The sequence below is a fragment of the Eubalaena glacialis genome, chromosome 10 (genome assembly GCF_028564815.1).
Source record: "Eubalaena glacialis isolate mEubGla1 chromosome 10, mEubGla1.1.hap2.+ XY, whole genome shotgun sequence".
In the NCBI taxonomy this organism is placed as follows: Eukaryota; Metazoa; Chordata; class Mammalia; order Artiodactyla; family Balaenidae; genus Eubalaena; species Eubalaena glacialis.
Genome location: NC_083725.1, coordinates 112,651,083 through 112,718,923, shown reverse-complemented (window position 1 = coordinate 112,718,923; position 67,841 = coordinate 112,651,083). Strand labels below are relative to the sequence as shown.

The 67,841-nt window shown below is 57.1% G+C and overlaps 4 protein-coding genes across 14 annotated transcripts; 2 read left to right on the top strand and 2 right to left on the bottom strand.

Moving 5' to 3' along the window:
- The first annotated feature begins 8,312 nt into the window (after positions 1-8,312).
- Positions 8,313-22,468, top strand: FADS1 (fatty acid desaturase 1). 3 transcript variants are annotated; one of them, XM_061201859.1, is made up of 12 exons: positions 8,313-8,699; positions 10,631-10,741; positions 11,310-11,507; positions 12,177-12,278; positions 12,382-12,510; positions 16,177-16,237; positions 17,694-17,770; positions 18,688-18,785; positions 18,957-19,053; positions 19,303-19,382; positions 19,490-19,615; positions 19,962-22,468. In XM_061201859.1, exons 1-12 carry the CDS (start codon positions 8,508-8,510, stop codon positions 20,011-20,013), a joined length of 1,323 nt encoding a protein of 440 aa, XP_061057842.1. In that variant the 5' UTR covers positions 8,313-8,507; the 3' UTR covers positions 20,014-22,468. The 3 variants fall into 3 exon arrangements, with proteins under 3 accessions (XP_061057842.1, XP_061057844.1, XP_061057843.1); XM_061201861.1 differs by lacking the exon at positions 8,313-8,699 and adding an exon at positions 8,757-8,850; XM_061201860.1 differs by lacking the exon at positions 8,313-8,699 and adding an exon at positions 8,916-9,041.
- Positions 22,469-24,425: 1,957 nt separating this feature from the next.
- Positions 24,426-27,097, bottom strand: FEN1 (flap structure-specific endonuclease 1). The gene is made up of 2 exons (XM_061203462.1): positions 27,003-27,097; positions 24,426-26,300 (listed from the first exon to the last, which is right to left on the bottom strand). The coding sequence occupies exon 2, from the start codon at positions 26,280-26,282 to the stop codon at positions 25,140-25,142; it is 1,143 nt and encodes a 380-aa protein (XP_061059445.1). The 5' UTR covers positions 26,283-26,300; positions 27,003-27,097; the 3' UTR covers positions 24,426-25,139.
- Positions 27,098-27,381: 284 nt separating this feature from the next.
- Positions 27,382-30,814, top strand: TMEM258 (transmembrane protein 258). Its single transcript, XM_061203461.1, has 4 exons — positions 27,382-27,460; positions 29,360-29,469; positions 29,960-30,096; positions 30,709-30,814. Exons 1-3 carry the CDS (start codon positions 27,458-27,460, stop codon positions 30,084-30,086), a joined length of 240 nt encoding a protein of 79 aa, XP_061059444.1. The 5' UTR covers positions 27,382-27,457; the 3' UTR covers positions 30,087-30,096; positions 30,709-30,814.
- A 1,049-nt stretch (positions 30,815-31,863) lies between these two features.
- On the bottom strand, positions 31,864-64,653 carry MYRF (myelin regulatory factor). Of its 9 annotated transcripts, none has more exons than XM_061201848.1 (27): positions 64,511-64,653; positions 52,211-52,298; positions 51,772-52,035; positions 49,273-49,334; positions 48,109-48,358; positions 46,810-47,060; positions 46,597-46,720; positions 44,675-44,870; positions 43,256-43,332; positions 42,962-43,072; positions 42,480-42,570; positions 41,921-42,121; positions 41,561-41,672; positions 40,960-41,069; positions 40,108-40,268; positions 39,963-40,035; positions 39,617-39,705; positions 39,257-39,325; positions 38,743-38,823; positions 38,502-38,590; positions 38,199-38,390; positions 37,692-37,943; positions 36,272-36,377; positions 35,947-36,021; positions 35,480-35,585; positions 34,055-34,129; positions 31,864-33,876 (listed from the first exon to the last, which is right to left on the bottom strand). In XM_061201848.1, exons 1-27 carry the CDS (start codon positions 64,554-64,556, stop codon positions 33,796-33,798), a joined length of 3,432 nt encoding a protein of 1,143 aa, XP_061057831.1. In that variant the 5' UTR covers positions 64,557-64,653; the 3' UTR covers positions 31,864-33,795. The 9 variants fall into 9 exon arrangements, 8 of the variants coding, with proteins under 8 accessions (XP_061057831.1, XP_061057833.1, XP_061057832.1 ...); XM_061201850.1 differs by having other exon boundaries at positions 35,480-35,552; XM_061201849.1 differs by having other exon boundaries at positions 38,502-38,587.
- Positions 64,654-67,841: the final 3,188 nt, after the last annotated feature.

Below are 67,841 nucleotides of genomic sequence, written 5' to 3'. Positions count from 1 at the left end.
AAGACCCAATGGAGTCAAAAATAAATAATAAAAAAAAATTTTTTTTAAATGTTAAATTAACCTCTGCTGTTTTCTGCTTGAATTTCACCTCATTACAGCACCAGAAAGTGCCATCAGGCAGAAAGCCAGCGATATAGTGGGGTTCACTTTGTATGCTTCTTTTTTACTTGGGGATCACACTGCCGATTGTGCAATGGCCAAAAACAGTCACTTCATGTATTTTTTTCAGTTTTATAATTGTTTATGGTGGGAGGGACACACAGTGTGGAACTTCAAATACCATATTTATGTAACTTGTTCCCTACTTAAACAGATATTTAGGTGGTTCTGAATGATAGTACAGCATAATGATCAAGTGTGCAGCTCTGGGTTAAATTCTCAGCTCTGTTACTTACTTGCTGTGGTTCCTTGGGGAAGTTGCCAGCTAATTACCCCACTTGCAAAATGGAATATAATAGGGGCTTCCCTGGTGGCGCAGTGGTTAGGAATCCGCCTGCCAGTGCAGGGGACACGGGTTCGTGCCCCGGTCCGGGAAGATCCCACATGCCGCGGAGCGGCTAGGCCCGTGAGCCACAACTACTGAGCCTGCGCGTCTGGAGCCTGTGCTCCGCAACGGGAGAGGCCGCGACGGTGAGAGGCCCGCGCACCGCGATGAAGAGTGGCCCCCACTCGCCGCAACTGGAGAAAGCCCTTGCACAGAAACAAAGACCCAACACAGCCAAAAATAAATTTGAAAAAAAAAAAAAAAAAGGAATATAATAATAAAAACCACTTCATAGAGTTGCTCTGTGAAGCATATGAGATACTGTCCTGGAACACAGTGAGTACTCAAAAATGTTAGCTTTTATTATTCCATATTCTTCCTATTACAAAAAATGCTACAATCAGGAATTCCCTGGCAGTCCAGTGGTTAAGACTGTGCGCTTCCACTGCAGGGGGCACAGGTTCGATCCCTGGTTGGGAAACTAAGATCCCACATGCCACACAGCACAGCCCCCCCCAAAAAAAAAAAAAAAAGCTACAATAAACACTCTGGAAGATATTTATTTGCATTCTTATGCAAGTCTATCTCTGGAATTCTTGGGTCTATGAATATATGCCTTTTATAATTTGATAGATATTGCCAAATGCTTTCTAAAAAAAACACTGCACTGATTTACCATACCACAACCTGTTTTTCCAAACTCTCATCAAGGTTAAGAGATATGGCCAAACCTCTAAATTTTGGCAATCTGATATAGGAAAAGTGCAGTCTCCCTCCTTTTAAATTATGGGACACATTCTGGGCATCCTCTTGTGTTTATTGGCTCTCTATACATTTTCTCCTATGACCTCCTGTTGGTATCACCTCATTTGGGTTTTTTTTTTTCTTATTGATTTTATCCATTCATCCAACTAATTGTACTGAGTACATATGCGGCATACAACAGTGAACAAGACAAGTCTCGTCCTTGTGAAGCTTATAGTTCAGTCAGGGAGACAGAAAATTAGCAAAGAAAGAATAAAATAATTACAATTCCCGTGAGAAGAAAACAAAGAGGATGTTAAAATCGTGAGTAAGCAGCAGTAGGGAGAATCTTCCGTAGAAAGAGCGGTTGTCATGGAAAGAGTATTTAAAGAAATGAACTTTAAGTTGGGAACAGATGGTTGAGAAGGAGCGAGTCATGGAAGGAGCAGTGGATCACGTTTGAAGCAGAAGGAAGAGCCATATGCAAAAGCTCTAATTCAAGAATGAATTTAGGGACTTCCCTGGTGGCGCAGTGGTTAAGAATCCGCCTGCCAATGCAGGGGACACGGGTTCAAGCCCTGGTCCGGGAAGATCCCACATGCCACGGAGCAACTAAGCCCGTGCGCCACAACTACTGAGCCTGTGCTCTACAGCCTGTGAGCTACAACTACTGAGCCCGCATGCCACAACTACTGAAGCCCGCATGCCTAGAGCCCGTGCTCTGCAACAAAGAGAAGCCAACACAATGAGAAGCCCGCACAACGCATTGAAGAGTAGCCCCCGCTTGCCGCAACTAGAGAAAGCCTGTGTGCAGCAACGAAAACCCAACGCAGCCAAAAATAAATAAATAAATAAATAAATATTAAAAAAAAAAAAAAAGAATGAATTTAGCATGTTTCAGGAACAGGAAGGCCACTGTGGCCATAGTGTCCTTGGTGAGGGGAAAAGAGCCACCAGATGAGATTGGAGATGTAGGCAGGGCCCACAGGAATATGAATTTTATTTCCAGTGCTATGGGAAACCAATGACAGGTTTTAAGCAGGAAACTGACATGATCTTAAATTCTCAAAGACCACTCTAGCTGTTCTGTGATTGGATAGGAGGGAGTCAAATGTGGATAAAGCCAGGAAGGCTAGTGAGGAGACTAATGCAGGAATCTGAGCAAGTGACAATAGCTTGGCTAGAGTGGAGACACTGGAGAATGAGGAAAGGGAGGACATTTATGATATTTTTGGAGGTATAACTGGCAGGGCTTGGTAATGAATCAACCACGGCAGCTCACTGAAGAGTGAAGCTTCAGAAATGACTCCCCGGTCTTTAGCTTGTGCCGCTGAGTGAACAGAACATTTATAACGATGGGGAAGACAACAGAAGGGGAGGTTTGAGAGGTGAAGTGGGAGATGGCAAGTTCAGGCTTGGACATGCTAATCTGTATACGATGGTAAGACATCCTAATGGAAGTGGCCACAAGGCATGAGCTACATGAGTTAGAAGCTCAAAAGAGTGATCTGGACTAACCACATAAATTTAATGGCAAATGCTCTTTGTGTTTTCACTGTGAAGCCTGAGGGTAATTAAATGTAATGATGTGAACATTTAGAGTTTTGCAATCTATAATGATTTAGCTGTTAATTAGACTTCCTGTGGTGATCATTTAGCAATACATAGAAATTTCAAATCATTATGTTGTATACCTGAAACTAACATATGTTATACGTCAATTATACCTCAATTATTTTTAAAAAAGAGCAACGGGTTAGAAATTTTTAAAAAATGACTTAGCAATGAAAATATCTTGCACTTATATCAGGCCTCTCTCTCAAAAATGCAATGCACATCATCAAATCAGAATGGCTGATGAAAATAAGGAAGCAGGGACTTCCCTCGTGCAGTAGTTAAGACTCCACGCTCCCAATGCAGCGGGCCCGGGTTTGATCCCTGGTCAGGAAACTAGATCCCACGTGTGTGCCACAAGTAAGAGTTCACATGCCACAACTAAGGAGTCCGCAAGCCACAACTAAGGAGCCCGCGAGCCGCAACTAAGGAGCCCACCTGCCGCAACTAAGACCTGGGTCAACCAAAGAAAGAAAGAAAGAAAGAATGAATGATGGAGCAGTAAGCAGGAAGGAGGCAGGGGAAGGACCAGCTCCTCCATCGTAGAAGAAAAGTGTGCTGCAGTCTGGAGCCCTCCCTCCACAGTTAGGTGCCCTTCTCTACCAGGGCAGAATTGAAACCCAGCAAGGGCTCAGGTGCCCGTGGCACAGAAAGCCCAACTCTGACAGTGGGAATTTGCAGCAAAGTAAGGATTTACTGCAGGGCACCAAGCAAGGGAATGGGAGACAAGCCTCAGATGTATTCGAACTTGGTCTTTGAGTGAGGGGTTTTTTTAAAAGGGGAAGAACAAAGAGGCTGGGATTAATCATCGTCTTGTGAAATTTCTATGGCATTTCTTAAACGTAGTTTCAGGAATCAGGATGTCTCTGGTTTACGATTCTCTGGCCAAGTGGTCCATGGCTCAGGGATCTGTTAGCTCATATTGCCCTGGAGAAACAATTGAGTTTATATGTTTAATGATGATATTTAGAATAGCAATTTCAGTACATTAATGATGTTATCAACAACAGTAATTTTAGTCATCTGACTCTGGTTGATGACTGTTCAGTTAGCACAGGACTGAGGTCAGAGGGGACAAGAAAGGGAATAAATTTTGGATAAAGAGATTAATCATAAACTTGGTAACAGAACTCGGTTTTAGGGGAACTCGGTTTCAGAATCACTTGGCCACACTTTTACAAAAACTCTAATCTCCTCAGTCCTTAAAAAGATAGGTCAGATGCCATGGTACCTGGGGAAGGGGTTTCTCTTTTCCAAGGTCCCATATTCAGCCTTTCTGGATTGGGACTTTAGTTTTGGTCCAGTAAATAAGTGATGTGTTTAGCACACTGCCTGGCACACTGGAAGTGCTCGATGACTCCCTGCTATTATTAACATTAGAAGAAAGGGCCCTGGGGCCTAAGAGCCAGAGGTTCTAGGTTCATTTCCTGGCTGCAAATAACAAAAAAAGGAATTCTAATTAGTGTAAGGAAAAAAAGAAATTTACTGGCTCACCTAGCCTGGAGGACTAGCCAGATAGGTCACAGAACTAAACAGCTTCAGCAACCAGGGCCTCTGGAAGCAGCAATTCAACACTTGCTATTTGTCTCTGCTCTTCCTTCCCTGTTGGCCTGCTTCTCTCTTACTGCAGAAAGGTCGTCTCCATGTGACAGAAAAAAATGGCTGCACCTGCTAAGCAACCCCAGCAGAAAGAATGTTTCCCCAGCCCCTGCTTCCTGCACTAATCCGCCAGGAATGGCTCTATTGGGCTTGAGGTCACATTCTGACCCTTGGGCCAATTACAGTTGTCAGAGGAATGAGACATTCTGCTTGGCTAGGCCTAGGTCACAAATGCAGCCATGGATCTGGGCTTTGGGGAAGAGTGTCTGTTCCTTCTTGTGGGAAGTCACAGATCAAAAGCAATCACAGGCCACATGAGTATTCCTGCCCCATCACTTACTGCCTGATGTTAGGTCTCACAGCCTCTCAGTTTCCTCATGATAAGATGGAGACTGTAATTTCTGACTTATCTTACTCAATTTTTTTTTTGTTGTTTAAATAATGAAGATCAAAGGACACAACTTGTATGAAAAAAAAGTACACATACTATCTTAGCTAACAATATTGGTCAGGCCAAGCTACTTTAACTAAGTACACTAGATAACAATTTAATTTGCAGCCAAAGTTGTTAACTATTATAAAAATTCAAGAATTTTCAACAATAAAAATGGCATAAACTGGGTTTCCCTGGTGGCACAGTGGTTGGGAATCTGCCTGCTAATGCAGGGGACACGGGTTCGAGCCCTGGTCTGGGAAGATCCCACATGCCGCGGAGCAACTAGGCCCGTGAGCTACAATTACTGAGCCTGCGCGTCTGGAGCCTGTGACCCGCAAGAAGAGAGGCCGCGACAGTGAGAGGCCCGCGCACCACGATGAAGAGCGGCCCCCGCTAGCTGCAACTGGAGAAAGCCCTCGCACAGAAACGAAGACCCAACACAGCCAAAAATAAATAAATTAATTAATTAAAAAAAAAAATGGCATAAACTTAATAAGGCTGTCAAATTCAGTTGCCTTAAATGACAGGCAACTATTGGGTAGTCTATCTAAGAAAGGAGTTGTCATCAAAAGCGTCATCTCTAGGTGAATGTCAACCAGAGATATGGGATCTTGAGTAACATTTTCATCAAAAAAGGCAGGAACTGCTAGTGCTGGAAGGAATCTGGCCTCTTTACTTTAGATGTGGAATCTGTGACCAGAGAGGCTAACATGGCATCCAACATTACACAGCAGCAGTTGCAGCAGCAGGACATCCCCAGGTCTCTCAAATACCAATCCTTATTCTTCCTCTTCTATCACATTGCCTCCCTTCGTGATTACATCCTGCTGGAACTTGATAGAGCCTTCTCTAACTCTTGAAATGCATTTAGAATAGAACTTGCTTGTAGGTTGATAGTACAATTATTTGGATAGAATGTGGGGGATTGAGAGACTCCCGGGAGAGACCCCAAGTGGTGGTGCTTCATTCCTGAATGTTTAGAGCTCACAGTATTGGCGGGGAGGCAATTGGCCAGGGAGCGGCAGATCAGCGTTCCTTTCTCGTTCTGGTGACAGCAGCTGCGGCGAAACTAAACAACCCACAGTAAATGCTCAGTAAACCGACTTTGCTGAGAAGCAATGTGTCAACACATAACAGGAGCCTAAAAATGTTCTTACTTAGTGCATTAATTACACACATAGAACTTATCCTAAGAAAATGCTCATAAATATAAACTAATATCTATGTTTAAAATTTTTTCAGCACTGCAATTTTTTTTTTTTTTTTTTTTTTTGGTTGCGCCGCTCAGCTTGACGGATCTTAGTTCCCCAAGCAGGGATTGAACCCGGGCCCTAGGCAGTGAAAGCACGGAGTTCTAACCACTGGACCATCAGGGAATTCCCCTTTTTGCTTTATTTTAAATAGAGATCCTTCGTACTGTAAAGTTGCATTAGAAGAGCAGCAAAAAGCTGACATCAATGGCTGGGGCAGTGCAGACCAATTTCCTGGGGAAATCCGAAGATCTGGGGCCTACCTGTTCAGGCCTGCCTTCTCCCATTTTATAGAGGCAGGTCTAAGGACCTGGAAGGACGAAGGTGCCCAGAGAAGCAAGGACAGCAACACTGCCACTGCCGCCTTTTCTTGGAACCAGGGAGGACTTATATCAAACACGTTCATTGAACCCACTGCTTAGGAACTCCGGCAGAGAGGAACTAAAAGGTATAAATGAGTCCTAGGGTAAATTCCAGCCCCAGATGTCCTATTTTTAAATGTGTGGCTCCCACGCTTTGGATCTCAGTCACCTTATCTGTTAAATAGTAGGTTTAATATACTGGTCTGTAAGGTGTTTATCCTCTATACAACAAAAAGAAGACAACTGCATTAAGGAAATCCCATGAGTTCATCCTTCACGAGTCCCTTGCCCCCCACCTCCTGTGTTACACACCGTGAAGTTGTTCAGCAAAGTCTTTATTTAAGTGGAAAATTGGCTGTGCAGAGGGTCAGCTGCATGGACCATCATTCCTGAGCAAGGTGCAGTTGCCTGGCATCTTAACTGGAGCTTCCCCTTGGGAACTTGGGAAGTCCCTTCCCCATTCTGAACCTCAATTTTCATATCTCAATAAATGAGGGATTTAGGTTGAATGGATGAAGGTCCTTTTCTACCAGAAATCTAGCTGTATTTCTCCTAGTCTCCTGACTCCTAGGGGCAAACACCCTAGTTCAAGTGCATGGAATAAAGCTTGGCTTCCTTTCCCCTGGCTGCAGAATCCCATTAGTATAATCAGAGGAGAGACAGCAGAGCTACAGGCTGGTTCGAAGCTCAGTCCTGCCACTCACTGTGTGATAAAATACTTAACCTCTCAGTGGCTCAATTTCTCCATCTGTAAGTGAGGTTCCTACCTCAAAGAGTTCTTATGAGAATTAAATGAGTTAATGTTTGCAAAGCACTAAAAACAGTGCCTGGCACGTAGTGCTTTATAAAGTGTTTTTTGAATAAATAAAATTTATTCATAACTGAATCTCTTCATAACTCTAACAGCTTCTTGACTCCCCCCCCCCCACCACCGGCCCCAGCCTCTGTGTTCACCCCTTCCTAAAGCTCAGAGCTCTGAACCCCTAATCTCTCTACTTAAAGGCCTCCTACGGCTCCCAGGTTCCTCCAGGATGGAGCATTGATGCCTCAGCTGGAAGACCCAGGCTCTTCACACAGGGCCTCCCAGAGGTCCAGAGATACTAGGCCACTTCCTTTTATTTAAGGATCCCAGTTAATTGAAAAAAAATAAAAATAAAAGCAAACAAACAAAAAAGGCACACAGAGTTACGAAAATTGTGGGGCATTTTTAATGTTATACTGAGCAAAGTAAAGCGTTAACCACTCCCACACCCCAGCACCGATAAACCGTAATTACGCTGTTTTAAGATAATTGCCAAGGGTTCTCAGGCTCCTAACTTCCAGCCGCACAACTGGTGGAGCGGCGTGGCGAGGAGGCGGGAGTTCATCAGGTGGATCTCTGGAGAGTCAGCGTCGGGAGACTGGCGAGGACGCCCCCAACCCAAAGACAAGGCCCCTGGGACAACCCCTCTCCACACCCCCTCACCAAACCCCTCAATCTCCAACCCCGCGGGCCCGGCAGGCCTCCCAGGCCGCGAGGCCGGCCCTCCATGCACCCACTCACCCGGCTCGGCCGAGCCCACCCTACCCTAGTAGCCCAGGGCGCCCGCGCACCCGGTGCCGCCGCCCCGCGAGCCGGGCCCCGCACCCAGGAGCCTCCACAGGAACCGTGGAGCTACAGGCGTGAGTCGGAGAGTGGGGTCCGGCGGCGACCCCCGCAAAGAGCCCGCGAGGGGGCGCGCGTCCCAGCGCTCAGCCGGCCTGCCACGACCCTCCTGCAGCGCCCGCCCGTGAGGGGCCGGCGGGAAGGCGGGGACTCGGTCCCCGCGCCACGCGGCTCGACCAATAGAAGCGCGCGCAGCGGGGCTCGGCGCCGACCACCTCGGTTGCTGAAAACCCGACGCGCGGGCGGCGGGCTCTAGGCGGGCGCCAGCGGACGGGCTCCCAGAGCACTCGAGGCCGGTGCGCGCCACCCCGCGGGTCCCGTGCGCGCGCCTGACCTCCCTTGCCCAGTCGGTGCGCGGCATCGCCCGGCCCCGATGGCCCCCGAGACCCCGGCCCAGGGGCCTACCCCGCGCTACTTCACCTGGGACGAGGTGGCGCAGCGCTCGGGACGCGACAAAGAGCGGTGGCTCGTGATTGACCGGAAGGTGTACAACATCAGCGAGTTCACCCGCCAGCACCCCGGGGGCTCCCGGGTCATCAGCCACTACGCGGGGCAGGACGCCACGGTGAGCGCTGCCAGACCAGGGAACGGGAGGAGGCGGGGCCGGGCGGTCGGAGCCAGGGGCTCAGCGCGCGAGACAAGAAATTTGGCACTCAGGGCCGAACACTCTTAATTCGGGGAGAAGCCGGGAGGCGCAGGAGCGTACCGGTTGCCAGGTGATTGGGTGTGCTGCGAAAACAGGATGCAAGGGCAGGAGAGAGGCTGCGAAAAGTGGAGTCTGGGGAGTAGGTAGGGAGGGAGGCCGGCAATGTGCACGCACAAACAAAGGGCCGCGCCATCGGTCCGTGCGCTCCGTCTGCTGCCAGGAGTCTGCGGTCTCCAGGCGTGGGCAGTCCCCGGAGCAGAGGTAGGAGGGAGGACAGCGGGGATGTGGAACCCCCGGACGGCGGCACTGCTGAGACCGAGGGAGGAGGGGTCAGTGGCAGGGAGAGGGATCAAGTCTTGACCTGTATGGGTGGCTGGGAGGGAAGCGCAGACGCGTCTGGACCGAGCATGTCGGACTAGACTGGCGAGCGTGAGCAGGGCAGAGAACGAGGGAACCACACTCGGGGATTTTCCTGAGGGGGGAAGCCACCTAGTGCCCGCTGCCTTAGGAACCCCTGCACAGGGTGAAGACCGGAGGGTGGGGAAGGGGCAGCACCGGCCAGAGAGGGCTAGCGCCTGCTCGTGCACAAAAGAGTGGGAGCAGCGTGCTGAAGGTCGGGGGGCGGGGGGGGGGCTGCATCAGCATACACTTAGCGAGGGCCCTGGAACAGTCCTGGAATCCTGTGGGAAGGTCACTCAGCCTCAGGCCAGCAGCGGTTTGCAGTCCTGGGCTGTAGGCCCGGTGCTGGGTCGCATCCTTCCTCCCTCAGGCCTCATTGCGGGCCAGCGCGCGTCCCAGCCCCGATTCTGTTGCTTCCCTCTCTAGACAACCTGCTCTCGGAACTAAAGCACCTAGCACTTCCCTTCTGGGTTTGAGAGCTGGGGGACCACTCCTTGGGACCCAAAGGTTGGAGCGTTCGCTTTGCCGTGTCCCCTCCCCCTATATCCTTCCCCCATCCTTCGCCTAGCGGCGTGACCCCTTCCACTGTCCCCAGCTTTCTCCCTGCCATCTCGGAGCGCGCCTCGGGCCACTAGGGTTCCCGTGATGTGGCGGTGCAGCCTAACGCGGTAAGGACCCGCCCCTCCCTCCGACGCGGCTGGCCTAGGAGTCCAGGCCTGAGCCTGTGCTCGTCTCCGGAGTAACCACTGGGGAGCTCAGGCAGTGGCCGAAGGCGAAGGTGTGGACTGGCGCATGCGTAGACAGAGCAGGCTCCTGCAGTGTGATTTAGGGCCGGGGCAGGCCGCAGCGGAGACCGCGATTGGTCCGGATGTGTGGTGCCACCGGCCGCCGGCTCCGCCCCGGCTCCCTCCGCCTCCAAGCTTGTGGCTTTGGGCCCGGGGCTGTCTGACTTTCAGGACATTAATCTCGTTAATCTAGTCACTGAGGACCCCACCTTGCGTAACCAAAATTAGTGCCCTAGGGCAGGGGGTGTTTAGAGTGGGAAGGGAAATATGGAACCCCAACCAGAACAGCAGCGGAGGGAAGGGGGAGAAATGCAAAAGTCCTCCAGTTGGACACAGGGAGTCTTCCTCAGCAATTTCATGAGACACCTAGAGGAAGGCCAGCCCAGGCAGGTCTTTCTGTGGTCGCCCTACCCGTGCTTCCTATTCCTTAGTGTGGTACCTACCCTTCTTCCTAGAACACAGTTGTTGGGTGATCCTGAGCTGTGGACACCAGGGACAGGTCTGAGCACTCTCAAAGGGCAGCTGCCTGGAGGGGGTGGGGTCTCTTTGAACTTGGGTACAGCCTCCTTGCTGGATCAGGAGGATGGTCTTCGGTGTGAGCCCTCCACAAGTGTTGGGGGGCCGGGCTGACTTGCTCACTGTTCTGCCTTCTCCCCAAACTTGCAGGATCCCTTTGTGGCGTTCCACATCAACAAGGGCCTTGTGAGGAAGTATATGAACTCTCTGCTGATTGGAGAACTGTCTCCGGAGCAGCCCAGCTTTGAGCCCACTAAGAATGTGAGACCCCGTTTGCTGTTTGGAGATCCTGCGGTTGTTGAGGGGCAGAGGGTAGAAGGAAGGCCTAGATATGATCACAGGTGACCACAATCGATAGTTCTTGGGAATCTTGAGATCCTTGCTTCTCCTGCATAGTCACTGGGTTGCAGGGCTTTGGAACCTGTGGTTCTCACAAGGCCACCACCACCATCCCCATCCTCAACATGAGACCTATCGACCGAGCACTTATTCTGTGCCAAGCGTAACATCATATAATCCACACACAGTTACAGATGAGAAAACTGAGTCTCAGAGAGGTTAAGCAACTCGGCCAAGGATCACGCCATTACTAAGTGGCAGAGCGGTGGCTTGAATGAATTCTGTTTAACTCCAAAGACCACATGCTCTTAGACTTGATCCCATAGCACCTCCTGTCATCCTTCCTCAGCATTGTGGTATCTTTACCTAGGACCGTGGGCTTCCCTCAGCTACCTTGGTGGGAGGGCCTTGAGCTTAAGAGGGTCCTTGGCTCCAGTGCTGGGTTGCATCTGGGGAGAATAACACCCTTTCCATCTCCACTCTTATACAGAAAGAGCTGACTGAGGAGTTCCGGGAGCTGCAGGCCACGGTGGAGCGGATGGGGCTCATGAAGGCGAACCCTGTCTTCTTCCTGCTGCACCTGCTGCACATCCTGTTGCTGGATGCCGCTGCCTGGCTCACTCTTTGGCTCTGTGGGACATCCTTCCTGCCCTTCCTCCTCTGTGCAGTGCTGCTCAGCACAGTTCAGGTGAGAGCCCTGGGCTTGTCAAGAACACAGCCAGCTCAGCTTCCACAGGGAAAGTTCTTTGTACCCCTCAGGAGGCCGAGGAGCCCTGTGACCAGGGCAGAGCTGAGGACATGCGGGAGAGTTGGTGCAGAAAGAGCACACGTTCCGTCGTGTGTGGCTTTCATCTGCTCGTCTTCACCACGTGTGCACCTTCATTTCTCCCACTGCCTCTCCAGCCGCTTCTCCCAGGGCTCCCTTCTTCCCGTGGCGTTTCTCCTCTGAAACTTCACGTTCAGGTTCTGTCACAGTCCAGCTGTGCCAGGAACCAAGATTCTGGTTTCTCAGCTGGGGCCGTAATACTTGGCTGTCAGAACCCATTAGTTAAGCCTTCTACTTGCCTGAGTTTGTCACTCTGTCCTGTTCTGTAGTTTGGATGCTCAGTCCAGCGGAAGTCACAGAACTCCAGAGCTGGGGACACTGAAGAACAGGGAAGGGGTAGTGATTTGCCCTAGCTCTCGTGTGAGTCAGCGGCGGAGCCAGAAGCAGGACCCAGGCTTCCTGACTCCTTTCCTGATGTGCTCAGTTAGGCCAGCACAGGCCTAGGTAGATGAAGGAAGAGGGAGAGGCCGAGTCAGTTGAGACAGATGCGGGGCTGGTGGGCTGCTCTCAGCGCTAGCCTTTCTCACCCAGGCCCAGGCTGGCTGGCTGCAGCATGACTTTGGACACCTGTCCGTCTTCAGCACCTCTACATGGAACCACCTGCTACATCATTTCGTGATTGGCCACCTGAAGGTCAATGGGACGGGGAGGGGCTCTCTGGAACTCCAGTCAACAGTGGGCTGCCTGGGGGAGGGGGGGCACCAGGCTTCCATACTCATGCCCCGCTTTTCTGTAGGGGGCCCCTGCCAGTTGGTGGAATCACCTGCACTTCCAGCACCATGCCAAGCCCAACTGCTTCCGCAAAGACCCGGACATCAACATGCACCCCTTCTTCTTTGCCTTGGGGAAGATCCTCTCTGTGGAGGTGAGCAGAGGTATTGGTGAAGGTCTCGGAGAATGGGAACCAGGCAGCACACAGGGCTTGCGGGGAAGTGCTCACAATGCTGTCAGTGTGGGCCAGACATTGGGGCCGGGCTGGCTGGCTGTTTGGAAGTTGTGGGACGCCACAGGCAGTAAGCAGGCTGCCCAGGACACTCACCTGTCCTCCCTCATGAGTTCAAGTCAGCAAATAGCTGTTGCAGAAAGGTACCCCACGCTGCTAAGGACCCAAAGGATGACCAGATTGCTGTGCAAACCCTGCTCGGCCTTGAAGGTGATGGATGGCCCTCCTTGCAGGTGCTTTTTTTTTTTTTTTCTTAATTAATTTTATTTATTTTTTTGGCTGTGTTGGGTCTTCGTTTCTGTGCGAGGGCTCTCTCTAGTTGCGGCAAGCGGGGGCCACTCTTCATCGCGGTGCGCGGGCCTCTCACTATCGCGGCCTCTCTTGTTGCGGAGCACAGGCTCCAGACGCGCAGGCTCAGTAGTTGTGGCTCACGGGCCTAGTTGCTCCGCAGCATGTGGGATCTTCCCAGACCAGGGCTCGAACCCGCGTCCCCTGCATTGGCAGGCAGATTCTCAACCGCTGCGCCACCAGGGAAGCCCCAGGTGCTTTTTAGACACTCCCACCCCAGGCAGTCAGCCCCCTGCACTTTGTAATCCTCTCTCTTACACAACGGCTACACTGGCTTACTCTTCCCTGATGCCCATTATCTAGAATATTCATTCACTGAGTAATTCTTCCCACCTGCCTGATCCTAGCCTGACTTTCAGGGTGGTCAGCACTGGGTTTGAGTTGTCATCTGAGGGTGTGAGCAACCATTATAATGTAGCTGCTAAAGCCTTGGGGTGGGTGGAGATCTGGTGAGCCTTTAGTGAGTGTAAAGAGATGGACGGCTGTGAGTGGCCAGTGGAATTCTTTAAAAAGTTAATGTAAAACCCTTTGACCCAAAACATTAAAAAAAATAAAATAAAATAAAACCCTTTGTCCCAAGGCTCTAGGCTATAGTCAGAGTTCTGCCAGGTCCCCCTCCCCCACTTCATGACACATTATAACATTTCAACATGCCAGGAATTAAACTGTTGTTAAATACACTTCAGTTCCAGGCATGAGTTCAAGATAGCCTGGCTCTCCTCTCCTCTCTGGCCATGAGGAGACCTCTGGGGGAAGGCTTTGGCAGCACTGGCTGTCGTAGCACCAGGAGCCCCTAGCTTGAGGCTTGTGTTTCCGCTGGCCACAAGGTCCTAATTTTCCCACTTCCTAAATAGGGACTTACTTGGTTTGCTCCATGCCCAACACTGTGCAAATGACAAGCCAGCCTTGGCCTCCCGTGGCTCCGGTGGCTCCTTAGAGGGTGTGGATTATTTACTGGGCAGAGCATGAGGCTCTGGTAGCACCTCTGGTGTCACTAGAAGATTTTAAAGAAAAGATGGGAGTCTTAAGTGGAAGAGAATCTTCTCACGCCACTGCTTCTGTTGCTTCTTGGTACTAAGGTTTTTAGGAAACTCCTATCTGCGGATGCTAAAAATAGAGAATGCCCTGGGAAAAAATAACTTTTTTTTTTTGCCTAGTTATGAGGCTGAGGTTAGGCTGTTAGGAAATGCGTGGGCTACAGGCTGCTTGGCGCTTGGTTCAGCCTCACTGGGTCCAGTTGGACTGAGCACTGATCCCTGGGCTGACCCAGTAGCATCCGCCCCAGTGCCTCCCAACTCTCCTGGACAACAAGGAAGTGCAGGGGACACTTCACCCGAAATACAACCTTTCTGGCCTCCAAGAGTTGAAACACAGTGGGGCAGTTATCAGGGTTGTAATGGCCATTACAATCCTAATTTGATTGCCATTCGAAGAGGCAGCCAGCGGACAGGGCTCCCTTCCCTAAGAGTCCCAAAATAAGGAGGCCAGAGTTCTGCCCACGCACCCCACCAAACAAGACAGATGCTCCTCTTACGGCTCCCCCCCCCCCCCCCCCCCCGTTAATGTTGCTCGGGATGGGATGAACTTCACCCCCACCTCCAGGTCATCAGCAAGGCTTGCTGCCTCCAGAACATATCCCAATCCATCGACTTCTCCTTCTCCCCTGCCTCCCATCCCTGGGTCTGGTCCATCTCAGGTCTGGATCATTGTTCCAGCCTCCTCACTGGTCTCCCTTCAACTCTACCTGCCCTCTACAGTTCATTCCCCCACCTCTAGCCAGAGTGAGCCTTTAAAGCGCGAAGCAGATAGTGCCACCTGCTGAAAGCCGTCCAGGGCTTCCCATCCCCACTGGAATTAAATCTAAACTCCTTACTGTGGCCTTCCCAGGGCTAAGGCTCAACATGATGTGGCCGTCCCTAGTTTTCTGGCTTTATCAACTATTCTCCCCTGTTATATTCATAGCCACACTGGCCTTCTTTCTGTCCCTTGAACATCCCAAACCTTTGTTCCCTCTGCTTTAAATGCTCTTCCCCCGAATGTCTGCATTGCTGGCTCCTTCTCACTATTCAGGTCTCAGTTCTGATGTCAGGGCCCCAGGAGGCCATATAGGACTACCCTAGCCAAAACGCTGCCTACCTCACTTTCTGTCATATTTTCCTGTTTTTAATCTGTAATTACCTTGAGCTCTGTCTACAAATTTATCACCAGCTTCCTCTCAGGTGATAAGCTCCACGAGGGTAGGAATTTTGTGTTCTTTATCTCTGTATCCTCACACCTAGAACAGTGCTGGGCACATTGATGCTCAATAAATAAATTGTTGCATGAATCACTTAATGGAGAAAGAAGGCTTCATTTAGCAGAAGTGCCTGGCACAGGATAAGGTATCAGTAAATGTCCTGTCAAAACAGTAGATGGACTCATGAAAGAAGGGTGAGCTGGCATTCTGCTCTGGCCTAGAGCTCCTCCTGTGCCCTGTGGTCGTCTGGTCGCCAGAACTAACCAGGACACAGCAACAGAAGGAGCCATGACTCGAGCACGAGCGCAGAGCTTCGCTGTCACGGTTTTGAGAGCTCCCGCTAGGGGACCCGGACTGACTGGCTAGCCTGGCGGCCCCAGCCTGTCTCTACGGCCACTCAGCTTACAAAATCACCACCAGCCGCTGGGGAAAACCTTGCCAGAACCTTCAGATTGCCAAGCTGATTTTGGTAATCTTTCCACAAATATTTGCCGAACTGTGCTTAGCTTTCAAGGGATTTTATAAAGCTCATGTTGACATTTGAAGAGACCGAAAGATTTGGAGAAGGTCAGGGGCTGGATGTAGAGGGGATCCTGGCCCTTATAAGGGTAAAAATTGTTGTCTGTGGAGACCTTGGTGTCAAAAAAGCACCAGATGGAGAAAGGAAGGGGAGGTGGAGGGGCCTGGAAACCTGACAGGGGCGTCTCGGGGTGAGCACAAGGAGTGCTGAGGACCTGCAGGCTCCGCTGTGCCCATGCCTCGTGTGGGCATGGGCCACCGAGCTGCGTCCATGGTGTGGCACACTTGGCAAATCCAACAGCCCGGGCTTCACGCGCCAGGAGCTGGAGGTAAGGCTGGGCTTGTTGGAGCCTTCCACAGCACCAGCAAGCTGACGGCCCCCGCAGGAGGCCTCGGCTCCTGAGCAGGGAGAAGCCAAGGTCACAAGGGGAGGGGAATGGGTGACTGGCCTGTGGGTGCTGATGTGTGTCTTCTTTCCTTCACAGCTTGGGAAACAGAAGAAAAAGTACATGCCATACAACCACCAGCACAGATACTTCTTCCTGAGTGAGTGTCCTCGTCCAGCACCGGGGGGCGGGGGGTGGGGTGCTGCCTCGGCAGGGGCTGCTGAAAGGATGTGAGGAGCAAATGCCCCTCCCGGGACTACGGTACTTGAAGTGAAGGCTGGAGGAAGTTCTCCACCTGGAACAGGGTGCCCCCTGCAAGGGGGCAGTCTACCTTCTCAAGGGGCAAAGGCAAGTGTTAGGCTGATGTTTGGTCAAAGGTCACTCGTGTTGGGGGCAAACTAGTTCCTCCAGCCCCACCCTGGCTTCCACAAGGGAACTGAATGGTGGGGGACCATCCCGACTAAGCCTGAAACCTCACTTTAAATCTTGTCAAACAGGCCAGGGCCAAGGTGACGCAGTGGGACACAGTCTAACACCCAGAAGGACAAAGGTAGATAGACTAGCAATGGGAGGATTGGACCTGAAGAGGGAGCTGAGGAGAAAACATTGCTGTGGTCATCTTAAGCTCTTTCTGAAGACTGCTGTGTATATTCCGTGCTTTAAAAATCTCCATAATGCCTAAAATTTTTTAAACCCTTTTAAAAATTCAAATTTTTAAAGGAAAGGAGGGGATGAGTCCATCGATCCCATTTTCGTTCAAAGGAATTTATCTTAACTGCCTGTTACTCCATCCCTGTGGAGAAAGGGGGAAGGGATAGAAGGGTGGAGCAGAAACGTCCAGAAAAAAGGTTAGAATTCATGGCACGTCAGGATAGAAGAGCCATGTGTGGGCATTGTAATGCCGGGCTTATAGGTGACAACAGGGCCCTGCAGAGAAGGGACACAGAAGGAAACTGACGAGCACATAGGACAGGACCTTCTTCAACTCCCAGTTCTAAGAGAAGCTCCTCCGCCCCTCTCCACAGCCGACCTCCAGGCTGCTTCAGGTTGGGTGGCACAAGCTTGTTTCCCTAGTCCAGGGAAGAGAGCTTTCAGCCTGTGAAGGATCAGCTGGGTTCCCCCCACTCGACACACACACTTTCCTGCTCCTGTCCCTTCACGTGCATGGTGGAGCAGCCAGGAGCACAGGGCAGATGATTGCAAGGACAGGCGTAGGGCCAGGAGGAAGGCCCCTGGTAGGGGCAGGGCTGCGGACGGCGCAGCTCCGGGAGGATGAGCAGTACCTTTTTAAAGGCACGGGAGCAGAGCAAGTTCCGTGCGTGGAGCTTGTCTCCCCAGCTATCCTTTTCCGTGGAAGAGAATGCCACGTTCCCCCCACCTCACCCTCTCAGCATCCACTGGGAGATTCTGCTCTCTTCAGACTTGCATTCATGCCCACCTTCAACGCCTGTCGGTTCCAATGGATTGAGGACTGCCGAGGCGGCTGGAGGGGCAACAGGAGGAGATGGCAGAGGGGCAGCCCTGTGCTGGAGGCCACCTGTCCAGCACCTAACTGGCCCTTTAGTGACCCTTCAGTGCTGCTCACAGCTCCCCCCTTGTGTCCATTTCCTCCCCAGTTGGGCCCCCAGCCTTGCTGCCTCTCTACTTCCAGTGGTATATTTTCTATTTTGTTATCCAGAGGAAGAAGTGGGTGGTAAGTATCCATGGCCCCCAAATCCCACATCCTTTGTCTCCAGTACCCTGAGGGATGGGAAGGGGGTTCTCCAGGGGAAGTCCCACTGAGATTTACTCCAGGCCTAATTTAGAGCAAAGTAACAGAACCAGGTATAGACCCTTTCTTATCTCTAGGTGAGATGATCTGGGCTCAGCAGGCAACCTGACTCCTGATGCCCTATTTAATTCAGCGAGTTATCTCCTGAGGTTACTGTGCTCGGCATAAAGCAGGGGCCAGGCTGGGGAGGGGGAAGATGAATAAGAGACGGCCCCTTCACTCAGGAAACTTCTGATGAAACAGGATGTGGTTGACACCAGACAAGAGGTACAGGCAGGAGGTTTGGGGATTTTGAAAGGGGCCTGACTGCATCGGGCTGGATGGGAGGCATCAGGAAAGACTTGGCGAAGGCACTTACCTAGCTGGCCTTGGAGGACAGGCGGAGGCGGGGGAGTCGGGATGGACTTTGAGCAGAGAAGCTGGGAATTAAGGGGCGAATCTGGGCACTGGACATGTGGTGGAGGACTCGGGTGTCAGGGGAGGAGGGTGGTGCAGAAAACTGATCAGCGATTTGATCAGGGCACTGGCACAGACTGAGCCACGATCCTGGAAGACTCACTTGGCAGCGTAGAAGTGAGTCAAGGGGTGAAGGATGGAGACGGGTTGGGAGGAAGGGGAGGCAGGGAGACCTGGCACCTGTGAGGGAAACAGGCAAGGAGGGCTGGGGGCGCCACTAGGAACGGAGCGGAGCTAGATGGTGCCGGACGGGGCAGGTGAGAGAGGCTGCCGTGAGCACTCCGGTCTGAGGACCGGGGAGGATGGCTGCTCCACGCAGAGGAACAAGTGCCGTGAGAGGAGAGGTGCTTTGTGCCGTCACAGGGCTCTGCCTCTCGCTGCAGGACTTGGCCTGGATGATCAGCTTCTACGTCCGCATCTTCCTCACTTACGTGCCGCTGCTGGGACTGAAGGGCTTCCTGGGCCTCTTCTTCATGGTCAGGTAGTACTTGATGGGGGAGGAGGGAGCAGCGCAGAGAAGATGTGTGGGAGTAACCAGTCTGGTCTGGGGGCGTTGGCTGGGGAAGGTGGCGGGGTTGGAGCAGCTTCTGAGCGAGAGTCAGAACTCTGGGCTCTGCCTGTACTGGTTTTGTCTGGGTGCCATGTCCACCAGGTTCCTGGAAAGCAACTGGTTTGTGTGGGTGACACAGATGAACCACATCCCCATGCACATTGATTACGACAGGAACGTGGACTGGGTCTCCACCCAGGTGAGGGACAGTCGCTTGGAAGACCTGGGCGCAACTAATAAGAAGGGTGGGTGGGCACAGACCCAGGGTAGGCGGTGGGCGGTGGTAACAACAGACGCTCCCAAACCTTGCCTCGTTAGCTTGAAGCTTCTCTCCTGCCACCACGTGGAGAAGGGAGTGACCAGGGACAGGCCAGCTTTGCCTGGAGAAGGCTGGGCTGGCCTTTCCATCTGGTACCCAGAGCCATGCTCCCCCGACCTTCTCCTCCAGCTCCAGGCAACATGCAATGTCCATAAGTCGGCCTTCAATGACTGGTTCAGTGGCCACCTCAACTTCCAGATTGAGCACCAGTGAGTAGGGAGGCCTGGGAAGCAGGGACCTGGGGAGGGTCCACGTAGGAGGGGGATGGGGGGTCAGAGGAGCTGGAGCCACTGACTGTCCCCTGTTCTCCGTGAAGTCTCTTCCCCACGATGCCTCGACACAGTTACCACAGAGTGGCTCCCCTGGTGCAGTCCCTGTGTGCCAAGCATGGCATAGAGTACCAGTCCAAGCCCCTGTTCTCAGCCTTTGCCGACATTGTCCAGTGAGTATCTGAGCCTGGGAAGAGGGCTGGGAGGGCCGGAAGAGGGCAGGGCAGTGGGGTCAGTGGTGAAGTATGGGGTGGGAGCCACAGGAAGGTGTCCCCAGGTCGTCTGGAATGGAGGTCACCAAGGCCAGGTGCTCTGTTGGTCTTGTGGCCAGTTTGGGCCTTTGCTCTCAGTGCCATGGCCCAAGCCCTTTCTCAGAAGCAAAGGGGAGGCGAGTGCTCACGTCAAGGGGGCCTTACATCACCTCTGGAGGGCCTCACTGCTGCACTTCTGGCGGGTATGGCTTTGGGGCTCCTCTCCACTCTGTCTCCCTCACTGCCTGCTCCCATCTTGTCCCCTCAGCTCACTGAGAGAGTCCGGGCAGCTCTGGCTAGATGCCTATCTCCACCAATAAGAGCAGCCTCCCATCTGGAAGAAGAGCCTTGGAGCCAAAGCAGAGGGGGGCTTGGGGACAATGCCACTACAATCCTAACACTCAGAGGGGGTGGGTTTGAGGAGATAAAGGCTCTGACTCAAACCCCTCCCCTTTATCTTCTAGGCACAGATCTAAGACCCAAAGAGGGGTGCGCAAGCCCCCTGGAAGGAGGGGTGGAGCTGTTGGGACAGGGATGTGAAAGTTTTGTTTCCTTTTTTGTTTAGCAGATGCAAGTGGTTGGTGGCCAAAGAGGGAGTCAGGAGGGTGTTAGAATAGGGAGGATCTACCGAGCCCAGAAATCAGGAAGAGATTTAGCACTAAAATTCCACCCAGGGGACTTCCCTGGCGGTCCAGTGGTTAAAACTTTGTGCTTCCAATGCAGGGGGCACAGGATCAATCCCTGGTTGGGGAACGAAGACCCCACATGCCGCGCGGTGTGGCCAAAAAAAAAAAAATTCCATCCAGGAAAGGGAGGAGCTCATCCCACTGGTCCACTTCTCAGTGCCTTCTCCACTCTTGCTTGCAAACCTCAGAGTTTCGCAGGCTGGAGGAGGACAGAGCAGCTGAACCTTCTGGGCAAGATTTAGAAAGGAAGCATTAGCGCCTGAGGCCTGGCAGCTTGGCTCACTCTAGGGCTAGGTGTGACCCATGTCTGCCTCAGGCTCCTGGAGAAGCAATTTTTCCACTTTTAGAAGCAGGGAGGGCAAAGGCCAGGGCTGTGGTATTGGAGGCATCTGGCCCTGAAGGATGCTGGCACTACAGGATTTGGTCCCACATTCCATCCAGGGTACCAAAGGAGCATAAGGTCCCAGGGCTTGCCAAAACAGCCAGCAGAGAGTCGCTGGCCATTAAAAATCCTTTCAGCTTTTGATTCACCTCTTTTGACCACCACCCAAGGGAGAGAATGACCACCACCCAAGGGAGAGAACACTCCTAGGATGGGGAGTCTACTTCTTGCTCCATAAGCAGGTGGGACGACGGGGCGCTTAGTCTTCTCCTCCATAGGAACAAACGGGCTCCCAGTGGTTTCCCTTTGCTCCCCGACCTGTAATTCCAAATTTAATAAAGTAGCAGTTAGTGAGCACATAGTGACCAAGCTGGGAGAGGGTGAATTACCAGTCATGACGAAAACGCAGGGTTCAGTCATAAAGAATATAAGGGCTGTACGAGATTTTCCATAACCTAAATTATGTTACAGCATTACTTTTGAGCAGGGGCAGTGGGTTAAGTGTAATGACTTCATAGTTCTAACCGGAAATAGGAAGGGAAAAACACAGACGTTTGTGATCATCATGGCTGCCCTTCAGCATCCTTACTCTGGCAATTCTGTTCAAGTACCTTTCTCTGCTGGAGACCAGGTAGGAATTTAGGAGAATCTCTTAAAGGTGTATCAGTCTAATACTGAAATACAATTTTTTTAATCTCCTGGTTTTTTAAAAGATAGAAACAGTTTAACCCATCTCTAGAGAGTGAACACAGGACTGTGCCCCATGGGTTGCCAACATTCACACCCTCTCCCCTTCCCACACCCACAGCCTTGCAGGTGAGGTGAGAGGATCATTCACCTGTCCCAACAGCATCTACTCGAAGCATATTGAGCATTTTGGACACTGGAAAGAAAGTACCTTAAACTACAAGGAAAAAGCAGAGACCTGGGAGAATTCATATTTAGTTTAGGAAAGGAATGGCAAGGAGATGAGAATGGTAATCAGGGAGATGAAGGTCCTAAGGCATGTTGGGGTGGGATTAGAGGCACCACCTAACGGAAAGGCTGTTGTGATTACTTAGAGGTTTGTCAAAACAAAGACAGACTGAAACACACACACGCACACACGGCAGAACAGGTTACAGAAGATTTTAGATCTTTTCCATTTGGGCAGAACCTGGCTTAAAACAGTCTGGGTAGAACAATTAGGAGCAGAATTGGAGAGTTCTACTTTCATTGGCTCCTTCATTCCAGAATAGGTGCTGAACCCAGCCTATCAAGCCATCTGGCTTTGGGCCCAGGCTGCCCAATCTGAGCAAAGCTTGTGAAAATTACTGAGCCAAGTCCGAGCCCTCAAGGCACCTCAGCCACTGTGGCCTTCTCTCCTTAGCCTGGACCACTGTGGTCTCACATGGCCACAAAGGGACAGGCTAGTGACAAAAATCTCAGACGTTGCAAGGTAACATGAGTGATCTCAAATCCAAACAATGACATGAGAAAACAGGATTAGAGAGGATAAGTTGCCTCTGGTCATAGATGTGGCAGAACTAACATTTGAACTCACTTTTTAAAAACTCCAACTTACATGCTTATCTTTGTTACTTTCATCTTCCTACCACTTTGCCGGAGGCATTTTAATTAGACCCAATATCAGCATCCTTTTTGTGTGTGCCAATTTTGTTACCACATGCCAATGGAGTAAAACTGAGAAATAAAGGTAATTTTGACCAGACGAAGGCTGTTGTAATCCATGATGCTCTCCTGCATCTGTTGACAGGAGTCCCTGTACCTCTGCTACAAGTTACTATCCGCCTCTGGCTCTCACTTCTTTCTGAATATGAGTCCCCATACTGACTCCCCCTTGCCTAAGTCCCTTGGGGCAGAGGGAGGATCATCAGGCTGCTGTGGAAACACCAAGGCACAGCTGGACTGTGGCAAGGAGAAGAAAGGCCAGCCCATTCCCATGATGCCCATGTGTTCCAATGCTAGACTGTGTGCGCTAGCGAATTCTAGTGTTTAGTGCACTGCTTCCTTCTACCATGAGGCAATGCCCTCACCCTTTTAAACTCTGATAGTCTGTGTAGGTAGTCTCCATAAGTTTCCTTTTTGCCTAAATCTCTGTAAGGCATAACACCTCAGAGCTGGACTGCAAAGCAATGCCCTTTTAACCACTGCCCTACTAGAACAGCTCTCCTCTCCAAGCGAGAATATTAGAATGTGCCAGGGCTTCCCTGGTGGCTCAATGGTTAAGAATCCACCTGCCAATGCAGGGGACACGGGTTCAAGCCCTGGTCTGGGAAGATTCCACATGCCGCAGAGCAACTAATGCGCCACAACTACTGAGCCTGCACTCTAGAGCCCGTGAGCCACAACTACTGAGCCCGCGTGCCTAGAGCACATGCTCTGCAACAAGAGAAGCCACCGCAATGAGAAGCCTGCGCACCACAACGAAGAGTAGCCCCCACTCGCTGCAACTAGAGAAAGCCTGCGCAGCTACTTAGACCCAGTGCAGCCAAAAATAAATATAAATAAAAATAAATTTATTTTAAAAAATGTGCTAAATAGAATTTGCAGGATTGATTTTCCCTGCAGTGGTTAATCAACTGGAAAAGACCAGGTAACTCAACTTCAAAAATAAAAGGAAAACAAACCACGCTACCTGCTACCACAGGGGACAGGCCCTTAACTTGAGCTACTGCGCTGAGGTGGTTAACACCTAAGTCTTCCCACCTCTGGGCCCCATCACCATTACTGCAGGCTTAGAATCAAATTACCTGAATGAGAAAATGGAGCTCAGGGAAATTCCCTGGCGGTCCAGTGGTTAGGACTCCACACTTCCACTGCAGGGGGCACAGGTCTGATCCCTGGTCGGGGAATGAAGATCTCGCATGCTGCGTGGTGCAGCCAAACAAAAAACGGAGCTCAAATAAGTTGTGTGGCTTGCTTCAATCTGGAAAATTGGTTTCATTTGTCAACTGCTAGAGACAGAGCAGTGAACAGATAACTAAGATCAAGAGTTTGAAAACTGCTAGTCTTTAGTCTTCTACCTGCTTAATCTGTTGAAATATTGTCAACTTAGATTTCAGACCACTTAAGCGTCCTTGGTTAACTTTAAATGGCAGTAAGTGACAGGAATGCTACAAAATTAGAAACTCAAACAGGACAGCCCCCATCAAGTTTTATTAGGATTATAAAAATTTCAGTACAAAAACATTCCACCTCTATGAAATACAGTAACCTGAAGTTGACGTCACAAAGGGAACAAGAAAGTGATTTTTGAATGGCAGCTTTCACAATTTACAAACTGGTAAAGTAAATGCTTGGATGCTATGAAGTAGTTGATCTAAATTGTGAGGATTTCTCAAAGGAGCTCCTCTATCTCACACAGTAGGTGGAAAACTAGAGATTCGTTCAATTTATTAAAACTCCTTTCCCAGCAAGATAAACTAGGCATCATCCTCTAAATGGCTGAAGTACTGCCAAAGCTGCTTTGGCCATTCTATGGAGCATGGTGCCATCTTGTGGCCACTCTCAAACCACCCATTTTACTACAGTGCAATTCCAGCACGTTAACTTGGAGTGAAAAGAACATTTTATACTGCCTGAAACCTGGGGCACTTGAGATGTCTTCAAATGTTCTCAAAGAACAGGACATTCTGGTTACTTTTATAATTTTATTGACTCTTTTCTCCTCATATCTTTCACAACAAAAAACCCAGCATCTTATCCCAAAGTTTCAACTCAATTAACTGCCTCAGAGAGGCCATGTGAAGCACCACCACTTTATGCCTCTGAATAACCACTGTAAAGACTAGAGTTATGTACATAGCAAGTTCAAGTTTCTGCCCACCTCAGGACACACAGCTGGTAATCAAACCCTTGTTGCCAACTCCAGGGACTCTGCCTATCTTATTTCTCGGCAGCTCTTCCCATCTGTTTAAGACTGCATCTTCCTGATGGCTACCCTTCAGGGTGGGTCACGGCTGAGCCAAAGAGAAGCACAGTCTAGTCCCACGGTCACCTCCCACCAGCCACCAGTTGGCCAGGCAGGAAATCATTTCCAGTCTTCTGTCTCCACCATTTATCTCCCTCTTTCTTCTTCAAAACTTGTTGCTATCACTTTCACGTAACAATGGATTCAGTGTCCATTAAATTGCCCGAGAGGCGGCTTGAGCCTGACATACTTTCCTGAGCTAAAAAAGAAGAAAACAACAAACCTCTGTGGCCTTCCTGCCATGAGATCAAGTAACAAAGGGAAAAGCACTACCGAGCAGGGTGGTGCTAGGGAAGCAATGCAAGCCCCTCCCCACCCCCACGGAGGTTTCTCCAGCGCCAGCTCTTGCGGGTACAACACGGCAGATATTCTGGGGTCAAGGAGGTATAATGGAGGGAAACCCGTTTATTTTCCCCTTTTGAACTTCCCTGCGGCCCCAGTCTTTGCCTTCTTCTTAGCGGACCCCTTGGGTTCTGGCTCCTTGCGCTTAGCTGAAGACAGGGAGCCAGTCACCTTGAAGAAATCATCCAGGCGGCCCTGGGTGCTGCCCTGGCGGCTCTTGCTCAGCCTCCTGACCCCACTGCGGATTCGCTCCTCGGAGAACTGCTTTTCACCACACATGAACTTGACGAGCTCTTCTTCATTTGGCTCGCTCCACTTCAGCTCCACAGATTCCGGGTCCAGCACCTCGGGCTCCAGGAAGAGCTGCTGGGCCTCCTTGTGGAGCCAATTTTCTGGCACAGGGTACTTGTTGGGGTCGAGCCGCCGCACGATCTCCTCGATGCTCTTGTGCTTCTGGATTAGGTCCACGGCCCGCTTGGGCCCAATGCCCCGAATGGTCTCACAGTAGTCACTGCCCAGCAGGATGCATAGATCCACAAACTGCTCCTGGCTCAGGCCCAGCTCCTGCAGAATCCGGCTCAGGTGGAACTCCTGGATGGGCAGCTTCTTGGCCTCGCTAGCAGTCAGGTGCCGCATGAGCACAGGGCTGCCAAAGGTCAGGCAATCCATGTCCTCGGTGGCCGCGGCATAGACCCTGCCGGCCTTCACCAGGGCGGCACAGCTGGCCTCAGCCTCGCTGGGCGCATCGAGGTATGGGATGCCCATGAGGCTCAGGAGATGCTTGCACTCATCATTGTGTTGCTTGGTGACCTTCACCAGCCGCTTCGTAAACTTCTCCACCTCCCCTTCGGCCCCAGCAGCCTGGGCCTGCTGCAGCTGCTTCTCCGCCTCAGCCCGCCGCTCGCTGCGTTTGGCCAGCTCCCCTGACTTGAGCTGCGGCGGCTTGCCGTCAAAGACGTACACGGGCTTGATGCCGTTCTCCACCATGCGGATGGTGCGGTAGAACATGCCCATCAGGTGGCTGGTGGTCTCACCCTCCTCATTCTGCAGCACATCCCCCCCTTGGCGAACAGCTATTAGGAACTGATAAATGCTCATGGAGGCATCGATAGCCACCTTGCGGCCAAAGTAGCTCTTGATGTCATTCTCCCGGATGGCACTGGGGGCCACGTCGGCAATCAGTCTGGCCAGTCCTTGAATTCCCATAGCAATACAGAGGGACAGCTAAAAGAGAAAGGCAGGTAAGACAAGGAGGAACTTAAAGGATGCAAAAGGAGGAAGGGTTACCAGGGGTGCTATCTCACCAACTTCACGCCCTCGGCTAAACGTATCTAGCACAACAAAACGACACCAAGTCAGCACCTCGGAAGATGAGAAGAACAAGACAAGGCTCCCATCGTCAAGAAACGTACAGTCCGGTAAGGAAGTCCACTCAATTAATACTAAGGCCTCCTGAGAGTTAACTGAGATAACAGACAAAAACCCCCGACAAACATTAGGTGCTCTGTAAACGTTCTCCCTGCAGAACCCACTCGATCCTTTGGTTCGTGCCTCAAGCTGCCTGCTTTGCTAGAACGTGGACCGAGGGGACAACGCCTCGTTAGCCGGGCATCCTCCCCCTGCGTCCGACAAACGCAGGCAGGAAAGGGATGTGAACGAGTGCAGCTCAAAAAAATGTCTCTCCTCCAGGAGCTTAGTCACAATACACAACGACCTCATGAGCTGGGAATTATCTTCTTTCTACAAATGATGAAAGAGGCTCGGAAGTTAAGCGACTGGCCCTGGGCTCATAGCGGGAAAAGTGGCGGGCCCGCCTGACTGCGAATCCCGCGCTCGCTCCGCCCCGCCCGCGGCAGCCGCCGGCCTTCCCCAGCACCCGAGGCAAAACGGCCCGCCGCTCTCGGAGACGCTTCCGGAGGGTCTCACCTGGCCTCTCGGGCGCTCCGGCGTGGCCCAGGACAGATCTCAGCCCAACTCCCTCCTCAGCGCCGCCGCCTCCTAGGCACTAGCCGCTGATACCCTCTCACTCCGCCGCCTTCCAAAGCCCGCGCTCCCGTCACGTGACCTGCCGCGGCGAACAGCCTCCTGGGAAGTGTAGTACAGGCCCCGGCCCTCTCGGCCAGCTTCTCTCACGACAAACAGTCCCGCCAGGGTGAACGGACTCGCTCAGCGAGCCGACCCTACCCTTCTCTACCGCTTGCTGCCACTCCACCACGGTCGCCCCGCAGGCCCCAGATCCCGCCACACCCGAAACCACACGACTACAAATCCCACAATACCACCTGTGCAGCTGCACTTCCTCTTCCGGCTGAACAGCGCGCCTGCTCCTGCCGACGTGTTCTTCCGGTGGCTGAGCGGCGGTTTACCCTGTGCCTGGCAAAATGGTGAGAGGGTTGAGGGGAGTTCCGGATGGGACTTTGGGGACCCCTCGGGGCCCGTCCCGCGCCCTGTTTTTCTCGCAGAAGCCTCAGATGTCCGAGGTCCAGGGGGCTGGAGGCTCCTGGATCCTTCGGCTTGGGCTGAGGGGCGGGGAAGGGAAGCCCCTTGCCATGGAGTCCTTAGGCTGAGGTTTTGATCGCACTGGGCTTCTGATCTAACGATTTATAAGGATGAGGAGCATGGGGAGCATTTCTGATACTTTCGAGCTTTTATCTCTGTTACTTGTGATCAATCTGTTACCTCTATCTGGAAAGTTTTTCCCGCCTGCCGAACTCGTACTCATACTACACGGTCCCGGGCAAAAGTCACCTTCTTGATGAAGTACTAACAACTGTGTCGGGCACTTGTCCTCTTTCTCCTGGGAGCCCCGCAACCTATGTACAGACCTCTTGCCACGTGTCATGGACTTCTTTGTTATTTGCCACGCCTCCTAGTGACCACCATCTGACGTGCCTCTAGCCCTGGGATGATGTCTATTCATCTTTGTATTTCCAGTGCCAAACACGGGGCCGGCAATTGGAGGCTCAATCAATGGCAGCGATTGTCTTTATCATTTTTAGGGGGGCATAAATGTTTACTGAATTGAATTCCAGTGTCTCTGAGAACAATGAGGTCAATTTACTTCTCTAGAGTTGTTGTGTTCTGGATTTTAGAAGCGTTGGCTGGTGGGTGACAATGGAAGTTAACATTTGTACGGAACTTTACGTTTACAGCCCTCTTTCACAAGCATTATCTCATAATCTTCCCTATAACCTTGGGAGGGAAACAAACACCTATTGAGCAACTACTCTATGCCAGGCAGTGAGTTAGATGCTATTGCGTTTGTCGCCTTTCTTAAATCATACATCAGCCTTGCGAGAGAGTTATTATTATAATCACTTTACTGGGACTCATGTTATTCAGTAGAGCCAGAATTTTATTTTTTAAAAATATTTTTTACTTGTTTATTTACTTACTTTTAATTTATTTAATTTATTTTATTTTTGGCTGCCTTGGGTCTTCATTGCTGCACTTGGGCTTCCTCTAGTTGCAGCAAGTGGGGGCTACTCTTCATCGCGGTGCCTGGGCTTCTCATTACGGTGGCTTCTCTTGTTGCAGAGCCTGGGCTCTAGGCACGCGGGTTTCAGTAGTTGTGGCTCGCGAGCTCTAGAGCGCAGGCTCAGTAGTTGTGGCGCACGGGCTTAGGTGCTCCACGGCACATGGGGTCTTCCCGGACCAGGGCTCGAACCCGTGTCCCCTGCATTGGCAGGCGGATTCTTAACCACTGCGCCACCAGTGAAGCCCCAGAATTTTAACTTATGTCTTTTGCCTGTAGGTCCTGAGATTCCTTAATTGTGTAGTGGGAAGAATACAAGATTAGGAGTTGAGATCTGGGTACCAGTCCAGAGTCTGTCTTTCAGCAGGGATTCTGAGCTGGAAGTCTACAGACATGGGTCCATAAAGGTCCTAAAATTATAAGCAAACTTTTTCTTGTATGCGGTTTGTCCCAGGCAAAGAGTCCATACCTTTCATCACGTTTTTTTCATGGTGGCCGGTGGCCTCAGAAAATGTTAAGGACCATTGATCTGTAGCTAATCAGTCACCTTCTGTGCCTCAGCCTCTGACTCTCAGCTGCCCATCTTGTCTCATGTTGAAAAGACGAAGTGCCACCTTAGTTTAAGATGTAATTGTTGTCATTCCCAAACGGAATCATTTGACGGTGGTTCTGAAGGATTTCCACATTTCCCAAGCTGAAATAAGCTTCTAGCAGTCACAGCAGCACGAGGCTCCGTGATAACCCCATAGTCCCCCCAGATTGAGGTCATGGGATTCTTTGATGGCTCTGATCTCACGCCTTCCCTTAGGAGCTTGAGGCCATGAGCAGATACACCAGTCCAGTGAACCCGGCTGTCTTTCCGCATCTGACCGTGGTGCTGTTGGCCATTGGCATGTTCTTCACCGCCTGGTTCTTCGTGTATCCTTTCACTGAGCAGCTAGTGGGCCAGAATTAGTGAGGTGGGAAACTGAGGGAGGAACCATGCTGGGTACATGCACCCTGCCAGTTTTGTTCCGGTGTGAGGATGGGGGATGGTAAGGAGGTTGAGGGAAGGCTGTTGACGTCCAAAGTCAGGTTGTGGCCTTATTTTCCAGGTTCAGGTGAGCTCAATTCGCTCTTCCGATTTCCAGGACGGTGAGCAGAGGGCCTGGCTGCACTGGAGGCTATAGGTATGGGGACCTGAAGTTGGAAAAGTGGTGTCAGGAGTGGTGCGCTCAGGTGTCAGGAGGTACGAGGGCCAGTCCCAGCTCTGCCGCTCGTTAGCTGTGTGACCTGACCCCTCTGGGCTTCATTTTCTTCATGGGTGGTGGAAGGGTGGTAGGAGCACCAGAGTCTAGGTCACCTCTTGGGCCCCTCTGCCCGGAGCCAGACCAGCCATCCCTTTGCTTCTCCTTAATTGCCCTGCCAGTTATGAGGTCACCTCCACCAAATACACTCGGGATATCTACAAAGAGCTCCTCATCTCTTTGGTGGCTTCACTCTTCATGGGCTTTGGAGTGCTCTTCCTGCTGCTCTGGGTCGGCATCTACGTATGAGCTCCCAAGGGTAAGAGCAGTGACAGGGTGGGACACTGGAGAGGCCTCCCCACGCCCACATAAGCGGGGTCCTTGGGCCTGCATGACCCCTTGGTTAATGGAGTGAGACTCAGCAGAATGGATAGGGACACCACACACGTGCCCCTTTCCCTGTCCCCTAGTGGGGATTTGAGCCAAGTGGGACCACCTTTGTCAGTTCTGAGGTCTCCACACTGTCCAAGGCCTCAACCTGGCTCTGGGATATACTACGTAGGGCTGTGGGCACAGGCTTCCCGTGGTTACACATCTGCGTTCTTACCTGTCATACACAGTGATTGGAGAGCCGCTGGGGAGTGACCCAGCAAGGGGCCAGGATCCGGGACTTGCTGCCAGGAGTAGCATATTAGTTAGTTTGAACGTTTTCAGTCATTGAAATAAATTTTGACTAAGTGACTGAAAAAAAATACCCGCAACCTTGCTGCAGATAATCCACCAAACAGGTCACTTAGAATCAATTGGCTCTGGTGGCCCTGCTTCAAAGGACTGTGCCCATCAGCCCTTGCCCCAGGAGCATAGGGGTTTGGGGAGAAAAGCTGATGGAAAGAAGGGTCACTGCTCTCATTTTGATACCCCTCTTTTTCAGGTACCAGCCAGGCGGCTTCACTGAATCCCTGCTTTTGTAAATTAGTTTTTTTTACTATGCCGGAAGTGTCCCACCTGCTGCTTACAATAAAGGCAGATGTATGACAGCCCTGCCTGGTGCCCGTCCTGGGGGTGGGAGTGGTGCAGGTGCTGGGACCCACGACTTCCCCAGTCCCACCCCTTCCCATTTCTCCTGCCTTTCAGGTGGTTCCTGCTGCTGGGAAGCCCTGCCCTCTGCTCAGTGTCTTATCCTTAGAATTGAGGGCTCACCTGTGGATAGGAAGGGGCTGGGCCTGCCCTCCACCGTGGCTTCTAGTGTGAACTTCTGTAGGAACCCGTACCAGTCAGGTCTGCCCTGGGCCAGTCCCCTCCTCTGCGTGGTGCCAGGGACCCTCGAAAGGCTCAGCTTTTCCCTAAGGTGGCTACTTTTAACCCAGGCAGGTCAGCAGTAGGTCCGTGGGGTGTGGCTAGGGGAAGGGGCTGTTGCATCCTGTTCCCAAGCCGGGCCTGAAGCTACAAGGGATAATGGGGTACGAAGCATCCACCGGGCTCAGGGGCCCCAGTTGGTCCCAGGCCCACAGGCGACCCCATCTCCCACCAGAACAATCTCAAGAAGACGGGGAGGCAAGCTCAGATACAAAGCAGTATTTATACATTTATTTATATACGTATATTTACTTCAGAAAAGAACAGTTCAGGGGACAGGAAGCAAGCAGGCCTGGGGCTGCTTCCCTCTGCCCACTCCAGAGTCAGAGTTGGTATGCGATAAATATGAGTCAAAGCTCAGGGGCAGGAAGGGGGAGTTAAGTGGGAGGGAAGGGGCGCACTATGCACACGCAGGCTTTCCCGGGGGCTGTAACGTGGGCAGGGGCACTTGTGCACTGAGAGGCGCTGTGTACAGCTTGAAGCTTGGGGGAGATCGGCCCAGTGGCTACAGGAGTAAATACCAAAGGGGAGAGAGGAAGGGAGGGGTAGGCTGCTGGACCCCGGGTAGGGGATGGAGCCAAGACACCCACTCACCGGCACCCGCCAGGCAGCTGTCAGCCTCCAGCAGGTGGCCCACTGGCTTTCCCTGAAGCCCCTTTCCCTCACTGGGCTTAAGGCAACTTTAGTCCAAGGTTGACCGCCACCCCCCACCCCCCGCCTTGGCCTCAAACTCAGCACTGAGGACCCCCTCCCCAGGCATGGAAACAGCCAGCTGCCAACCAGATTGGGGCGATGCTGTGTCCAGATGGCTCCAGGGGGCAGTGGAGGGTCACCTTCCAGTTAAGCACAGGGGGGCTGCGGTCCAAGAACTTGTGCCCCCACTGAGGAAGCCCCAGAATCCTATCAGAAGGGGCAGGGCTCGGTAGTTTTATGGCATTTAGGGAGGGTTCCCCCAGTGGGAGGAAGGAGAACAGAGCAGCGCTAAGTAAGGCTCGGCTGCCAGCATGGTGTGGGGAGCCATGTAATTCCTATGTCGGAAGGAGGGGCCACACTGGGGAGGGGGCTGGGAGGCGAGGTATCCTTGCTAACCCCATTCCCCCTGTGTTTCCCTATCCCGAGGAGAAGTGCTTTGACATCCATAGCAGAAGGGGGCCTGCGGTTCCTAGGCTTCTTCAAGATTCAGGTCTCCCACAGAAAGGCCTCCCACTCAAAGCTGAGAATGAGAGGTAGATGGGGCAAGGCCTGGCTCCCAAAGAGGTGGCAGAATATCACAGGGCAAGGATGGCATTTCCGTCCCCATTTCTGAACCCATGGCAGACACGGCGAAATGATTTCCACTCTCCTTCCATGAGCCTGGATGTGGCCTCAGAAAGCTCCAGATACTCACTAAGAAAGGTTAACATTGGCACTTGAGATAAGACTTCTTCCGTAACCCAAGCCCACCACTCTGTTCCTGGGAGGAGTGGGCAGAACTGGGACTACTGCCGAGCACGGGGCCCCCAGCCTGGCTGTCCAAGCCCAGCACGGGAGCCCTTGAATCTGGGGAGGTGAGGCCACCAGCAGACAAGAGTGGAGGGAAAGGCCAGTCCTGGTGGTCGGGAGTGGGATGGGTGTCTCAAGGCTCCCTGGGACGGATCAGAGCCAGGGCCCTGCCTTTCAAGTGTCCCCCCAGGGCTCTGGCCCACTCCGGGCTTTCCATCTCCATCCTTCCACTCCTGCCCTGGTTTAAGTGCATTTTAGTAATTATTTCATTAATAACAGCAAAAGCTATTTGCATCCACCCACCAGACAAGACCGGCCTGCTGCCTTGCAGGGATTCCCGCTCCTCTGCTCAGAGACCTCTGTGAGCTCTGGAAGCTCCCAGGGGCCCAGGCCGCGGGGCCGCAACGCCATCTGGGGGCTCACAGGGAACTTCCTTCCCTTCGGGATACTCCAGGTTCAAGGGTCCAAGGCTTACCTGGCCCACAGGCTCCCCTGGTTCAGCCAGGCACTAAGTGTACACAAGGCACGTGGTCGGTTGCCAGCCCATCCAGGGCTGGCTTCAGCTGCCCTGGGAGCTCTTGGAGCCAAGCTCTCCCAGGGAGAGGAGACCTCCTGGGCCATGCTTAAAGGTTAGAAGTCCAAGTCCAGTAACAGTCAGACCCTAAGAAGTCCACCACCTAGCCCTCCCCAGGGAGCAGCTTCAAGGGTGAGGGCTGTCTGCCCTCCACTGACTCGTGGGTCCAGCCAAGTCTCTGAGGGCTCGAGCCAAGCCCCCGCCGGTCTCAAAGGCAGACGGGTCCTCTCTCCAAAAGAGGGGTGGCTCCCAGTCGCAGAAGGGGAGGCAGGAAGGGTGGGCTCTGGGCCGAGTCACGGGCTTCCCCCGCCTCTGGGGCGCTGCTGCCCGCCAGCCCTCCATTGGCCGTATCCGGACACATGTGAATCGGGCCGGCCTGGGCCCCGCAGGTCTCCAGCGCCCTCCGTGGTCTGGGGGCGCCGCCAGCAGGACTAGCGGCTCCAGTGTGAGGACTTCCAGTGTCACCAGGCGCGGGGAGGGCCGAGCCGCCTCACTTCCTCCGCGGAGGTGCCAGCGGCGGGCTCCAGTGTAACACCATGGCATCCAGTGTGGAGGGGGCGCCCGGGGACCCCCGGGCCCTGCTGTGGCGCTGCCTCCGAGGGCAGCTCAGTCACACAGGCGGTAGAAGTGGAAGTAGTAGTCTGCGGCCGGCCAGACCGGGGCCTCCAAGCTGCAGTTGGCCTGACCCTGGGGGGAAGGGCGGTGGGAACCAGTGAGGTGGGTCCAGGGGTGGGGGCCAGAGGTGCTCCCCCTGCTGACGTCGCCCGACACTGCCCCGTGTCCCGTCATGTGGTCTTCAGTTCCCCCCCCCTTCCCCCAAGCCCCACCCTGAACCTCTGGGGGCAGACAGGGCGCCGGTGCTCACCAGCAGTGCCACCCGGAAGTGGTAGGTGAATCTGCGGAAGGACGGGATGGTTACTGGCCACTGGTGGGAGGTGCCCTGGGGAGAGGGGGGAGCGGGGGAGAGGGGTCAGGACAGCTGCGCAGCCCCCCACCCCCTGCCCCATCCCAACCGGCATCCCTCGCCATGGCCGTCGCAGCCTTGGCTCTGTGGCACGGTTTACAAAGCGGAGAAGCAGAGATGTGAAGAGAGATCGGAGGGCGCACTTTCTACTTCGGGGAGCAACAGCACCCACCGTCTGTGTGTACTGCGTGCCAGGCACCCGGGGGCCCGCAGCCGCTGGTCTCTTACTGCCTTCCCTCTCACCACTGTGCTCCGGGCACATCCAAGTAGTTCACTCACCCCGTGCGCACTGCAACCCACTGAGGCGGTGCCGCTTACAGATGAGGACACTGCTGAGTTACCTGCCTAAACTCCACCGACGCCGGGCAGAGCCGGGATTCAAGCCCTCCCCGCCCAGGGCCTGAGCCTCTTCAGGGCTCTCACCCACTCCATCCTCTACTCAAGCTACTTTCTGCACCTCTTTTCTCCCTGGCTAGAGAGTGCATTCTTGGAAGGCAAGGCCTGTTTCTTCCCTACCTCTGTCTCCCCTCAGCTGGGCCCAGCGCAGGGCCTGGGACAGAGGACGCCCCAATAGATATTTGTTGAATAAGCACACGAGTGGGTGAGAAGAAATTTCCTTAACCTGTGCTGAGAGTCACAACTTCGGGTCACATGGCCAGAGAGGAGCTGGACGGTGACAGGTTCCCAGACCAGGAGGCAGCCCCCTCCACACAGCCCAAGAGACCTTCCAAAGTCACAGATGGAACCATGCCACCGCCCCCGCCCAAGCTTCAGGTCCAGCCTCCTTCCCGTCTCCCCTGGCACATGGCCCTCGCCACGTTTCCAGCTCTGCCAGCGCGCCATGCTCTCCCTGGCCGCCAGGCCTCTGCACCCGCTGTTCCCCTACTCCTGGGACGCTGTCCCCTTTCCTTTCCCCAGCTGATCCCATATTGCCCTTCGGGTCTCATCTCAATCAAACATGACTTGGGGGCAGCTGGCCTGACCCTGAGACCACACAAGGTCAGCTCTCCCTGCCACGGGCTCCCAGGACGCCCTCCGCACGCCCTCCCGGTCTCCACCATTGCGCTCACCCCAGGTTAGGCCTTGTGGAACTGTTTTCCTCCCCAGGCCTTCGTCAGGGCAGGGACAGGGCCGGGAGACACTCAGCGGTGAGCGGTGCACGCATGCCCCCCTCCCTGAGACACGGAGGCCCAGGCCCCAAAGTGTCCTTTGTGGAGATGCCTGCACTCTTGACTCCGGCTACCTCTCCTCTCCCGCTTGGGAGCCCAGATGTGCCGGAGGGAGGAAGCTCCGGCCTGGCTGGCCCACAGCTTCCCAGTCTCCTACCTGGGTGTCCTGGTGGGCATGGAGGCTCTGTGGAAAGCCCCCCTCCTCACACGGCTCCTCCTTTGACATCAAGCTGCACAGCACCACGGACACAGGGGCCGAGGAGCTGGGAAAGACCCGGTTAGCAGGGAAGTGGGGTTCTGAGCTCCTCCACCCCAGCCCGCTCCCAGCCAGCCCTCCACTCTACCTCCCTCACCCCGGTGAAACAGGGCACTGAATCCTCACAGCCTGAAAATGATGCGTAGCCGTCAAGGCTCCAGACGGCTACAAACCCTTTCCCATCCACCGTCCCACACAGCCCCTGGGAGGCAGCAGCCCATTTCACAGATGAGGAACCGATGCCCGGAGAGTGCCAGGTCACACAGCCAGTGAAGCATGGAGCAGGCAATAAAGCTAGCACCCCTCCTCAGCCCCCTCCCCTGGTTGCCTGGGACCACTGGGTCTCCATCCCCCATGGCGGCACTCACTTCATCTGCAGGGTCAGGCGGAGGTGCAGCGGGGTGCTGCTGCTGATGGGGATGTGGTAGGTGAAGTTTCCAGGCCTGAAAGGGCAAAGCTGGCTCCTCAACCCAAGGCCACCCTGCCCCGCCCCCCCCCCCCCACTCCCATCAACTCCTCAGCCCCCAGTCTACAGTGGAGCCCTTCAGGGGCCTGGAAAGACGCTGCCCCACCTTGAGGGGGAAGTTCCTCCCTGAGGGGAGCAAGATCTGAACACCTGGACTGCCTGGGCTCATGTTACCAGAGGGAACCTGTCCTGGGTTGGTGGGGGGGAAGGGAGGTAGCCAAGCCCACCTGCAGGCATCCTCTGAGGAGCAGTACTGGGACGTGATGGGCATCGAATTCTCCAGCACCTGGATGGAGGTCAGGGACGGCACTGGGTCTGCAAGGAGAGAGGCCACTGGCGCAGGAAGGAGGGTGACAAGACAGGACACAAATGAGAAGCAGCCAAACCTGTCCTTGCCCGAGACTGGCATCAGTCATTCACACCTCAGCAGGAATAAATTTCAGGTTATTCTTTCCAGACTCCCACAACGGCTGGGGTCACGCCACCATCTTCCCCAGCAGCCCTAGGACTACGCAGTTCCCATGAGCCTGAGGTGTGCCTCCTTGACGGACCCAGAACACCCAGAAGTAGGGATGGGTCTTCCGTATCTCCTGCACGGGGCGTACGGGAGCCCGCTCTTCAGGCCCGTTCCTGACTGCACACATCTTTTCCCAACTCGGGGTGCAGTGACGTCAAGTTGGTAGCTTGAAATCAGCCATGGCGGGAGCATTCACACACACAAATCAGGGCCCCACTGTCCTTCGAAGACTCAGCTTCAGTGTCGCCTCCTTCAGGAAAGCCTCCCCTGATCACCTCCCCCACCTCAGTCCGGATTCTGTGCCCTCCCCAGTCGCCAAGCTGCCTGTGTGTCCCCTCAGAGCCTCACCACACTGCTGTTTTCGTGTCTGTGAGCCCTTGGGGGCAGGGCACATCCGTCTCCATCACCCCCCGGTGCCGTGTATGGAGCCAGTCACAGAGAAGGGGCCCAGGAAACGGCTGCCTGGTAAGCATCTACCCCGTGGGGTTTCCCCATCACTCTGAACTTCAATCTCGGCAAACCACAGTTTCTAAGCTTTTTTTTTTTTCTCTTTAAGCCACAAAACCCATCAAATGGAAGTTGATGAGGAGGCCCAATACCTAGAGCAGAGGTGCCTGGTTGAAGTCAGGAAGGTTCTCGGCCTCCCCTTCAACCTCCAAGGCAGCCCCGGGGATACTTCAGAGAAACCCGGTTTGAAAACCAATAAAGGGTTCCCTAGCTTTGTTAAAACCAAAGGTTTGAGGTTTGGAAAATTGGGGGGACCCTGAACAGTACTCTTCTTGCCCTGGCATGGTGACATAAAAGGAGCCACGTGGACTTGGGATCAAATTCCACCTCTGCCGCTAACAGGCTGTATGACCCTGGGCAAGTCACTTCACCCAAGTTTCCATTTCCTCATCTGAACAATGGGGACGATTCCTTTCTCGCAGGAGTGTTGTGAAGATTAAACGAGGTGATCGATATAACGCTATATAATCAGCCTGGCCTGATTCCTGGGACTTAGTAATGCTCAGCAAATGTTTGTCGACTGACAATTTTGCACCCAGGTATTCTGGTGATGGGCTGAAATGGGCCCCGGCCAGTAAGCCTTGCCAGGTTGGGCTGAGCGGGGGAGGGGGTAGGGCAGGTACCTGGCTGGCTCCGGGCCTGGGTGGGCTGAGCAGGGCTCAGGCCAAGCTGAGGGGCCCCTCGGCGGCCCCGGACATGGAGACCAAGGCTAGGGCTGTTCTTGGCTTTGCCCTGGCCTCCAGGAAAGGGGACCGCAGGGCTGGCCACAGGGTCCGAGTTCTTTGGATGCTTGAAGTAGCCAATGCCATTGGCTGACAGGCCCCAGGACTTGGCTCTGATGTTGGTGACTGGCAGCAGGGCCATCTGGCTGGGGCCTGTGGAGAGAACCAGGCACAGGCTGAGAGGCAGGCACGGGCTGCCTCCTGCCCAGCTGTCTTGAGGGCCCGACTGGACTCTGGGTGACTCCCTTCTATCTCCTGGTCTCCTCAGGGGGAACCCCCAGTCTTTCTCCAGAGCCTCATTCTGGGCTCCAGGAGATCAGACCCTCCCACCAATGAGTCTTTGGGGCCTTTCTCAGGCCTCCTGTAAAAACCCCTCCAACCCAAAACCTGGCCCCAAGCGAGCCATACCTGAGCGGTTGGTGGAGGGGCCGGGACTGGGGCTGAGACCATGGCCAGGATTAAGGCTGGGGCCAAGGCTAGGGTCAGTGGTGGGGCTGGGGCTGGGCGAGGAGCAGCAGACGACTGGGCAGGGGCGGCCGGAGCACAGGTCCAAGGTGCGGAGGGCTGGAGCTGGGGCCGAGCTGGTCGGGCCAGTGGTAACTGAGGAAGCCAGAGGCTGTATGAGCCGGAGTGGGGCAGCAGAGCCCCCCGACCCAGAACACAGCCACCTCTCCCCACCCCATCCCTCCAAACCCACGCCCCGGCACGCACCCAGCAGCAGAGAGGGCCGTGTGCCCGGCCGCCCAGTGGTCACAGGGGACTGTCGGAGCTGAGTGGTCCCAAAGCTCTGGCTGGACCTGCTGGGGAAGGGTGGGCTGAGCTCAGAGGGGCTGGGAGAGCCTGAGCAGGAGGCCTGGGAGTCCCAGAGAAACGGGAGGGGCGCGAGGAGGTGGACAAGGACGGCAGAAAGGAGGCAGAGGCAGGAGGCAGAGGGCTTGGTCCAGACACGTACCATGGGCACATGGCCTCACTCCCCCCAGGGTGCTGGGGCCGGAGCAGGGCCAGAAGACAGGAGGTGGACACGGCAAAAGAGCTAAGGGGCAGCAGAGAGGAAAAGAGGGGGCAGGCACAGGGGAGGAGAGAAAGAGAAGACACGGTCAGAGATGGCCCAAGGACTGAAGGTGACAGTGGGCAGAAGAGCCCAAGGCCCCACCCCGGCCCTCCTTCCCCTACCCCCTGTTCTAACCTGGGCCCCTCAGATGCCCCCCGCCACTCAGAGGCCCAGCTACCTGGAGGAGCACTGAGTAGGCCAGGGAGAAACATCGGCTTCGGTAGGACTGCGAAGCAGCTGCCCCCCTTCCAGAGAGGCCTTCCCACCCGCCCCCACAAACCCCTGGCGGGCTAAGAGCCTGAGGTGGGACCCCCTTTAGAGGAGACAGCCTCCAGGGCTCCTCTGACCCTGGGTTGCCCACCAAAGCCCCGCCCAGCCTCGCGATGGCCCCACAGACAGGTCTCCAGGGACATACCCATCAGTTTCCACCAGGTCCTCCTCGGTGCGCAGGCTCAGCACATACAGTGTAGACATGGACACCACGCTGGGAGCCACAGGAAGGGGCCATTGTTAGAGCTGGAGCCACCATCCAGCACCCTCTCTCCAGGGTGGGGCCTGTGGTTTTTGGTCCCAGGGGCTGGACTCCCAAGTGATGCCTGTACGCGGGTCTCCCCAGTCCCAGGGGGAGGAGACAGAACGAGGCAGCCCCCCTTCCTTCCCGGAGACCTCAGCCACTTCATCTCCCAGGCCCCGCCCTCCTCTTCCCCCAGGCCTGGGCCCGTGGGCAGCCCGATGTCCCCGGCCAGCCGCCCCCAGAGTCTGGGGGACAAGTCACCTGAAGGCCATGACCACCACCAGGGCGATGATGGTTCCCTGCAGGAACCGCTGGCTGATGCAGGCCTGGTCTGGGACCACAGACGATGACTGAAGACCAAGAAGAAAGGAGGAAAAGGTCCAGACTTATGGAGCCCATGGTCTGACCCACGGTGGGCTCTGTTGGAGGTGGGGTACTCATCCCCTCGGGGGGCAGAGGGAGAGGAAGGAGAAACTAGGGGCTGGGAGGGCTAGAGGGTCCAGAAGGGAGGGGAGGGGAAGCGCTTGGAGTCAGTGAGCCTGGAGAGATGCCAGCTGGAAAGGGAGGCCACGAGGATGGGGAGGCCCCAGTCCCTGCCCACCCTCACCTTGCTGGCCACTTTTGGGGGCCTCTTCTTGTGGGGGACGCTGCCCGCCCGGCTGAACTGGCTCCCTGCGTGGCTGCAGCAAGAGGGCAGGGTCAGAGGTGCCTCTGGGAAGGGGGTCTTGCCCTCCCCGGCCCCGAGCCCCCACCTGAAGGCGCCCGAGCTGCCGGTGGACTTGAGGCTGTCGAGGCGCCGCAGCTTGGCCAGCTTGTGGCTCCAGCGCTCCAGCTCATCAATGCGCGTCTCCAGGTTGTCCGTCAGCTTGCACAGCTCCTTCACAGCACCCACGTTCTCCATGAAGATGCGCTCCTGCCGCGGGCAACAGCCGGTGTCGAGGGCACGGTCAGCCCCTGGGAGCCCCAGGCTATGGGCCCATCGGGGCGCAGGAGGAGGGCACTCAAAGGCTCCCTACCCAGGCCAGCCTTGCCTCTCGTCCAGCCTCAGCTCCCTCGGCTCCCTGTGCCTGCCTCCGAACAGCATCCCACCTCTGCACCTTTCCCCACCCACGGTCAGAACCCGCTGTCCCTCAGAGGCTCCCACCCTCCATCTCCCCGTCTGATGAACACGATGTCTCAGACTTCAGCAGAGGCCAAAACATATCACATGCTCGTTGGTGCCCATCCTCATGCCAGGAAAGTTACAAACATTATCCTCACAACAAACCCCATGTTTAAGCTTTGCCATAACCACATTAGAACTTCTGAGCGGTAAGTATCGTTTCCCTCTTGCAGGGGAGGAAGATGACCCTCAGGACGTTCCTCTTGCCCTTGATCGCACAGCCACAGACTGGCAGAGTCCCCACCTCCCACCTCCCACCTCCCCCTCTCCCAGTGGGGTGGGGAGGGGGCTCTGGAAGCAGCATGAGAGAAGACTGGGGGGCAGGGGGAATGCTCCTGTTCTCTGCACTTCAGCGTCCCCGGTCTCTACGGAGGGGATGAACGCCCTCCAGCTGGTCCACCCCTCTGCCCCTTGGGCTCCCTTTAGTCCCTCCTCCACAGACCTTGTTCACCACCAGGAAGTTCTCTATGGTTTTCCCATTGGCAAAGACCACGTCTCCAGTGTCCTTCACGGCCTCAGGCAGGATCTCCTTCACCTCCTGAGCGATGACACCTGGGGAGGGGCAAGCCAAGTGTGTGTCGGGGGGAGGACTGCCCACAGCACCGTAATGTAAGCAGGGGCTGGGATCGGTGAGGGTGAAATTCTGGGGGCTAGAGATTTGGGATCCAGGGAGCCCTGGAGCAGGGGGCTCCGAGGCACAGGGTCGCAGTTCCAGGGATCAAGGTGTGGGGTTCCCTGGGCTAGGGATAGGGGCATATTCCAGGGAGTAAGGACCCCAGGGGAAAGGGAGCAGGGATCCAGGAGAATAAAGGCAAGATTCATCTAGGGAACAGAGGAGCGAGGATCCCAGGGCCACAAGTCCCAGGCTTCCAGTGTCAAAGGGCGAGGGGTCCGGCCCGAAGGGCAGGTCTTCCGGGGGGGCCTGGATTCCCGGGGGCAGGTTTCCAGGAGTCATGGGAAGGGGTTCCTGGGAGTAGGGTTTCCAGAGGACAGGGACAGGGTCGGGGTTACCAGATCCCAGCCTGCGCACGTGAATCCTTTACCCGTTTCTGGCGCCGCGGCCTCGATGCCAGCAGTGGCGGCAAACTCTGGCTTGTATCTGTAGTGGACCAGCCGCATGCGCGAAATCCTCTTCAGCTGCTCGGTGGTGTCCACCTGCGCGGGAGCCAGGGCCGAACTGAAAGCCTCCCGTCCTGGGCCCGTCCGGAGGCAGCAGTGTGGACGGGAGACCCTGCTACTAGGGTCGCGGGATCCAGAGATCCAGGGCCAGCCTCCCCCAACTCCTTCCCCTGCAGCCCCGCCCCCTACAGAGCCCCGCCCACAAAGCAACCCCGCCCCCCGCGGGCAACCCCGGGCACCAGCTCCTCCCGCTCAGTTGTCCCCGCCCACAGCCCCGCCCCCACCTCCTGCAAGTGCTCCTTGGCCCGCAGATCCGAGGGGTGCATGAGCGAGCCCATGACCTTGACGTTGCCGTGCACCACCAGCGCCTCATCGGGCCGGTCTGTGTTGATGCCCACACGGCCATGGTGGAAGACGGTGTCGGGCACCTGCGCCCGCTGCCACAGCACGTCGCTGTCACTCTCAAACTGGCCCGGATTGGAGGCCTAGCAGGAGGTGGGGTTGGATCAGCCCTGGGGGATGGGGGACCTGCAGCGCCCTGGGAAAGGGGGAAACCCCGCAGCCACCTCTCCAGCTCCAGCCAGACCTCCTCACCCCACCATGCCCAGCTTAAACTGTCCCTCCCATTGTGGCAACCAGGTCCTGGCCACCTCCACACTTTATTGTGAAGGAGACACTGTGACCCAGACAGGGTGGGAGCCTTGCCCAAGGCCACACAGCGAGTGCCCAGCAGGATCAGCATTCCGGCTCCTGACTCCTGAGGACCCCTGTATCTCTCCTGAGTGCTGTTTCTCCCAGGTCTGGGGAGGACTCTCAGCCCTCTGGGGGGGAGGTGGCCCTCACCCGCACGATGATGCGTTCTGAGATCTGGGCGGCCAGCGTGTAGTTCTGGTTCTGTGCGTGGGCCTGGAGGGCCACCACCAGCATGAAGTACCTGGGGCACAAAGGGGTCTTAGAGGCACCCAGGGTTCTGCCTCACTGCCTCCCCACCCCCCGCCAGCCTTCCTGGGTCAGATGTACAGTGCCCACTCGGTCACCTCGCCCAGGCTCCCACCAGCCAGGAAGAGGGCATGAACACCCCGTCTTACAGAGGAGGAACCTGAGTCTCCACTAGGGGGCGGAAATTCCCCAGGGCCCACCAGCTAGGAACCAGGCTTCTGCTCTCCCATCTGTAAGTCACTAAGGGCTCTGAATCCCAGGTCCCTTTTTTGTGCAATGGGTGAGTCTGTGGGACTCTGTGCCTGGCGTGCTATGTGGGGTGGCACCCTCCCGCCCCTCGTCCTCAGAAATGGAGCGGCTCCAGGGCAGGGGCCCAGCCTGCTCACCTCTGGTCAGGGTTGGGCTTGCCCTTCTTGCGCATGTTGTTGGCGGTGGTCTCGCTGAAGTGCAACCTCCCCACAGTCACCTTCGTGACCTGCTCGGGGGGCAGGCTGACCCTGCAGAGGAGGGGCAGGGTACTCAGGGCGCAGGGAAGGGGGCTGCGGAGAGCCAGGCCACAGTGGGGCACTGGGGTCAGGAGTGTGTAGGAGGTGCACATTGTGGGTGCCTTCTCGCGCTCCCCTCAGCTCCTGCCAGGGTGAGCCCTCCTGGGGACCACCCGCCACGGGCCAGACACTCACGTGACAGGGTTGAAGGGCCGCTTGCTTCGGTCCGACTGCGACTGCTCGATGTTGATGGACTGGTTGAGGGCCTCCAGCTGGGGGAGGAGCAGAGGCCAAAGGCACCTCAGGGCCCAGGTTCCCGCCCCTGGTCCCGCCCTCCTTCGGCCTCTCGGCCCAGGCCTGGCCCAGCTGGGGCTCGTGAGGAAACCGAGGCCCTGCCCTCCCCTCAGCCCACAAACGCTGGTGCCTTCTCCTACACGCCACACATCCCACAGACCCACACCCACACCACTCCCCCACCTATGTGCGCACGCATGAGCGTGCACACACACACCCACCCTCACTGGCCCCCAATCCAGCGCCCGCACACCCCTCCCAGCTCTGAGCACACACCCCAAACCGGCCTCCACAGTCACCCGCTCACTCCCCACCCCACATTCCCCAGACCCCATCCCACACCCACTTCCCCTCAACCCCTCCACGAGCACTGGCTGCGCCACGCCAACGCCAGACCCCGCTCGCGACACTGAAGGAGATGCACCCGGCCGACCCCCCGGGAAGCTCATGGGCTCAAGATCAACCACCACTGTGGCGGTGCCGGGGGATGGCAGGGGAGGGACCTCAAGTCAAGATGGGCCTCAGGGCAGGTGTCCCCGAGGATGCAGCAGAGTGAATGGTGAAGGTCAAGAAACGTGGAGCTGGGAGAGGAGGGATGGAGTGGTGTTCAGTGGGCATCCCAGAGAAAGGGAGCCGCCTGGGGGAGGCGGGGCTGCGACTGGGCACAGCGAATGGCAGGACCCGGGTGAGGCTGGGGTCCCGAGGGCCTCTGCAGGCCCAGCCTAGCAGTCAGGGCTTTGCTGGGGTGAGGGAGATGGGGTCCCGGAGGCCTTGGAAGGAAGAATGGGAAAGGTCTCAGGCAGAGCACGAGTTGGGAGCCACAGCGGTAGCTGCTGAGGACGGTCAGACAGGAGGCGGGTGGCCTGGTCCGGGCAGAGGTGGGGGGAGGGGGAGGGGACCAGATGGAGGGGAGTTCTGGGGGACAGCAGGGCCTGGTGCATGGTGAGGGGTGGGCAAGTGGCCCCCAGATTCATGGCTCAGGTAACCAGGGCCCTGGAGCCCTGTTCCCAGAGAGGGGGCCCGGGAGAGGGGCAAGTTCCCAGGGAGTTCATTTGGGGGTGTGGCACTGAGGCGGCTGACAGCAGGGTCAGAAGAGGGGTCTTGGCTGGGGGGCGCAGACTTGGGATCACCGGGTAGAGAAGGAAATGGGAAGCGTACCTGAGAAGAGGGCTGAGGGGCCTGACGCTTAAGGGGCCTGACGCTTAAGACTTAGCCACGAGGGGTTTCCTCAGGACACACTCACCTGGCCTTGGGCTCTTTCGACTCCCCCCAGCCTTCCTGCCCTCCTGCCCTGCCCTCCTTGCCGAGCCCCAGACCTGCCTTCACTCCATGCAGCTTCAGGTAGAAGCAGTCAAGGGGCTTGAGGCCTTCGGGCGTCTTGACATACTTGGGCTCGCCCAGCATGCCGATGTACACCGTCACCTGGAAGTGGTTCTTCTTCTGGCACACGAAGGCGTCGTCGCCCACCGAAAAGTTGAAACCCTTGTCGGCGTCCACGCGGTAGGTGAGCATGGGCCTGGGGGCAGGTGGGGGCACTCACCCGAGGCCCCGCACACCGGGCTTGCCTTGCCCGTCCCACCCACATGCCTGCGTTCCAACGCAACTTCCCATCTGGTGCCCCCATCCTCAAAGCACTCTTGGGGCTGCCCCCATTTCTCAGAAATGGAAACTGAGTCCCCAGGAGGATTTGAGCTCAGGTCTGCCAATGCCTCAGCCAATATTCTTCCCACTACGTGCCTGGGACCACCCCACCCTGGTGGTGGGGGGAGGTTGGGCAAGACACTTGGACGGGAGGGAACTCCTGAGGAGGGGGCCTGACGGCCCCTCACCACACTTGGCTTCTTCCCAGAACGCTGCCCGAAGCCCCCTCCCTCACGGGAGACGGGGTGAGAGGGGATGCGTCTGTGGAGCCTCACTGCGCCTGACAGCTGGTTGCCATGGAAACGGTGGAACCAGGCGCCGGCTCTGCGCTGGCCCAGCCCCTGCCCACCAGCTTGCTCAAGCCCCCAAACGTCCTCATTCTGACTCCTCCGTCTGCCCGGTTGGGGAGGGGGCACTCTGGGCAGCCTGGCCTCAGTCTCAGTTTACGCATCTGTTGCTGGCCAGGTGTTCCAAGTCTGGACCCTTTGGGGGACCTCCAGGTGGCCTGAAAGGGGGTGATTGTTGGCCCGCCCTCACCCAGGTCCCCAGGCAAAAGCAGTGCCCCAGATGCCCAGGGTCCGCCTGGAGGAAGCTGGGCAGGGACAATGTTTCCAAACTTGTGGGGAGAGGCCTTTGGGCCTGGCTAACATCCACGGGAAGGCCCAGAGCTCACTACTTCTCCCTCCCTGGGCTCCACCCACCTACCTGACCCAGGGGAACACCCAGAAAGTGCCTGGGCCACACTGGGGGCCTCAGCTGCCAACTTCCTGGCCCTGGGACCTGGGGTGGCAGGGCTGGCCCAAGAAGTACAGTAGTAGGAATGGGGGCTCCTCACCAGGCCATAGGGCTGGACAGCCAAAGACCTCCCTCCCCTGCCACCTGGACAGGGCCTCAAAGGACCCTTTCACCACTACATCAGCTGGACACCCCCTGCCCCAGCCCTGAGGGCTTGTGCCTAACAACCCGACATAGCCTGGGACACCCAACTCCAGGAGGCTGGTCTAGCTGCGAGAGGGCCAAGTCCCAGACACCCTGCCCAGGCCTGGCAATGTCCAAATGAGCTGACGGTGAGCCATGGCCTTCCGTGGGAGTGAGGGGAGTGGTCCCGGAGTGCTCCTGGCCAGGTCCCAGGAAGCTGAATCCACATGGGTGGGTGCTGAAGGAGAGCGAGGAATGCCCGGCCAGCCTCTGACCCAGTCCTCCCCCACCCATTCATCCCTCCCCTCCAGGGAGGGGGCGGCTGGAAGGGCCTTGCTGACACTCCGCTTCCAGCTACCTTCCTGGAATGCAGAAGGAGGAGTGGGGGAGGGGGAGGGGGAGGAGGAGCCAGAAAACACCCCTCCACCCACTGCTCCCTGACTTGGCCCCACTGGCCCCTCCCTGGCGGACACCACCTTCTTCAGGAGGCCTCGGGCTGGCTCAGGAGTCAGGAACCCTGAGTGCCAGTCCTAGCTCTTCCCTGAGCCTGTCTGCTCTTCTGTGAAACGGGACCATCTCGTACCCGGTGTGCTCCCCAGCCCTGCTCTAGGATTGTGATGCCAGGGCTGGAGGTCTCCGCACGGCGTGGCCAGGAGGGGTGAGGAGGAGCATAGACCACTCACAGCTCCTTGTAGTTTGCATCGTACAGCGTTGCCCACTTGTTCTGCTGATGTGGTTGCCACTTGATGGACTGGTAATTGGGGTCCAGGTAGGAGCCACTGAGGCTATCATTGTCCTGAAGGAGACCTGGAGAGAGACAACGGCCATGGGCCACGGGCTCTGGGCCCCGGGCCCCACACCCCCAACTTGAAAGCTTGAGCAGGCCAGCCATGTACCTGGTGAGGGTGCACCTGGTGGGTGCCAAGGCGGTGTCTGGACCCGGGCGATGCTGAGGGGCAAGGAGCCAGGGCCGGGTGAGAGCGGGCCCTGGGGAGGCCAGGGTGGGGATGGGGCTCGAGCTGGGTGCGGTGGCAGGGATGTCACGGTCCCGGGCTCCTGTTTGATCATTCCATTCAGCATCTGGGCATTGAGGGTGTTGGGGGGTGATTCGGAGTGCTTCCTCTTCTTGGAGGGGTGTGTGGGGAGCCTGGGGGGGGACACAGGTGTGCACCATGGGGGGCTGGCCCTCCCCGAGTCCCCTCCCACTGGGCAGTACCCCCGCTCCCCTCTTCACCCTGTCTCAGCAGGACATGCCCAGCCCGGGGGATACCTCCTGCACGAAGCCCGTGCCTTTACCTCCTAAGTGCTCCCCCATTACTCTGTGTTATCATTCTGTTTCTGTCCCTCCTCCCTACCCCCCAGACTGTGGAATCTTAGGAGGGCAGGACCCACACCTGACTTGTCTGTGTGTCCCCATCACGCCCAGCAACTGGCCTGGCACACGAAGTGCTCAGAATCGTTCGTGGAATGAACGAGTGAGTCTGTCCCTTCCCTGTGGTGTCATTCTCAGTGTCACTCTTTATAGAGACGGCTCTTTGGAGAGCAGCCTCCATGGTTAGAAACAAGCCACAGAGGGCCTGGGCCACGAAGGCTGGGAAAGAGAGTTTCCTGGGAAGGGGGCTGACGATTTGGGGGCTACACAGCACCCCTTCCCCTTCTGGTTTACAAAAAGCTTTGCCAGTGGAATCTTTCCTTGAATGAAATCTTTCACAAAATCTCAATGTGCAAAACAGATAAAAAGACAATTCTACGGGTTGGAGTCAGAGCAGGAAGCTTGGGTCTACGCCTAGAACCTCCTCAGAAACCCGAGGACTCCATGGTGACTGGAAAGTCACTGGTGTCTGGGTAAGAGCACAGTCCCAGGTTCAAGTCCTGGCTCAGCTCCCTCCTACCTCCGTAGGGCAAGCATCCCACCCCCCAAGCCTCAGTTTACCTATCTGGGCAATGGGGGTGGCCATGCCCGTCAAATAAGGTAGCTGTGAGCACTTGGCCTTGGCTGTAAGTGCCCGACGCATTGCTCGCACATACATATACATAACACTGACCCCCATCTCTGGGGTCAGAGCCTTCGGTCCTTCCTGGGTTCATCCCCACCCCTACCTCCATCTCCATCCTACCTGCTGCTGCCCTGAGTATCCCCCCCACCCCCACCAGCCCATCTCCCCCCACCCCGGGGGAGGCTGCCCAGCTCTTACTCGGCTCCGGCTCCATGTTGCGGCAGCAGCTGGTGCAGCAGCTGGGACTGCTGGGTGCGGTGGAGATCGGTGGGCACCAGCCCCGGCCCCATGGCAGCGTAGGGGGGCATCGGAGGCTCAGCCTTCATGTACAGATCCCGCTGCAGGACGGGGTAGTGAGGCGGGGGCGGCGGGGGGGGGTGCTCCGGGCGGGAGGGCACCCCCACATGGCACAGGCTCTCAGGGGTTAGGGTGCGCAGGAGATGGGGGTCTGTGGGAGAGATGCGGGGTGGCCATTAGGTTTCCCGGCACCAGCTCTCCCCGGGCGGGGTCTCCTGATACCCGCCCCCTCCTGAGCCCAGACTGGGGGCTGCCCTCCCGCCGATCCCACGTGGGAGGAGGCTGGGCAGCCTAGAGGCTGGCCACTACAGGCCCAGGCGGGGAGGCCAGACCCTGCCCAGGGGGTGGGCAGCCTTTCACCCCATCCGAGCCAGCTCCTTCCCCCGGGCCGGGCCTGGCCCGGCTCCCTGGGGAGGTCCCGCATCCCAAGGTTCTCCCCCCGCCCCTCTCAGACCTGCTCCTCCTCTGAACCTCAGGAAGGAGTCTCCGGGGGACCCCCAGCGCTGTCCTGCGGGGGGCCCTCCTCCCTCCGGCTGGCCCCAGGGGCCAGCCCCCCAGCCTGAGGGGGGAGGCCCCAGCTCCCTTTGTTCCCCAGGAGGCATTCCAGAGATGTTTTTGGTAAGATAAACAGAACTCTTGACCCCTCTCTGGGCTGTGGGGAGACGGCTGCCCGTGACCCCTCTGCTCTTGGCCACCTGGGGGCCACTGCACCCCTGAGCACCTCCCAAGGTGAGGTGGGCCCGGCGGCAGCCAGGCCTGTGTCCAGGCTGCACCCAGCCTCCCCCAGCCGTCCACTTACTGCCGAAGGGCGCGTCCATGATGGCGCAGGCGGGCAGGCGGGTGGCATCACCGGCAGGGACACTTGCTCAGAGGCAGGGCCAGGCTCCCCACCCGCCCATGGGGAAACAATAGCCAGCGCCGGGGAGTATTTGACCAGCGATAATCTGGGCCTGTTGGGCGGCCGCTGGCCCCCTCCCTCCCTTGCTTGCTCCCTCCCTCCCGATAAGGCCGCCCCAGCCACTTGCCCAAACCCCAGAGGGGGAGGGCGGTGCCCGCTGGACTCACCATTCACCTGCTGGGGGGAGTAGGCCTCGGAGCCAGAGTCTGGGGGGGAGTCTGGCAGCGTGCTGTGGAGCAAGAGGAAAGGGTGGTTGGGTGGGCAGCCGAGCCCCTGCCTTCCAGCCGGGCAGCTCTTCTGCGGGGCAGGGTCCCGGAGACCCAGGGGCTGGAGGCTTCGAGGTTTCTTCACAGCCCCTGTTATGGGCATTTCTCTGCACCAGCTACCTTGGGGTGCCTGGCAGGGCCCAGTTGTGGGTGGAGGCCTTGGGCTCTGGCCCAGCATCCCCTCAGACCTACAGGGCACTTGGGAGCCTGTCACCTGTGTCCCTGATGATGGCACAGGGATTCAAGGACTCCCTCTGCAGACCGAAGGGCCAGGCCAGCTCTTTCCTTCCTGCACCCACTGAAGTCCCACTTCCTGGAAACTCTAGGGGCCGGGCCTGGGAAACTTCAGTGGGTCACCAGGGGGGCTGCCCTGCCACAGGCAGGTGTAGGCTGGGCAGGGAGCCAGCTCGCCAGGCCTGCACTTATTTTTTTCTTGCAGGTTTTGTTTTATCAGTGGTTCGGGCAAAAGAACAAACTCAACTCTGATAGGTCAACACGTCCTGCGTGAACCCTGAGTCCGCCCAGAGGGGGTGGCTGCGGCCACTCTCTGAGGGATCTGACTCTTTGGCCATCCTGGTCCCCACATCTGGAAAGGCTGCCCACCGTCATGCCCAGGCAGCTTCTGAGGCGGCCCAGCTGTTGTGGACACAGCCCTGGCCTGCTTGCAGGGTCCCCCAGCTGCCCTGGACAAGCCACCCCTCACCCAAACCCTGCAGGCCGTGTGAAGATGACAGGAAAAAGTGATGGGGATTCGGTCCTTGCTGCGCCCAGCGTGCTGACCGGGGCCTCTCCAGCTCTGGGTCCACCATCTCCCCCCACTCCCTGCGCTGCCCTGGCAGCGGCCTTGTGTAAAGGTCTTTCTCACCCTCTGGCCCCTATCAAATGTGCCGAATCCATAGGACCTTGTGTTCTTCCTCATAACTCCTCACCGGGCTCACGAGTCCTCGATTTGCTGATTTATTGATTAGTCACTCCCTCCCCGACTAGACCGCAGCAGCCACTACAGGAGGGATGTGCCTGCCTTGTTTACCACCTAGAACACGGCCTGGCATGGGTGGGGGCAGTGGCCCTGGAGCGGCCCGGGGGCCACAGCGTGTCTGAGTGGTTCTGGACAAGCGCTTTCTCTCTCTAGGAAATGGCCCCAGTGTGCCACCGAATCCTGCTGTGAGGGGGGTGGGGCTTTACTCGCAGGCTGGCTGGTTTTGGGGTCCCCCAGGAGCTGGTTACTGGGGACAGTCGGTGAGCTCTCGCAGAGGCATGGAGAACAGCAGCGGGCACCCAGCAGGTGCTTATTATGTGTCAGTTCCCTTCCCTCCCTGCCCTTCGGGGCCTGTGGCTTAGGGACAGCCTCTGCGCCTCAAGCAGCCAGCTGCCCTGCAGCAATGGCTCACCCCTGCCTGGCACCCCAGCTCCCCTCCACGGCCCTCCCCCTGTAAGTCAAGACACAGCCACTGTCCCCCCAGTACTTCCTCTGGGTTTCCTCCCCTGACTTCCCCAGTCACGCGGGGGTGGAAGCATTCGGGGCTCCGTTCACAGCCGGGGTGCCGAGGTTATGGGTTAGCACCCAGAAGGCCGGAAATGGTGGAGCTGGCGACGGAGGCAGGCTGCCTGGCCGGCGCTGTGCTCCCAGCACCCTGTCATCCTTCCACCCAGAGATAGGGTCGCCTGCCCCCTGCCCGAGCCTGGGGAGCCCAGAACTTTCTCCGAGCCCCTCTGCAGAGCCGAGCAGACCCACGCTCCCTGCCTCTCCCCGCGAGCATGTGCCTGTGGACTGCCCTGCGGTCTGGCCGGGCTGGTGGCCACCTGGAACCCTGAGTCACAGCCGGGCCCAGGCTGAGCCCTTGGGTCAGGCGCTGACGTGGGCTCCTTGGAGAGGAGCCGGGGAGGACCTGGGGGGCCGGTTTGGGTAGGGTCCCCACATCTGCACCAACTTCAGGTCCCGCACCTGCGCCATCGGCCAACTCCCTGAAGCCGCGGGAAACGGCAGCTATAAATGCACGAGTGACTGGGTAGGCCTGGTGCAGGGAGGGGTTTGGGTGCCCCGGGTACCTGCAGGCGTGCAGAGGTGCTCCCCTGAGCGTAAACAGTTCTGCCTCCAGTCTCCCTCCCTCCCCGCCACTCTCCACACAGCTCTCGGGGATGGAGACTTTTCTAGCACTTAGGTCAGCCCTCATCACTCCCCTGCTCAGAACCCTCCGTGGCTGTCTACTGCCTCAGCACAAAGCCGTGAGCGCCTCCTCAGCCTGGCCCTGGTCCCCCAGCCACCTTACCTACCCACAGGGCAGCCCGATCCCTACCGCCCAGCCTTGGCCGGCACCTCCCAGGCCCCCAGTCACTGGTCCCACAGGCCGCCTGCGCCTGGGCCTCTGCATCTTACCCCACCCCACTGCCCTCACTCACCCGGGGGCATAGGGAGCCTTGGGCTCTGCCTTGATGGGGGGCCCAGAGCCCCCCAGGAAGGGCTTGGGAGCAGCACCCATGCCGTTGTTGTTGTTGCAGTTGAGCGGGGCGCTGTAGTTCGGGGGTGGGAGGGGGCCATGGCGACCCGGGGAGGGTCCGCCCCCAGGGGGGCTCAGGTGGTGGACCCCGCTGGAGCCGGGGATCGCTGGCTGCCCGTGGGGGTAGGAGGCCACACTGGCTGGAGCAGAGATGTCAGGGAAGCAGCTGCGGAGAAGGGCGGAAGCTCAGCGCCAGCCGGGCCCCACCCCCCCGCCCCTCCCGGGGCTCCCACCCGCAGGGCGGCTCAGTGGTTGGGAAAGGAGCAGCTTTCAGAGGCGGGGCCACGTCACCCCTCCCAGGTGGAGGCCAAAGGGGCTGGGGTGCCGCGGGGGCCACTCACAGGTCAGAGGCGTCCTCCTTGCTGATGTACTCCTCCAGGATGCTGGTGTCTATGTTGGAGGGCTCCAGGGCGCCGTTGATGTCGTGGCCTGTCGGGGAGGGGTGGACGTGAGAGAGGGGAGAGATCGGCTCCCCGAGACTCCTAGGCCTCTGGGCCCAGCCCGCCAACTCTCCCCAGGCTGGGCCCTCCCCATCTGTGCATCCCTCATCGTCCCCCACCTGACACCCCTCCAGGAGGTACTGGTGATGCTGCCCTCACTCCACAAGGCCACCTGGGCTCTGCAAGGAGGGGCGGGGCCCAGAGTGCAGGTCTGGACAGACCGGCCGCTTCCTGCCCCTCCATTCTCCTTTCCAGCTTCGTGACATGAGCAAGTCCCTTCGTCTTGTCTATAAAATGGGGTAACCGTGTCCCCGTCTTACGGGGTGCTGTGAGGAGCAAACGAGGCGCTTTATTTAGCTGGGTGCCCAGCGGATACCACCCCCCTCACTGACTCAGACCCAGACTCACTGACTCTGTCCTGCCCTGTCCTCCAGGAGGCGGTTCCAGATGGCCCAGCTGCGGGCAGCCGGGAGCAGGAGGCCTGGCCGGGCTGGACCACACATCCTGGGGGGCCCGTGGATCTGGGGGAGACTCCTGAACCCCGGGCCCCAGCTGCAGGTGGAGAGGGAGCAGGGGTCGGAGTCAGGAGTGCCCAGCCCACCCTCTCTGCGTATGCCCATCACCCCCATGTCGAGGGCTGAGCCCAGAGGAGGAAACAGCCCCAGAGAGGTTCGGCGGGGAACGATGGTGGCCTGAGTGCTGCTCCTCTGCCTGACCTCTCCTGGGTCCTCACCGCTAGCCCCAGCCCCACCAACGGGAGGGACTCACAGAAAAGGCAGCCCAGTGCTCTTGGGCATCAGCAGCGAAGGAGAGGGGGAGGCGCTGGCCTTTCCCCTCCCGGGGTCACCTTGCAGGGGGAGCTGGAGTGCTGGGTGATAAGGGGGCTGACGTGGGAGATGCGTCAACTCCGATAATGGAGGACGGCCCCACCCACACTGCTGACCTGGGCTAGCCGGCCCCACTGAGGCAGGAGGCACTCCTCCCACAGGCCCCTAGGCCTTGAGTCTGGGGTCTGCGCCTCATGCCCCCTCCCCTGGTGAACCCTGGGAACAGAGCTCAGGTCCAGTAATAAATCCTAGCTCACCTACTCCCTGCTGTGTGACCTTGGGCAGGTCACATACCCTCTCTGAGCCACAGTCGCCTCAGTAAAATGGGGACATGAACAGCTAACACTTTACAGGGTTGTTCTGAGGATGAAACAAGTTAAGGTATATAAAGTGTCCGGAACACAGTGGGTGCTCAGCAAACAGAGTGGCTGTCCCCACTCCCCAGAGCCCTGGGGTCCCCAGGAACCCCCAGCCCAGGCCCCTCCCTGGCCCTGGCCGGCATTTCAAGAATGCTGAGCCCCGCTTAGGTGATTAATGAGTGGCTAAGCCCTCCTAGGAGTCACGCGCTGCCTGGGACAGGCCCTCCTGCTGGCCCCCACACCGGACTCACCCAGCCAGGAACAAGGGACACCCACCAAGCACCGCCAATGGCCGCCCAGGGCAAGGGGAGCTTCTCAAGCTGGGAATGACCAGGCTGCATGCCGAGGTTCTAGGACTCCCATCTACACTCTGGCCCCCACCCCGTCCTTCCCTGTTAACCGAAGGTCCCATTTATTGAGCGCCTGCTGTGTGCCAGGCACTTTCAGAGCCAAGTACAGTAATAATCATATTTATGTAATACTTATCATATTAAGTTTATTATATGTAAGGCATCCTGCAGGCTCTTCCTGTGACATAATTCTCCCAACCTATAATGGTGACGATGACAGTGGCTCACACTGACTGAGTGCCTGCCAGGCCCCAGCACTATCCTAAGTGCTTTACAGGTTTACCTCCCAATCGCCCCTGCAGACTTGGTGTTTGTTATTAGCATCAGCCCCTTTGTTCAGAGAAGTCAAGTCTCTTGCCCAAGGCAACACAGCAAGGAGAAGCCAAACTCAAGTGCAGGGGCCTGACTCCAAGAGGGAAAGTGTAGTTGGTGGTCGCTGAGGCTTCCCAGCCATCCTGGGCTGCCCCACTGGATGAGGGGGAGGGGGCGGTCCTGAGGGAGGATCAGGCACAGGAGATGGGGAGGGAGGGGGTACTGGGGCGTCACTCCCACCTTGGGTGCTGAAGCTGCAGGTTTTTGAGACTGAACTTGGAATCCACAGTGAATGATGGGGTGATAGAGTCATGGTGCTGCTATTTATAACAGGCCAGGCCCCCTCCTCCCCTCCTCCTCCTCCCCTGGCCAGGAGCACTCTTAATCACCCCTAATCCTCCTGCCCACCTCCCCCGGGATGGGGGGTGCTTCAGACAGAGGCATCTTGGGAGACCCTAACGAGAACCAGATGTGGCTGGGGGGAGGAGAGACCCTCGGTGCCAGGGGCCGGGCGGACGGGAGGATGGAGGAGGGAGGGGGGAGCCACTGGGGCAGGGTGGGGGTGGGCCAATGGGTGGGAGAGAAGTATGAGGTTTGGGGGGTTGGTGGGCCTCCTGAGGAACACTGACCCCACACCTCCTCTTTCTCGCGGAGTCCTCACCACCTGTCCCAAAGGGTCCAGCCACCCAGGAGATGCCCCCCGCCTATCCCATGAACCACACTGGAGATCTCTAACCCAACGTTCCAGCAGGACAGGGGGGAGTGGGGACTTGCAGGAGCCCAGGGACTCCTGGGGCTGGGGCAGAGCCCCCAGGAGCCCAGGAGAAAGGCAGGGCCCCCTCCCCCACTGCTCCCCAAAGAACCCCGGAACATCCTGGAACACCGTTGAGCAGCAGATACCCGTCAGGCAGGAAGCTAAGAGTGTCTCGTGCTGATCCTCAAGACCTCCCTGGGCGGTGGGGAGGCTGCCCAAGGTCCCACAGCCTGAAGGTGGCACCACCAGGTCACAAACCAGCATCCCTGCCCTCCCTCTCCCCAGACCCTTCTACTTCCCATTGCTCGGGATGACCAGAACCCTCGTCCGTCCAAGGCCTGGCGTGGTCGACCCCCTGCCTGCCCCCATGGCCGCTCCTGCCCCAGTGCCCCTCCCTGCAACTCTCCACAGTCCAGCCCCCGCCTCATTCCATCCTGGGACAAACACCCCCTTGCACATCAGGGCCTTTGCACATGCTGTTCCCATTCCTCGTGACTCTTTAGGTTTTGGCTTAAATGTAAGTTCCTCCGAGAGACCATGTCTGACTCTCCCATTCTCCTGAGCGGCCTCCTTTCTACTTTCTCATCAGGCTCTTTGCTCTCCTGCCCAGCACGCACCTCGGGGGAAGAATCAGTCCTCTGCCCACCCACTGCCCATAGCACACACTCACCGAGCGGTCACTCTGCCCAGCCCCATGCCACACACGTTATATGGCTCATATTTAATTCCCATAACAACCCTACGGGGTAGGTGGTTTTCTTGTTCCCTGTTTCACAGATGAGGAAACTGCGGCTCAGAAAGGATAAATGCCTTTCCCATAGCTTAGAGGTGTGGCAGAGGGGCTGCGAGTCCTGCCCCGTTTTGTCTCTCAGCGGTGTAAGCATCTAAGCATGCCGCAGGCACACGATAAATGTTCATGGGATGAATGAGCAAAGTGGCAAGCGGGGCACTGGGACCAGGCCTGCCTGAGTCTGGGCACCTCCGCCAGGCCATGCCGTGGTCAGGGTCCAGGGCTAGACAGGGCCCCTCCAGGCACCGCCCCTGCCCTGCTGAGCTATGCACCCCAGCTGCTCCTCATTAATTAGGCCCTTTATTACCTGCTTTTAACAGGAGCCAGACACTGCTCCTTCCCAGGCAGGCGGGAATCAGGGCTGTGGGAAGGAAGCCCCTCCCCTCCTCTCTCCTCCTCCCTTTAGGGCCACCCAGCTAGGCAGAAGAGGAACCGAGGGGACACAAGCCAGGTGCGGGATGAGGGCGGATGGGAGCCCAGGTGGTCCTCCACCCTGGACCCTTCCCTTCCTGCCCCCTCGTGCTCATGCCCCCCCCACCAGCTGTGGCCACTGGCTGAGTCTCGGCCATTGTCCCAGGGAACGGGGGAGGGTGGGGACCCGGCACAGTGGGAGGCTTGTGCCCTGCCCACACCCTCCCCCTCAACCGTCAATGGGGCACTTGTCAATTCATGCCCCAAACATGGCGGAAATCCCGTCGGCCACGTGGCCGTGGGCAGGGCAGGCCATGGCCTAAGGATGCCGGCCAGGCCTAGCTGATCTGAACCTGGGGCTAACAGGACACAGGTCTGTCCCCCTGCTGTTGAGTGTCCACTCCAGGCATCTGAATCTGAGGGGCATCCTGCCTCCAGGCAATGGCTGGGCCAGGGTAGCAGTGGTCAGGGGACTGCCCACCTTGGCATCCCCGTAATGCCCTAAGGGACCCCTGGGGTCAAAGAGGCCTGGTTGCTAACGCGGGTCCCCCTTCATTGCTGCGTGACCCTCGGCAAGTGACCTGACCTCCCTGTGCCTCAGTTCCCTTCTCTCTCAGGTGAAGGAGATCCCTGCATCACGGGGTGGTCGTGAGTCTTCAGTGAGATGGTGGGAAAGCTCCTCACCCCTAGAAGGCCATTCCTCAAATTGCTCTGTTGCCATCTCTCTTGGGACTCCCATCTCCTTTCCTGCCCAGGCACAACCTGTGCCATGATGTTATTCTGGCACACGCATGGCACAGTCCAGCCTCCAGGATTTGGCTCTAGCCATCCCCTCTCCAGTGGGTAAGCCTTCTGTGACTGCCTGCCTACCCTGGCAGTCCCTCCTCAATCACCCCAGTCACAGAGGGCCCCCAGTGCTGTGGCTCATTTCCCAATATTGACTGAGCTGATCAACATGCACCAAACTAGTTCACACTGGGACAGGGCACAGAGGGCTCTCACCTCCCTTGGTTTGGACTTTCTATCTTTATTAATATGATCTATGATTAACATGACAACTACTTCAGGCTTCAAATTGTGACCAGAGCCTTCTCACTCAAAATGCCTTCAGGCCAAATGCTTGATTCTGCAAGCTACGCTTTGCATCTCTGCATCAAATCCCCAATTAGCTTGGGGCTGAATGACAAGGATGTAGCTCTGGAGTCATTGCCATCAGGTCCTTAAATCTGATCCACGGTTGTCTTTGTTCCCTCTCAACTTCTTGCCAAAAATGCGGTAGAGCTCTGCCTCCTGTCTGCAGAGACCCAGGTCCTCCAGGGGACCTGAAATCTTTAGCCACCCCGGGCTATAGCTATGTCCTCCCCTAGTCCCCACACAGCTGCCACCCTGTCCTCAGGTCCACACAAGGCTGAACTCACAGCCCGAAGATGCTCCCAAGCCAGGTCCAACAGAGCCGGGCCCAGCAGTTGTGGCCTCTTCTTAGGGAACCCACATCGGTCCCTAGGGATCTCCACTTTGCTCTAGGGGGCCCCAGCCCTCTCCCACAGGGACCAGGCCAGGCAGGCTGGGGAAGGCCCCTCCCCACAGAGGCAGAGTAGAGACCCTGCAGCTTGGGGTGGGAGCAGGTCTCTACCAGGGTTACCCATGCCCACCTGTGTTCATACACCAGCATGCCATGCCCCACAGGCATGTGTATACACAAGGGCACACTCCCAGGCATGTATCCACTGGCACGCACATGATCGTGTACATCCGAACATACACATATACAGAGGCGCACCCCCCGCACACTGACACACACATGTGCACATACCAGCATGCTCCAAGTGTGCTCATTCATTCATTCACACAATTATTTACTGAGCATCTACTATGTATCAGGCACAATTCTAGGCTCTGGAGATAAAGCAGTAAACAGACAAAACCTACTGCCTACATGGAGCTGACATTCTGGATGCAGAGTCAGATGACAAGCTAGATGGGTAAAATCCACAGCATTTTAGAAGGTGACAAATGCTACAGAGACAATAAAGCAGGGAGATGGGTTGGGGTGCTAGGAGGGTGGGGAAGAGTTGCAATTCTAAACAGGGTAGCAGGGAGGGCTTTACTGAGCAAAGATACGAAGGAGGTGAGCCACATGGACATCTGGGAAGCGCATTCCAGGCAGTGGGGAAGCACTGCAAAGGCCCTGAGGCATGTTCACATCTCAGCACACCTCACAGACTTCTACACTTGTGCCTACCAATGCCCACTGACCCAATGGCAGGCCCAGGCTAACACACCTCCCCATCAGCTCCAGGTGGAGCCAGTCCAGCTGAGCGAACTCGGTGTCACAGACCCCAAACTCCACCGCCAAAGGCAGCCCTCTCCAAGTTAGCAAAGCAGGGGATGGGGACTCCCCCCCACCCCCCAGCCCCCGCCAAGGCCACAGACCCCAGGAGGGAGAACCATGGGGGGAGAAGAGAGCACAGGGGACTGAGATGATGAAGAGGGGAGTGAGGGAGGGTCCCCAAGCTCCTCAGAGAGACAGAGGCTGCGGTTGTGCATTGGGGGGGCTGGAGGGATCTAGGTCAGATGGAGGGAAAACTTTCGCACTGATGCAGCCTGGAGACAGGGGGAGGCCAGGAAGCCCTGAAGCCCCCCGTGCATAGTCCAGGCCAGTGGGGGCTCAGGACCCAACTTCCTTCCCTCCCACTCCAGGCCTTGGCACTCTTGGGGTCTCACTGCTTATGTCACACAACCTAGATCATCTGAGTGAGGGCTCTGAGGCCCAGAGAGGTCAAGGGGCTGGACGGCAGTCACCCAGTACAGCCATCAGTGGTGGGTCAGGACCCTCAGCACGCAAGGAGGAGAGGCTCCCTCCCGCCCCACTCCAAGCTAGCAACCAACTGTGACGGGTCAGGAGACCCGGGATCCCAGCCCAGCTCTGCCGTGGCCGCCCTGAGTGAGCCTGACCCATCGCCTTCCCCTCCTGCCTCAGCAGCCCCCTCTCGGAAGTGAGAGGACACCACCACTTCCACGGAGGCCCAGGACTCCTGGGAGACACCACATGCGAAAACCTCCGGCCTGGGTGCGGCAGGCAAAGACAAAAGGACAGTCAAGCCCCTTCCCCCACACCCCCACCCCCAACACCTGCCCAAGGGCCAAGTTCCGCATCTCTGGGGTAGAGGGCGGGGCAGGCCCAGCTGGAGCAGGCATCAGGACCAGGCAGGGCCAGACCTGTCATGGAGCAGAGCTCCTGAGTACAGAGTGTGCTCATCCCTGGGATAAGTAACCCAGAGAGGGTGAGGGGCTTTCCCAAGGCACACAGCGCCAGCCACAGGCCCCAGCCCAAGCTTGGGGGCACCGACCTACCCATGGACCAATAAATCCTCCAAGTGGGGAGCATAATACCTGTTGTAAGCCTCCCAGGGGAGAATAATCACAATCCAGGCTGACATTCATAGAGTGGAACAGTGCCAGGCACTGCACAAGGTCCTGCTCAAGCCCCTTTTACCTAACCCTCACAGAAACCCTGAGAGGCAGGTGCTCCTACTGCAACTGTATTCCCATTCTACAGATGGGAAAATGGAGGCACAAAGAGGTGCACTGATAGGCCCAGGAGAAGGACCGTGGGTAAGCGGCAGAGCTAGGGACAGACCTTCAGCCCACCCCAGGGAGTGCACATGACCAACACAGACCCGAGGGGCTGCCCAACACGGTGGCAGCGGGGGCTGGAGACGGAGGTGAGAGAGGAGGCCCCCCCATACACACACCCAGGCTGTGAGGAAAACTGAGGCCCAGAGGAGGGGGCCGTGAGGAGGAAGAAGGTGGGAAAAAAGGGCAGGCAGCCTGGGTGGGGCGGGGCCACCCCGGTTAATAATTCAGTTAATGATTTCTTCTCCCCATCCTTATCGAGTGGGCAAAGTCCAAGGGCAGCAGCCAATCAGCAGCCCTGCCGGGCTGTTACCCAGTGGCCTCTGCTGCCAGGGCCCCCCACTCCTGTAGGCCCTTGGGAGTCAGGGAGCGGGGGCCAGGCCCCCAGGAGGAGGCCGTTCTGCCCAGAGCAGCCTGCCTTTCCCCCAGACACCCTGCTTGGCTCTGCCTAAGACCCCCAGGGGTACTCTGCCCAGGCCCCCAGACTCAGGAGAGGCCCTGAGGCCAGCAGGTTGGAAGCAGCCGGCTCCGCTCCCCTGCACCGAGCCAAGCCCTCACAGAGAGTCAGCTTCCTGGGGTGCGCCCCCCACCCCGCCTCCGTTCACACAGTCATTGTTGCTTCCATTCCTTGGGAACATTTCCTGCCCCCCTCCAACCCCGTGTGGCCCTGCGCTGCGTGTTGGGGACAGGGCGATGAGTCAGACCCCTGGCTACCACTTCCCCTCCAGCTGGAGTCAGGACCTTGGGAGGTGGGGCTGGGACAGGAGTCCTCGGGGGGGGGGGCTCTGGGTGGACCCAAGAGGCACCCCATCTCAACTCCTTGAGAGTCAGGGGTCTGGCAGTCTCCCCCATCCACCTACTCCCTGGTCGCACTGCAGACAGACAGGCGGACACAAGGCACAGTGCCACCCCATCACACACCGCGCCTCAGCCCCAGATTCCTGTCCAGGGTGGGCGTCCTCTCCCACAAGTGGTCAGGTAGTCTCCTCCTGGGGCCTCCTCCTGCCCTCTGGAGGCAGAGATGCTGGTCCCCAGAGGAAGGCCACCCTCCCTCCCCCAAGGCCCTGGTGGCAGAGGGGTGTGCTGAGGCCTGGGTGTCAGCCCTGGCTCATGCTGGCTAACTCCCTTCTCTCAGAGCCGCAGTCTTGGGCCCTGGGAAAGGGGGCCAATGCCACCCCTCCCCTCCCACATCCCAGAGCTGGGGAAGGGTGGCTTTCAAACCAGGATCTGGCGTCTGGGGTCTGTGAGGAGCCCATCCGCCCTGTGTCCAGTGTATATGTCCTATTCGGAGGCCAGGAGTTTGTCTTTGCTTGGTGGCTAAAAAGAATCACATTGGAAGTCCCTGCTCTGGTCCAGCCCGCCTGCCTACCCCAGGAGGGGACATGAGGCCAGAGAAAGAAAGTCACCAGGCCAAGGCACCCATCAGGTATGGAAGGAGTGAAAACCCGGCTCCCAGCTCCAGCCCTGGTGGGGCTCTAGAGGCCAAGGGAGGTCCCCCAACCTCTCGGTGGCCCTTCCAGCCCAGCTCCCCTCAGTCGCTTCCTCCACATCCACCGGCTTCCTGAGCGCTGATCGCTGCTCACTCACGCCCCGTGTGCCCCCGGAGCCAGGGGCCAGCACCCTTCCCCTTCTAAAACGTCCCTCTTCCCCAGGGCTGGAGGACGAGGCTCAGCCGAGGGCATCATCAGGACCTGCTCTGCCACCCACTCCTGTCTTGCAGGTGAGGAAAAGGGGCCCAGCGAGGGCGAGAGCTCTGCACAGGGTCACGCAGCTCTCAGTGGCCGAGCCTGCACCAGAACCTCTAAAGTCCTATGGGGATCCTCTGATGCTGCCTTGCCCTGTCCCTGATGGGCTCTGGGAGTCCAAGGCCCCAGCCGGTCAAGGTGATGAGGAGAACACCTGCCACTGTGCCCCGGTTACCTGCTGGGAGCCAGTGCATCCTGCCCGGAGGGTCCCCTCTCTGCAGGCCCTGTGCCCGCCGATCTGGGCGGCTGTAGCCTCCCTCTAGGGGATTAGCAGGGCAGTCACGGGGGCCCGGCTGTACCAGCCTCGAGGGGGCCGCCCTGTCCCAGCCTCCCACCTGAGGCCCAAAGCGCCTTAGCCTCCAGCCCACCACTCTGAGGCAGGGTACAGCCGGGCCCACGGCACAGGACCAGGCAGGACCCAGGGCATATGCTTGGTGTGCCTGGAGAGTGGGCCATGTCACACGAGGCACCTGGGCACGCGCTGCTCCCTTCAGCAAAGCCCTTTCCCACCTCCAAGTCCAGAGCTGAAAGCACAGACCCTGCCCACCGTACCTACTGTCCTGGGGAGTGACCAAGGCCAAGTGGGACCCAGGATGAGTGCTCAGGTGTCCCCAGCCCCAAGTGCGACGCAGGCATTGCTTCCCCTCCCTCCTCCTGGGAAATACATCCACGTGCGCAAAAGCACCACTGCACTTCCACACTTCCACTCGTGAGCACACTCAGCAGCGCCCCCGCCCAGGGGCACCCCAACACCCCCACTGCGTCCCCCACATGCCGCTGCCCACCGGATTCCTGGCCAGGCCTTCCCCCCCAAGTGGCCCCGGAGACCCCAGCCCTCCGTGCCCGCCCCACCTTCCCCCCATCTCAGGCTCTGGGAGCACTTCTCCAGCCCCTGGCTCCCTCCACAGACATTCTTGAGTCTGCTCTTATCTCTCTGGAGGGAGCAGCGCAGCCTCCCCGCCAGGCCAGCCAGGACGGCCGCATGGCTGAGCCGTGGCGTCAGGCCCCACCCCCACCCCCCGCCCACGGCCAGGAGGGAAAGTTTGGCTCAGGAGACAGGGAGCCTGGGCCAGCCAGGCCCACCCCTCTGCCCAGGCCCAGGGTCCTGGGGGAGGAGGCACAGGGATTTCTGCAGGAAGCAAGGGGGCCTGGCCCGTGAGTCATCTGGGATGTCCGGCGGGCTCTGGGCACCCCCAAAATAGTGGTCCCCAAGCAAGGACTAGTGTCCCCTTCTTACCTCCCCAGAGCCCCCAGCCCCCATAAGGCCCCTCAAGGCTCTTAAAGGATGAACAGGATCTGGGGAGAACAAGAGCCCCTGGGACTGACGGGGAAACGCCTAGGACCCTCAAATGGCCCAACTACCTGAGGATCAACCACTTCATCTAGTCCAAACCTGATTTCTTGGATTCTGGGGGTGTCCAGAATCCTGGAGTGGGGAGGCCTGAGGCTTGGGGATGCCCTTACCTGGGCTGTTCAGCAAGCAGAGTGGACAAAGGCTCCCACCCCCACGGCAGTCACAGACAGGGAGAAACTAAGTCAAAGAAAGGCCTTCCTTGCTCCCTCATGGGACTCCAAAGGGCTCTGGGCACTGGGCTTGAAACTTGGACCCTAATTCCCTGCCCTGTGGCCCAACAGCTGCAGCACAGTGTGCCCCGTGGGCCACCCGCGCCTCGCCACGGGCAGGTTCACACTAATGGAAGGTTCTGGATCATTGAGTTTTGGGTTCTGAAGGCACTGAGGTGCAGGATATGGACTTAGGGACTAGGGGGAGGGTGGGGGCAGAGGCTGGGCTACCGAGGTTGGCGGAGAGGGACACAAAAGCACCCAGAGGGTCTGGCTGGATGTTCCAGTGAGGGTCTGAGAAGCTGGGAGATGTCAGCCTGCACCTCTGCACCCCCCTCCCACACTCTGTCTCACCCCTCCTGAACCCAGAACCTAAGACGGGGACAGCCTCAAGGGGCAGAGACTACGCAGGAAAGGGGAGTGGGTGAGATGTAGGAGCAGACCCCCAAAACCACTGGCCAGGAGCGGGGAGAGGGTAGAAGAAAATATTGTAGGGTGTGTGTAGATCCCAGCCCTGGGGAGGGTCCTATCAGGGTCAAGGTGAGGGGATGAGGTCACTCCTGGGATGGGGGCACAGCCAGCGGAGGCATAGTTCCAGGGACAGGTGTGAGCGAAACAGCCCCAAGGAGCCACACAGAGCTGGCAGGATGCAGTTCCCAGCTTTGGGAGGGTCTCGGAGTGCGGAGGTGGCTAACGGGGGGATGCCAACTTCAAGAAGGTTCCAGAACCAAGGAGAGTATTCCAGGGTGGGAGGTGGGGAAATCCAGCCCACAGAGGAATGCTGGGGAGGGGTTCCCAGCCCTAAGTAGGGGAGAGATAGCTGCTTCAAGGGGAAGTTCAGCCGTGGGGGAGGGAGCAGCCTTGTGGAAGGTGGGTGACAGTCTTGAAGGGGGGTCCCTGTCTCAGGGAAGCACTGGTGGGGAGGCGCTGGGGGTAGGAGTCAGGCTGGGGGTAGGGTGCCAACCTGAAAGGCACACAAGGTGCCTGGGTCTCTAGGCGGGGGTCCCAGTCTCTGGGAGGCATGCTGAGGTGCCAGCCTATGAGGCATGGAAGATCCTAGAAGGCATGCTGGGGGCCCCAGCCTGGATGGGGTCCCAGGGAAGCACAGTAGAGGGTCCCGGCGTCGGGAAGTGCACTGGGGGTAGGAGGTGTCAGAATTTAGGGGGGACTGCAGGTCCTGGAATGCATGAAGGAGGACCGAGCAGAGAAGGGGATACAGCTCCAAGGAAGTTGTGTGTTGGGGGACGGGGAGTGGGGAGCCCAACTTCAGCGGAGGTGGGTAGTAACCTCCAGGAGACAGAGGAGGGCCCCAGCCCAGAGGAGGCGTTCTGGGCGGGGGGTGGGGGGGTCCCAGCTTGATGAAAGCACAGTCGGGGGTCCCAGTCCCCGGGGAGATCGGCTGCGGGTTCCCAGAGCGAGAGGGTCGCCGCCCCCGCCGGCCCGCGGTCCCTCACCTTCGAAGAAGCGCTGCAGCGCCTCCGTCTCGTCCACCACCTCCATGTCCGGCCTGCCCCGCGTACACTCCACCCCGGCCCCGCTACAGCCCGGCCCGGGGGCGCGGCATCGCCGGCGCGGCCCGCGCGACAGTCCCGGCTAGGCTCCGGCTGCGGTCCCGCCCGGCCCGCCGCCGCGCTCGCCCCCCGCGCGGCACTGGCCCGGCCCCTGCCCGCCCCACGCGCCCCGCCCGCCCGCCGCGCGCAGCGCCCCCTGCCGGCCCGCCCCATCCCCGCGCCGCAGCCCCGCGGCGGGCAGGACGCGCGGGGCTCCTCCAGGGGGCGCTCGGCGCGGGGTCCTAACCAGCTTGGGGGTCGAGGGGCGGCCCAGCCTCTATGCCGGGAGGGCAGGGCCCCCGCAGTCCTCGGCCGCCCCTTGGGCAGGGGAAGATAGCTGGCTTCTGAATCTTAGATTTTCAGAACCAAACCTCAGAGACATCCCCCGTTTCCTCTCCTTTATCCACCCCCCCCTCAGCAATAATAATAATAACCTGCATTTCTCGAATATTTGTTATGCGCCAGGCCCACAGTGAGCGCTCTACAGGGGTTATCTCACGTTGTCCTCTCAGGTACCCTACAAAGGAGAAACTATTATGTGCATTTTACGGATGAGGAAACTGAGGCTCAGTGAAGTTGAGTACCGTCTGAGGAAGTCTGTCCTGTGTAACCTTCTGTGACGATGGAAATGCTCTCTGCGTTGTCCAGCATGGTCAACGCCGGCCGCCGGCCACATGTGGCTACTGAGTACTTGAAATGTGGCTGTTGAGACTGAGAAACTGACTTCCCAATTTTAGTTCATTTTAATTAGTTCACATTTAAATAGCTATGTGTGGCTGCGGTATTGAACAGTGCAGGTCGAAGGGTTTCCAAGTAATCAGCATCAAAGGCAGCATCAGTGCCAGATCCTGGCTGACCTGGGAAACTCCCCCCTCAATCATCCAGGAGGGTCCTGAGTGAATCCACCAGCCTTGTCCCTCTGCCTCCACCCCTGTGAGCACCCCCTCATCTCTTTTCTGCCCAACTGCACAGCCTCTCTCCCCACCCAATCTCCTCTACCATCCTCCCAAATTACTCTTTTTAAAATGTAAATCAGATCATTTCACTTCTTTGCTAAAACCTGTGGTTTCCCTTTGCACTCAAAACAATATCTAGGTCCATCCATGTTGCTGTAAATGGCATTATATATGTATAACTGATTCACTTTGCTGTACAGCAGAAACTAACACAACATTGTAAACCAACTATACTTCAATAATCATTTAAAAAACAATATCTAAACTCCCGCCCTGGTTTCCAAGGCCTTGTATGACCAGCCCCTGCCTGTACCACTGACCTCAGCTCCTATATTTTTCTCTCCATTGCTCACTAAGTCACAGCCACCAAAAGGCCTCCTTGCCATCACTCACATATGCCAGACCCACACCTGCCGCGGGGCCTTGATTTTTTTTTTTTTTTTTTTTGGCCACACAGCATGCAGGATCTTATTTCCCTGACCAGGGATTGAACCCGTGCCCCCTACAGTGGAAGCACACAGTCCTAATCACTGGACCACCAGGGACTTCCCTGCCGCAGGGCCTTGGAACATGCTGTTCTGTCTGTCTGCAATGTTGATCCCACAGGCCTGGTTCCTTTGTAGTAGTCAGGTCTCAGTTCACTCATCACCTCACTGACCATCCTATTGAAAGGAATTCCCCCTACCTAGGCCTTTCTTTCTCCCCACATAAAAGAGTTGTATCTACTCTTTGTTATTATCCTTCTCCTCGCTCAAGAATGGAAGCTCTATGAGGGTAAGGGATTTTTCTGGCTTGGTGATTGCTCTAGCTTCAGCACCAAGAACACTACCTGGCACACAGTAGGTGCTCAATAAATATGTGATGAATGAATGGATGGTGGCAGCTTCACACTGCAGAATCCTAGACCTCTGAAACCTTGGAAGCAGAGAATTCTGGAATCCCGGACCCAGCGAATCATCTCACTACAGAGTGGCTCAGCTCACAGCCTCCCTGGGTCCTCAGACACAGCAGGTTAGAGCTGGAAAAACCCATCCCACCCCAGAACTGTTTGACAGAAGACAAAACTGAAACTGAGGCCCTTGGGGGGGTGGGAGGACTCACTGGCAGATCAAGATGCCAGCCTAGCCAGCCCAGAGCTCTCAACTCTGCCCACCAGTGGCCCCCCAGAGGAGAGTGGGGTACGAGTTGGGCTGCCTGGTAGGGGTGGGGGTGAGAGCCTGCAAAGCGGCTTCCTCCCAGGCCACCCTCCCCCTCCCCAGCGGCCAGCCACGGGGGAGGGACGGCCAGGGCCCGAGCCCCAGATGTGGCCCAGTCAGCAGGCCTGCGGTGGCCCGCCGAGGAGGGTCAATGCCACGACAGTTCTGGGGCTGGGGGAGGGGACGCCCAGGCCGGCGGGCGCCTCACAATGAAGTTTTGTCCCCCAGGGGCCGCTCTCCGAGCTGTTGCTCTTAGATATATAGAATGGGATTTTGCTGGAGGCCCCAGCTGTGTGCTGACCAGTGCTCCCCCCCCAGGGGCCGGGCCAAGCTGGGGGGAGAGGGCCACACTGAGACGCCTATTCTTTTCCAGCTGATACACCCCAGAGGTTTTTCTCCCTCTGCAGCCTCCCTTAAGACAATTGTTATTCTCTGCTCTGCCCCCTCCCACACCCGGGTCAGGCCTGCCTGTGGACGCAGTAGACACCGCCTACGCCGTGTGATATTTAAAAATGAATTTATTTTAGCAGTTGCCCAGTTAAATTCATAAAAAAATGAATTTATTTTAGCAGTTACTGGCTGGAAAACCGGCTTCTTTATAAGCCTCCCCCACCAGCAGGTCTTTCTGCCACATCCTACAGGGTACCAAAAAGTCCAGCATTAGAGGGCCATCCCAATGAGCTATGCGTTGCCCTTGCCATGGGTGGGTGGGCTATGCATATTTTGTTCCCAACACCCAACTTCGCAGGCTGCATTACTATGTCTCTGGGTCAGCCTTGAAGTTGCGCGGGGTGGGATACAGCCTCCTGTTAATCCCGTGGGAGCTGGCCTTGTTCGGAGGTTCTAGCCCTGCCGTCTCCCCTGACTCCACTGGGCCACTGAGCAAAGGAGCAACGGTCCCTGGGGATCTTCATCTCTGGGCTGTGGGAGAAGGGTGGCTGAAAGGTCCCAGACTCCAGGGCTCAGCTAAGAGTCGAGGCTGCCACCCCCAAATCCATAATGAAGGAGGTGGAGACTGGCGAGGGAGCCCCAGGGAGCCTTGCACAATCAGGACCTTGAGGGGCCCATCCATGGAGAGGGGTC

Coding starts and splice junctions, on each gene's coding strand:
- FADS1 (XM_061201859.1), top strand. CDS start 8,508: ATGGCCCCCGAGACCCCGGCCCAGGGGCCTACCCCGCGCTACTTCACC. Junction 10,742..11,309: donor GCTTTGAGCCCACTAAGAAT/GTGAGACCCCGT, acceptor ACTCTTATACAG/AAAGAGCTGACTGAGGAGTT. Junction 12,511..16,176: donor GGAAGATCCTCTCTGTGGAG/GTGAGCAGAGGT, acceptor TTTCCTTCACAG/CTTGGGAAACAGAAGAAAAA.
- FEN1 (XM_061203462.1), bottom strand. CDS start 26,282: ATGGGAATTCAAGGACTGGCCAGACTGATTGCCGACGTGGCCCCCAGT.
- TMEM258 (XM_061203461.1), top strand. Junction 29,470..29,959: donor TTCACCGCCTGGTTCTTCGT/GTATCCTTTCAC, acceptor TTGCCCTGCCAG/TTATGAGGTCACCTCCACCA.
- MYRF (XM_061201848.1), bottom strand. CDS start 64,556: ATGGAGGTGGTGGACGAGACGGAGGCGCTGCAGCGCTTCTTCGAAG. Junction 49,335..51,771: donor AAGGCTCCCTATGCCCCCGG/GTGAGTGAGGGC, acceptor CTTGCTCCACAG/CACGCTGCCAGACTCCCCCC. Junction 40,269..40,959: donor ACTTCCTGGTGGTGAACAAG/GTCTGTGGAGGA, acceptor TGCCCGCGGCAG/GAGCGCATCTTCATGGAGAA.